At 38.0% G+C, this 70,918-nt stretch overlaps 6 protein-coding genes across 10 annotated transcripts; 2 read left to right on the forward strand and 4 right to left on the reverse strand.

The window, feature by feature from the left end:
* The first annotated feature begins 4,843 nt into the window (after window positions 1-4,843).
* LOC145462861 (transmembrane channel-like protein 7) lies at window positions 4,844-25,283 on the forward strand. Of its 4 annotated transcripts, XM_081446500.1 has the most exons (18): window positions 4,845-5,813; window positions 13,289-13,544; window positions 13,825-13,894; window positions 15,435-15,516; window positions 15,930-16,297; window positions 17,136-17,290; window positions 17,579-17,729; window positions 18,424-18,585; window positions 18,988-19,169; window positions 19,573-19,651; window positions 19,940-20,037; window positions 20,196-20,309; window positions 22,042-22,117; window positions 22,581-22,711; window positions 23,142-23,174; window positions 23,671-23,793; window positions 23,885-23,963; window positions 24,485-25,283. In XM_081446500.1, exons 1-18 carry the CDS (start codon window positions 5,276-5,278, stop codon window positions 24,539-24,541), a joined length of 2,754 nt encoding a protein of 917 aa, XP_081302626.1. In that variant the 5' UTR covers window positions 4,845-5,275; the 3' UTR covers window positions 24,542-25,283. The 4 variants fall into 4 exon arrangements, with proteins under 4 accessions (XP_081302625.1, XP_081302626.1, XP_081302628.1 ...); XM_081446499.1 differs by lacking the exon at window positions 24,485-25,283 and having other exon boundaries at window positions 4,844-5,813; window positions 23,885-24,475; XM_081446502.1 differs by lacking the exons at window positions 4,845-5,813; window positions 24,485-25,283 and adding an exon at window positions 9,671-9,959 and having other exon boundaries at window positions 13,292-13,544; window positions 23,885-24,475.
* A 36-nt stretch (window positions 25,284-25,319) lies between these two features.
* On the reverse strand, window positions 25,320-27,514 carry LOC145462873 (uncharacterized). Its single transcript, XM_081446518.1, has 2 exons — window positions 27,211-27,514; window positions 25,320-26,016 (listed from the first exon to the last, which is right to left on the reverse strand). Exons 1-2 carry the CDS (start codon window positions 27,323-27,325, stop codon window positions 25,451-25,453), a joined length of 681 nt encoding a protein of 226 aa, XP_081302644.1. The 5' UTR covers window positions 27,326-27,514; the 3' UTR covers window positions 25,320-25,450.
* Window positions 27,515-27,806: 292 nt separating this feature from the next.
* On the reverse strand, window positions 27,807-30,089 carry LOC145462864 (histamine H2 receptor-like). The gene has a single exon (XM_081446506.1). It carries the CDS (start codon window positions 29,745-29,747, stop codon window positions 28,611-28,613), a length of 1,137 nt encoding a protein of 378 aa, XP_081302632.1. The 5' UTR covers window positions 29,748-30,089; the 3' UTR covers window positions 27,807-28,610.
* Window positions 30,090-39,301: 9,212 nt separating this feature from the next.
* Window positions 39,302-43,081, forward strand: LOC145463208 (kunitz-type serine protease inhibitor 2-like). The gene is made up of 2 exons (XM_081446941.1): window positions 39,302-39,422; window positions 41,280-43,081. The coding sequence occupies exons 1-2, from the start codon at window positions 39,368-39,370 to the stop codon at window positions 41,480-41,482; spliced, it is 258 nt and encodes an 85-aa protein (XP_081303067.1). The 5' UTR covers window positions 39,302-39,367; the 3' UTR covers window positions 41,483-43,081.
* A 57-nt stretch (window positions 43,082-43,138) lies between these two features.
* Window positions 43,139-51,882, reverse strand: LOC145462879 (uncharacterized). 2 transcript variants are annotated; one of them, XM_081446522.1, is made up of 8 exons: window positions 51,333-51,882; window positions 50,618-50,641; window positions 46,738-46,773; window positions 45,910-45,936; window positions 45,190-45,291; window positions 44,381-44,419; window positions 43,937-43,963; window positions 43,139-43,432 (listed from the first exon to the last, which is right to left on the reverse strand). In XM_081446522.1, the coding sequence occupies exons 1-8, from the start codon at window positions 51,382-51,384 to the stop codon at window positions 43,335-43,337; spliced, it is 405 nt and encodes a 134-aa protein (XP_081302648.1). In that variant the 5' UTR covers window positions 51,385-51,882; the 3' UTR covers window positions 43,139-43,334. The 2 variants fall into 2 exon arrangements, with proteins under 2 accessions (XP_081302648.1, XP_081302650.1); XM_081446524.1 differs by lacking the exon at window positions 46,738-46,773.
* Window positions 51,883-67,074: 15,192 nt separating this feature from the next.
* On the reverse strand, window positions 67,075-70,400 carry LOC145463799 (uncharacterized). The gene is made up of 5 exons (XM_081447597.1): window positions 69,625-70,400; window positions 68,523-68,617; window positions 68,253-68,412; window positions 67,942-68,008; window positions 67,075-67,469 (listed from the first exon to the last, which is right to left on the reverse strand). Exons 1-5 carry the CDS (start codon window positions 70,249-70,251, stop codon window positions 67,075-67,077), a joined length of 1,344 nt encoding a protein of 447 aa, XP_081303723.1. The 5' UTR covers window positions 70,252-70,400.
* Between the last annotated feature and the right edge of the window lie 518 nt (window positions 70,401-70,918).

Below are 70,918 nucleotides of genomic sequence, written 5' to 3' on the forward strand. Positions count from 1 at the left end.
GTTTCATTTCGCCGACTGTAAATTTATTATTTAGAAATAATGAATTTAACCGTGTGTGTAAATTCATTATTTAGAAATTAATTATTTAGAAATAATGAAGTTTCATCTCGCCGACTGTAAATTTATTATTTAGAAATAATGAATTTAACCGTGTGTGTAAATTCATTATTTAGAAATTAATTATTTAGAAATAATGAAGTTTCATCTCGCCGAATGTAAATTTATTACTTAGCTCTTATTAACCGAGCTGGAGGTCTGTATGGGAGAATCTTGACCGAGGTCGTGAGTACAGACCGAACACAGTGAGGTCTGTACACACGACCGAGGTCAAGATTCTCCCCTACAGACCGACTTAGCTCGGTTAATAAGATGTTTATTATATGGCAAAGAAGAAAACTTTAATTCGTTTAATGTAACTGGTTTGCCGACAGTTTGCTTGCGAACGGCGATGAGCTTAACTTAAACCTGCCGAAATTTGCTCGTTCTCTTTACTTGTTTGTTTTGTCATCAGGCTTTTTGGCAGTGCCATAAATGATTGAGAAGAAAATAAAAGAAAATGGTGAACATTTTTGTATTTTAGTTTGCTACTTTGTCAACGCAAAATGAAACCGGTCTAGTTAGATGCCGGTCTAGATGGGAAAATCTAGACCGCGGTCAATATCGATTTCAGCCAATAATATTCGTGAATTCGGTAGTTCCTAGTGTTTGTGAGACGCAGCCATATAATAATTAGAAATAATGAACTTCACTGAGTATGTAAATTCATTATTTAGAAATAATAAAAGTATGAATGACTGACCCAGCGTCTCTTGCCCGATCGATTTCGGAGGCTTTTTCGCGCGCTATAAGTGAGACAGTTAATGCTGCCCTTGCTCAGGTACGTATGCAGCCTGAAATTCAGCAGTGGCGGATCTAGGGGAGGCCCCCCCCCCCCCTATTTTGGTTAACTTAGTTTAAGCGAGAATCACGCTTCAAATATCTATTATGTAGTTCTTATTCACTCAACAATTCGGCAGCTCACACTGCAACAGGAACAACGACAACGACAACGACAACAACTACTCAAAGGCCGAGGTAACAGGTAAATTTTAAGCCAAGAAATTGCTGCATGAAGAAAATGCAGAACTTTTAAAATCGGGAAATCGAATAATGTCTTTAGATGTTTAGATAATTCTTTGTAGCCTGTGAACAGGCTCACGTTGGAGCACAAACGCGCTCGGCGTAGCTGAGAGCGAGAAATCCACGGGCGAAGCCGCGAGAGGAGAAAGTCACTTTCTTGGCGTCTCTTTCCCGCCGATCGCTATTCCTCTTCGTCACTCGCGTGTTTGATTCAAACGTGAGCCCGCTCGCAGGTTAAATTCTTTGTGACCTTTGTGACCTTTGGACGGATAGCTGTGTGACACACTTTGTTTGGCTTGATGAAGTCACGGCTGGGCATGTCTATTCCAGGCAAGTCTAAAGATCGTACACGTGGAAAGCTAAATTCATTTACGTTTAAACCATTATTGAATTTCAATAGAAATCAGGCCTTTCACTTAACACGCCAAGCGATTTTTATTTTCTTCATGCAGCAGTTTCTTTTCTTAAAATTTACCTGTTACCTCGGCCTTTGAGTAGTTGTTCCTGTTGCAGTGTGAGCTGCCGAATTGCTGAGTGAATAAGAACTCCATAATAGAGAGTTGAGGCGGGGGGTTGGGGGGGGGGGAGAACGGGCTCCCCGGGCCCCTCCCCCAGATCTGCCAGTGCTGAATTTCAGGCTACATACCGCCGCCGTTACCTACTTGAGCAAGGGTAGCATTAACTGTCTCACTTATAGCGCGAGAAACAGCCTCCAAAATCGATCGGGCAAGAGACGCTGGGTCAGCCATTCATACTTTCATTATTTCTAAATAATGAATTTACATACTCAGTGAAGTTCATTATTTCTAAGTAACAAATTTACACTCGGCGAGATGAAACTTCATTATTTCTAAATAATTAATTTCTAAATAATGAATTTACACACATGGTTAAATTCATTATTTCTAAATAATAAATTTACAGTCGGCGAAATGAAACTTCATTATTTCTAAATAATGAATTTACACACTCAATGAAGTTCATTATTTATAAATAATAAATTAACACTTGGCGAGGAGAAATTCATTATTTCTAAATAATGAATTTACACACTCAGTGAAGTTCATTATTTATAAATAATAAATTTACACTTGGCGAGGTGAAATTTATTATTTCTAAATAATGAATTTACACTCCCGGTGAAGTAATTTATTTATAAATAATGGCATTTACAAACTTTATGATATGTAAATAACTATTTTAGAGATGACCTGATATATAAATAATTGAAGTTGTTTAGTTTATTATTTATATATAATAACTCTATGGTAAAAGATTATTTATAAATCAGAACATACCTAAAATAATTATTTACATATCAACGGACAAGTTCTTGTGTCTTATTTATAAACAAATTTTGTGGCGTTTCCAATTATTTATAAATAAGGGGAAAATGGCATAAATTCGGTCTAAATAATAAATTTACAAACGGCGCCCCATAACCAACGGCTGTTGATATTGTTACCAACGGAAACGAGGTAAGTTGCCCGTGACAACAACACGATTTTACGTTAAAACTTGGTGACCAAACTTTCGTCCCGCCTTACTCAACTGATAATCGTAGTAACTCGATCTTCGCATTCGCTTTCGACAACATATCTTGGCCTTCTTCATTCTGGGATTTATGGATTAACTTTTCAAGCTTTGTGAACGTCTAAAACTTCCTACAGGTATCAGAAATACTGCTACCGACAGAAACCGCCCGATTGTTGACATCTGATCATCCTGGAAGCTGATTTTCACTCTCTTGTGTTGAAGCGAGGGAATCTATTTGATGAGAACTGAAACGGAGTTCAATATTTCGGTAATTATTGTGACTAAGATGATAACTTATACGTTTCTTCGTGGTTTTCTGCTCAGGATACGTGACACATCTGCCGATGGTGTTTTTCATTTAGCGATTTTAGCTTTACTCAACACTCGGCAAACTTTGATTGCTTTTCACTAGTGCTCGCCAAGGTTACCGGTAAGTCAAAAACGACTTCTATATGAATTTTAGTAAGGAAAAATCCCTAAACTTTTAGCTACTCGGAATTAAATTTACCTCTCTTACTGTTTTTAATCGGCTTTCATCGTTTCAATCCGCTTGAATTTTCCGAGCCGGGCTCTTCCTAATTTGCATAATCCGTAATCGGCCCGTGGGCATTACGGGAGAATAATGCCCTACAATTCAGTGACAATTAACCAATCAGAGCGCGCGTTATATCGCCTACAAACACAAGCCATATAATAATTATCGCTTAATGATGGGTCCAAAGGAACTGAAGCATTTTATTCAAGGGGAACGAGGTTGCCTTTGTTTTGGTAGATCCAAAGTTACGGTGGTCATCGGTCGACATACTGGTCAGTGGCTATTAGCGCGCAAAAACTACTTGAGTTTTGGCGGGAAACAGCCTCACAGCTTGACTGCTACCGTGTGGCCTCGAGGCCATGTCGTTGAGGAAGAAAATATTCCTACATGAAATTCCTGCTCTGCAACAATAGACGAAATATAACGCAACATAAGTGTTGGTCTCATTGTTGGAGGAGGAGGAAATGAAAGGTTTATTATATATTTGGGGTTAAGTAACGTTTCAGTTCAAGGGGTTAAACAGCGGAGGCCTCATGGCTGGTTGTAGATTGGGGTTGCGAATATTTTTGTTCGTGTGAAGGTTACTTTAAACCGTGTGCCGTTCTTCATTCAAGCCACAGTGGACATTCATTGACGTGAATAAAAAGCTTACCTATGATATGAGCAGTTTCGCGTGCTACAGGTTCTCTGCTTTAACTGGACCTAGAATCTTCCGTTCAACGATCAAACGCTTTGCCACGGCGACACAGAAGACTTTTTTGGGAATCAGGTAATTTTGAAAGTTTCATTTGTAATAAACTCCCCGCATACAGCACAGAGTACACTACAATTAATACAGCAAGTATTTTTAGGTTGGACTAAACAAAATACCTTAGTGGCTCATACATTGCTTGAACCGTTATGTAGTCTATTTGTCTTCATATCATTAAAAATAAAACGAGGTAATCGCTGTTTGAACAGCTTAGACGAGGAAAACACCGTTTTATGGCAATTAGTAAAATGTATGCGCCGTTATCAGTAGCTACTTGAGATCGTGATTTATTTCCCTTAGTATTCACACCTGTCAACTGAATGGTCTGAAATTATTTAATATATAAAGTCTTTCTCTGATATCTAGAATTTACCGTCTATTATTTATACTGCTTGTAGTTTTTGTTAGGTGTAAAAGTGAGTTTCAAGTGTCGCAAAATCCGTGACATGAAGCAACAAAGAGTACAGCTGCACACTTGCTCTAAGGACTCCAATATTGAGGTAAGCCAAACCAATCCACTGCTATCCATTTGTATTTCTGGATTAAGGAAATAGGCACTGGGAATGTCTTTCCCAAGAACACAACTCCTGACTGCTGCCAGGTTCCCAGACCGCAACTGTTTAGGTCACCTCTGGAGTAAACATTTAATTACGTTTTATCTATTTAAGGCCAACAGTGGAGTCAAAATTTAAATCGCTTTATGTATTGAAAATGTCCTTGGAGAATGATACATCGATGCAGTTTTAGATTGCAAAGATAATTTTAGCATGTTATGCAGACACTGTTGGTGCGTCACCCACTCCACCCTAAGGAAAGAAGGTGTCCATGCATTAGAAAACTATTACCTCTCGAAATATTAAAAATAGATAACAAGAAAACAAGTGTTAACCTTGTATCAATTGTTGAATGAGTGCACGTGGGCGCGGTTGTTGATTCCCTGTTTGGATGAGAAATGTGAAAAAAAAGTCTTTAAAAAAACGTTTCTTAGCGATAGTGGAAATGACACATTTTTACTCTATAAAATACTTCTTATGACAGAAATTACAGTTGTTGATTTCGTTTGTTTGCATCTTGCCTTGCTTTGCTTTTCATGTCTTGATGAAAGACTGACAAAGATACTAACTACTTAATAACCGAGAGTGAGGTCGTTACGGGAAAATCTCAAACGGAGGCCTTGCCGTATTGACCGAGCGATAGCGAGGTCAATACGGTAGGCCGAGGTTTGAGATTTTCCCGTAACGACCGAAGGATCGAGGTTATTAAGTTGTTTATTATATGGCTCATCAATAAAGAGAAAAATCATTCGAGCGGAAGTCGTCAATTTACATCCGGCGATGCGCGCGTTTACCGATTCATTCATCGTCTCAAACCTAGGGCAAAACTACACAGTCAGCGAATTTAACCACTGTATTACGTATTCCGTTAAAAACACTCATTTCTTTACGGAAAAGTCACTGTCACAGCCTCAAAAACGTATTTTAGTATCGTGGTACCACAAGTTGATGGGGAAGTTTTTCCGACTTTTGGGGCGAAACGTCAACGCATATGGAAAAGACAGCAAGTGCTTCAAAATTGTCCAAACCAACCGTCTTTCGGTGAAAGAAGATACTAATGCTTCAGAATGGACTGCTCAAAATAAGCTTAACTCGATCTTCGCATTCGCTTTCGACAACATATCTTCGCCTTCTTCATTCTGGGATTTATGGATGAACATTTCAAGCCTTGTGAACGTCTGCAGTTATCAGAAACACTGCTACCGACAGAAACCGCCCGATTGTTTACATCTGATGATCCTGGAAGCTGATTTACACTTGCTTGTGTCAAAGCGAGGGAATCTATTTGACGAGAACTTTGACGGAGTTCAATACTTCGGTAATTGCTGTGACTAAGATGATAACTTATAAGTTTCTTTGTGGTGTTCTGCTCAGGATGCATGGCAGATCTGCCGATGGTGTTTTTTACTTAGCGATTTTAGCTATACTTAAGACTAGGCAAACTTTGATTGTTTTTCACTAGTGCCCGCCAAGGTGACCGACTGGTAAGTCATCTATATAAATTTTATTAAAGAAATATCTCTAAACTTTTAGCTACTGATATTCTCGTACTGATCTTAATCGGCTTTCATCGCTTCAATGCGCTTGAATTTTCAGAACCGGGTTCTTCCTAATTTGCATAATCCGTAATCGGCCCGTGGGCATTACGGGAGAATAATGCCCTACAATTCAGTGACAATTAACCAATCAGAGCGCGCGTTATATCGGCCACAAGCCAAAGCCATATGATAATATTAATTAACCGTTATAAGTGGTACTTAAGGTTACAGTATACCTTCAGATCGGCAATTTTCTTCAAATTTGGATTTTTGGTTCAAACTAATGGTCGAAGAGTAATCTCTAATTTCTGAGAACAAAATTGAAAAAAACCTAATATTGGCGGAGAAATGGATGTTTTACGTTATGGCCGGAAGTAAAAGTTCCCTCTTGATTGACAGCCCTATAACGTGTATGCAATCAACCGAGACTACTTTCGCGGGAGTATTACCGATATGGATACCACGAATTGGCTGGCTACTCAGTTAATCAGCATTGTTAATCCAAGCATTTTTCGTATTAGATGTAATTCTGTTAAGTTATAAGTAAACATGGACCACGGAAAACTCCGTTTACCAGTTCGAAAAAGCGAAGAATGAATGAAAATACATCAATGAGTGAAGAAGCGAAAGTTGGCCTCGTGGATGAAGCTACGGACGTATCAAGCGGGCAAAAAGATCGAGTCAAGAGAAGAGAAAGGTTGTGTAAAATTTGGGAACTCGACAGCGATAACAGCGATGTTTACAGAGACTCTTTTGTTGAGTTCGATACCGATGAATCGTCCAACTCATTGAGATCCATTGGAATATTATCCATGCACATTTGCTCTGCCGCGCTTTCTTTTGTTTGTTCTCGTCCCCCAGCTACTCTAGCGTTCGTATCCTTTTTCGTCTTCCCCATTTTGCCAAACCAGCTTCAAGAAAAACCCAGCTGCAGAAAAATTATCTCTCCGCCTTGAGCGCATTGCGAAACGCAAGGTTTTTTTGCAGATTCACGCGTAAATTTCACCGCGAGTTAATGGCAGTAAATTTTCCAAGCGCTGATTGGCTCAGTGATCTGAGAACCCAGTTGAAGGCGTTTGTGGGCGGAGTTTGTTTGCGAAGCAAGATATTTTTCTTAGGGCTGTTTTCTCGGATAAATTTTTTCGCTTGAAGCAGACACTTTAAAGAGTTACAACTCAAACGGAATTTGTTTGTTTGCCTTCAAATTTGGACAGTAGCTAGATTAACATATAAAAAACAAAAACGTGTCTGCGAATTGTTTATTTCGAAATATTTTTTCTCCGAGAGCGATTTTTGTACGATCACTTCACATTTTTTAAATCCTATTTCGAAAATGTTCTGTAACTTTTTACTACAATTGAATATGGAAAAACGCAGACACGCTTTTTTAGCGCTTTTTGTCCTGAAACCGAGGAAAAATATAAATTGGCGAAAAACAAAATTCGCTTTGACTTGTAGCTTCCAAAAGGTGATTAGGACGCTTGCATTTAGTGGCCGTGAAAAAATCGGCAATTCATTTTATTTCAAAATTTTTGGTATGGTTTGATAGCCAGCTCCATAAGCTTTAATTTGATATGGGGCTTAGGTATCTACATCTTAAACCGGACGCGCTACATCGCTTGGACGCGAGACACCCCTGAAGGTATACGGTAACCTTAATGAGAAAAAAATTCTTCAGAACAAGAAGAAACTCTTGGCAACAGCTATTCTCTAAAAAAGTATCAGTTCAGTATTTTCATGCAATTTTTTAAACACGTTTATATTTAAACAAATTTATTCTCGGGAGTGAATGTGTATTTGCAATGGCTATAGTCAGTTTACACATCAAATTACCGCAAGGTTTTGACGAATAATATCACTTACTTAAGGTTACAGTATACCTTCGGGTCGGCAATTTTCTTCAAATTTGGATTTTTGAGTCAAAATAGTGGTCGAAGAATAATCTCTAATTTCTGAAAAAAAAATTGAAAAAGGCTAAATATTGGCGGAGAAATGGCGGTTTTACGTTTTCACCGGAAGTAAAAGTTTACCTCTTGATTGACAGCCCTATGGCGCGTATGCAATCAACCGAGACGATTTTCGCGGGAATTACCTATATGGATGTCACGAATTGACTGCTCAGTTGATCAGCATTGTTGTTCTGACTACCCAGCATTTTAGGTATTAGGCGTGTCTCTGTTATGTTATAAGTAAACATAGACCACGTTTAAACCATGGACCAGTTCGAAAAAGCGAAAACAGCGAAGAACGAATGAAAATACATCAACGAGTGAAGAAGCGAAAGTTCGCCACGCGGATGAAGCTATAGTTATCGTATAAGGCGGGCAAATATTCGTGGTAAGAGAAAAGAAAGGTTCTGTAAAAATTTCGGAACTTGACAGCAATAACAGGGATGCTGACAGAGACTCTCCTGATGAGTCCGATATCGACGAATCGTCGGACTCATTGAGACCATTTGAAATATTATCCATGCACAGTTGCCCACACACAGTTGCTCTCCGCGCTTTCTTGTGTTTGTTTCCTTCGCTCAGCCACTCTAGCGTTCGTATCCATTTTCAGTCTTCCCCATTTTGCCAGACCAGCTTCAAGAAAAACTGAGCTACAGAAAAATTATCTCTCTGCCTTCGGTTCCTTGAGCGCATTGCGAAACACAAGAGTTTTTTAGAGATTCGCGCGTAAATTTCACCAGGAGGTTAACGGTAGTAAACTTTCCCTGCCCTGATTGGCTTAGTTATCTGAGAACCCAGTTGAAGGCGTTTGTGGGCGGAGTTTGTTTGCGAAGCAGAAAATTTTTCTTAGCGCTGTTTTCTCGAATAAATTTTTTCACTTGAAGCAGACACTTTAAAGAGTTATAACTCAAAGGGAATTTGTTCGATTGCTCTTAAATTTGGACAGTGACTAGTTTAACATATAAACTACAAAAGCGTGTCTGGGAATTGTTAATTTCGAAATACTTTTTCTTCGAGAGCGATTTTTGTACGATCACTCCACATTTTTTTAATCCTATTTCGAAAATGTTCTGTAACTTTTTACTGCAATTGAATATGCCAAAACGCAGACACGTTTTTTAAGCGCTTTGGGCCCTGAAACCGAGGAAAAAATTAAATTGGCGAAAAACGAAATTCGCTTTGACTTGTAGCTCTCGAAAGGTGATTCGGGCGCTCGCATTTAGTGGTCGTGAAAAATTCGACAATTCATTTTCTTTCAAAATTCTTGGTATAGTTTGATAGCCAGCTCCATAAGCTTTAATTTGATATAGGGGTTTAGGTATCTACAGCTTAAACTACACGCGCTACATCGCTTGAGCGCGAGACACCCCTGAAGGTATACTGTAACCTTAAGTTATTTATAAAAAAAACTGCTGCGCCTGTTAATACCGTTTTACTCTGTAAATTTTGATTTTTGTAATTGCGGTCATTTTATTGGTGTCTAGTTGTAAAACCTTTTATAAAGCTATCAGTTTGCCATTTTGTGGCAACATGTATTCTTCGAGAATAGCGGGTTTATGTCGTTTGTTTCATGAATATCGTGGTTTTCAGTTTTTCTTTTTTTTATTTCGTGCTCACTGATGCGAAAATCCCACAAGGGGCTTTAAAGCATTTTTAAAGGACAGACGCGGAAAACTTTATGCAAATTGTGTTTAATCAAGGAAAGCTTTCATCTCGGCTGAATCTATTCCCTGTATTTGTTTGTTCAACGTGTCGGTAGTGGGTGAATATTTGAGTGGGAAACCTTGAACAATTAATCCAGGAGTATCTCCTGCTTCGTTTCGTCGAATCAAACGGAGAGGAACTGTCATGATTGAAGAATGAAAATGTAAACAGCTATACTTAACGGTGCGGAAATGGATGAACCTCAACACGAAATGAGCAGTGAATTACAAGACGTCTCCGACGCGTCCGATACAAAATTGACGGTTTATTCCGGTTAGTAAAATTCTAACAACTATTATTATGTTGATGTCGTTGTATGAGTAACAAGTGACTAAACGTGGTCGTTGTACAACAGTTTATCCTGTTAGCAGGCTGAACTTATTTATAGAACGCTGCATGTTAAATGAGGTTCATAGTGTGGGAAAGCGATACGGAACGGTACATCAGTGTTTTGTCGGTAGAATTAAATCGAATGGACTTCAGGAACTTTGCACGTGTACATGTAGCTGTATAAGTTTTGATGAGTTTTAACGAGCTATTTATAAACGCAGTTAAAACGCGCGTCACTTGCATAGGCTTTCTTTTTTTGTAACTATAAAATGAATTTGTCAGTTTCGCTTCGAAGCACTTAGTAAATTATAGGAAGCCGGCTAATATATTCTAAGTGACTTTCCACGTTAAAAGGCCCATATGAAGTGATTTTTGTTTATAAATTTAGCATTACACTCCGTGGTTGTTAACTGGTGTTTTTAGACGGGTCGGCTTGTACAAGATTCTCCCAATCTTAATATTTGTTCAATGCTACAAATACAGTCATTCAAATCAGTCTGTGAACTTAGTTAGCCCACTGATCCGAAATGACAATCGTGTCGCATCCAACTAAATAGTTCGTCACAACTACATCGTCAATTTTAATTTTAACAGTCTTGTTCCAAAACAGTATCATTTTTACAAAATAAACCTGAGTTTTGTTGTCAGGAAATATTTCGAAAATTTACGAGACCGTGTTGTTCAAGGACAATAGAAAATAAACAAACAAACAAGCAAACAAATAACAATGAAAGACTGTAATAACGCATTATTTTAATGTAAAAATACGGGCATAAGTAAACAGGTACAGTTTGGAAAATTTACATTTTATCCGTCAAGAAAAATCCCTGACAACTTGCGACAGTTTCGTGCAATGACTTGTTACAACTTGACTTTCGCCTTGAAGATAATATAAGTGGGTCATTCAATTATGTTTTAACAAGTTGTCACCATCTCCATATACCTGTGTGATCGGCAAGTCCTGGTTACCTGCCATACTTGGAGTGCGCTATAGAAGACTTCCGCCATCTTAATAAAGCGTTACACAACCACACTCTTTTAGCTGTAGAAAAGAAATTATTTTTGCTGACTTAATCTTGAAAGAATATAACATGATTTAAGCATTTGATTTCACCGCCGAGATAATTGTTGAACATACATCGAGCTGCAGGTTTTAATTTATAATGGCAGCACCAAACTTTTTATTATGATGACCAGAGGTTTAAAATGCCAAGCATTATAGACTTCTATAATCGTTGGATGTTGTCCTTCAGTAGCATTTTGAATGAAAGTGGTAAGAGTTCAAGTGAGGCCTTACACTACAGTAACTGTAAAATGATGTTAAAATCTTTTAAAAAATCCTGAATGCACTATAGACAAATAGGATACGTTTCCGCTCATTACGAATGAAGTTGATCTTCGAACTTCATTCGTAATGAGCGGAAACGTATCGACGATAAATGCTCTACAAAAACGACAGCCACAAAGCATCAAAACATGTTTGACGACGTCCTCCGTCTTAACGGGTATCCTGAAAGCACTATAGACAAAACTAAACACTCCCAGAACCATCAGAAAGACCCTCGACCTCTCAGCACAGAATGGTCGTACCTGAAGATCCCATATATCTCCGAACGTCTCAACTACAGGATCACCAACATTTTCCGAAAAGAAGGTATACCAGTACGGGTCGCGCACAAGTCATACACCCTCAGACGAGCTCTCTCTCAAAACAACACGGAACGGACATGCACGAGGGCCAACTGCCCTATCTCCAGCACCAAATTGTGCTTATTACGCAACGCTGTTTACCAAATCACATCTAACAACTGCAACCAATACTACATCGGGAGTACTACACGCTTTATCCACGATCGTGTAAGAGAACACCTGAACAATGACAACTCCTCCGTGAAGAAACACATTTCAAAGTGCCAAAACAAAGTCCACAAAGGCAACGAAATCAAGACCATTGGACTAGAAAACGACCGCGCAAATCTACGACTGTTCGAAGCGATTTACATACGAAACTACAAACCTGCCCTCAACTCGCCAGAGGAATGCAGCGAATTCGCGGACCTTTTATTCTAATAATTATTTTAACATATCTAGAGACTCTTTGTACTTTGACACTCGCTCATTAGATCACATCATTCGCTTTTATTCATATTTGTATCTTATTTATCTCATGCATTTTACCCTCCACATTCTTTCGCTTTTCACACGTTTTTACTTTATATCTGTATATAAGCCTTACGCGGAATATTTTTTCTTATCCCTGATGATGCCGTAGATCGGCGAAAGCTTGGATTTTTTAAAAGATTTTAACATCATTTTACAGTAGTGTAAGGCCTCACTTGAACTTTTACCACTTTCATTATAGACTTCTGTGTTGACTTATTCCTGTTCAGCTCTATAAACAAGAGTGTAGTTTAAAAATGTAGCGCCACTTACTCGGCAAAGAACCTAGAATGAGTCTTCCCGCGCTCTGCGCTGATTAGTTTATTTGCTCTGAGTTCTCATTGGTTGATTCTGTTTTTACGTTTGTTCTTATTGGCCATTTTAAGTGGAACCCCGCGTTAGGACCACCATGTGAAAACCACCACCTCGTACTTTTTAGCCGAAGAAAAACTAATGGGCTAGGAGGCCATAGCGTTTTTCTCGCTACATTTTAATACTCTACAAATACGACCACCAGGAATGTCTGATGACATTAAAAACTGGGAAAGTTTGTGCCCAGTTACAATGAAATGAGTCCCCCGCTTATCCGCCTGTTCTGCAGGCTACTTTGAGTTCATTATTACACTGCGAGCAGGAGTCGATGGGGGGAATCAAAATTAAATTCATGACATTTAACAGATTAAGTGAAGCCTGCAGCTCTGACTGGGGAAAACTAAATTGTGTATTCCCGTAAACTTGGGCGGGCCAACTAATTCTCCGACAGTTCTGCAAGTAGGATTTGACACTTCAAAGATCAGTTTTTTTTTTCAGCCTTTTACATCATTCTTTTTAGCTTGTTGTCATGTGTCAGTTTCAAACTTTGTTAAAAACAGACAACACTGGATAAACGATCATGTTTTTTACTTAACATTCTGCCTTTCGCAAACTGCATGTTTGATACATTTTTACACTTTGTGTCTGATGTTCCGAGCAACAAAGGCGTTGCTTAGAAATCTGTCAACTTTCAAGAACGTATTTGCGTTTTTTGTTAAAAATTATTCATTCTCAGTTTAGTGTTCAATTTCATTTCAAGTGCGTTACAGGTGACCGACAAGAAACTTGCTTTTCTTTAGCAGAGGAAGATGACGCTAATTCTAGAAGGACCGATATATTAAAGAACCTTCCTAGTCGGCAGCTGTCACTTTGGCAGCGACAAGCAAGAAGGAAAATGCAGGGCAAAGACCGGCCGAGACCACACGATTACGAGGCTGTAAATAACGAAGATTCTGACGATGAGAAACAGATGGACGAGGCTACAAGCTCAACCAGAAAGAAGTTCGAGCAAACAGAGCCCTTGTCGGTGAGACTTACGAAGCTGCGAAAGAGAAGGTAAAGGACAACTTATAATGTACAATTTTTATAGTAAACATAAGAGGTTCTTAAAATAAATAATGTGTGTTTTGTTCGTTCAGTGCTGGAAGTCGCTTTATGAATTAATTTTAATACAAATTTAATTACCACTGGGAAGCCACTTCAAAATAGAAGCGTTTTAAATTCTCACTGTGAATTTAGCGAAAGTGAGCACTGAATGTATTGATTAGAGAAAATTGTTCAGTTAAACAGTCTGTTGATTTATATTTATTTGTCTACTTTGTGCTTTCGTCTTTAGGAGTTCGTCATTGTCCAGTACCCCACATGGTCTCTCCTCTTTCACACAACTACGACTTCATATCGCAATGGTACGTTTTAAAAGATTGTGACTCTGTGAGGGCATTTTTGAGTTAAGCGTGCGGTGATTGGGGTTCAGTTTTAAATCAGAATAACAGAAAATAGAAAACAGTTTCGTGTGAAACTATGGAGAAACGTCGAACGTTGTAGAATGCATTCACGCCTTTTTGCGTGCATGCAAGGTACTATTTTTCATTATAAGACAAATTCGTAAAGTAGAGCTGGAATTACAATCAACCTGCTTTTTCAAGCTAGAGAAATGAACGTAACGAAGTGGGGTATGATTTTGCCTTGTAATTCTGTAGTTCTTGTGCCGTATCGTGGTAATTTCCCGAGGTACCAGGATGTGACAGGGGATGTAACGAATTCAGTGTCAGTCTTCCGTTGTGAAGTTCTGTCATTAGTGACATCTGTCAGTTTGTTTAGACACAAGTTGTCGAATTTTGCACCGTTGCAGGTGTTTCGTGCGGCGTTAATCAGTTTCACGAGTTAATGAGACACTGAGGCTGTCGAGATTATCACTTTCAGGACATTTGTCATTTAAAATGAGGACTGGAGGTGCGAGGAATTTTTCTGGGTTTGTGTGGCTCTCGATTTTGGGATTTCTTTGTTATAACACTTTTGCGTAGAATATACAAACCTTGGTACGGTTTGAGATTCTTGCAAAATAAAAACCGTTTATATATGATTTTGGCAAAACAATTCTCTCGATAAGATTTATAATCAAAGAAAGGCGGTATATATTATACATTAATTGTGTGGAAGGGAATATTTCATACATTTTGGGATATTTTTTCGGATATGGGACGTTTTTAGTTTAGGTTTGGTCCCTAGGGATTTTTCGAGGTCTAGTTTTCGATGAACCACGGTATTGATTTTTGATTAAAGCTTCATCAATTCTAAACCCGAGCACCCCTTCGGCTAAAATGTCCTCGTATCTGTTAGTTTTAAGTCAAAAATTATTTTCAGTTTTCAGTTAAAACGTTTGGTCCTTTGGAAGTTATTCTAATGATATCCTAAGTTGGTGAAAAATACTCTCGGTAGACTGTCTTGAAGTAGACTTTCGTTCGCCTTTCCTTGGAAAGAACACATAAAACACGTTTGGTTGGTAAAATAGGAAAAAAACTCTGCGATTTATTCCATATTTTGTTTGATCGAAACGTATTTTGTGTACGTTTGAACATGGTTAGTAGAGTACTAACTATGGTTTGAATGGCTCCAAAAATGGTGTTAATTATTATACGCTTAGCTCAGTTAGTGTTGAAGCTGAATAGACCATTTTACAGTTGTCTGCTCAGTGACCTGGCCTTTGTATGGCAGCGAGGCTAGAGTTGACCTTGTTTTGATACAGACCTCAATGCTTTTGTTGTGTAGAACAAGTTGTTCTGATGCTAACTAGGTGCATTTACATGACAAAAGCAGTGAGGTCTGTATCCAAACAAGGTCAACTCTTGCCTCGCTGCCATACAAAGGCCAGGTCACTGAGCAGACAACTGTAAAATGGTCTATTCAAGAGTGTCATCCTAAACCTTGAAACTCTTTCACTTTCAGAATTTTAAAAGATGTTACGGTGCCAGCAAGGAATTTGTAAACTCGTATGAATTATGGAGAGGTCACTTCAAGGAAATAGAAGGTGAGCGCACATGGTGGCCTTAGTTTGTTACAGATTCTCCTGACTGGTATTGAAAGAACTCTATGTTAATCACTTAGGAGAATTAAGATCTCGAGATTGGAAGTGAAATGGAAAAAGACATATATATATATATATATATATATATATATATATATATATATATATATATATATATATATATATATACTTAGTATGCCAGCTGTTACGGTGATTTTTGGTGAATTAGACAAAATGAGAAGAAAGAGTGTATGCGATAATTAAAACAACCCCTCAGTAATATTTTGCTACTTTGGTTACTGTATGCATATTACTGCCAAATTTCTTTTCTTAGAGATGTAAACTTATCATGCCTCCATGTTAAAATGAACTGATTTGTTACTGATTCCATCTTGTTGTATTAATTTTGCTGCCAGGGTCATTTGGAAATGGAGTCCTGTCTTATTTCACATTTCTCAAATGGCTGCTTCAGTTGAACGTCTACATTTTCATTCTGACTCTGTGCTTCGTAATCATTCCTCAAGCCATCAGCACAGGAAAAGAACTCCCATTGAACCAGACTCCTCAAAACGCCTCCAATACGACAATAACCTCATCCAGTTCCTCAGCCATTGTTCCAACAACTGTAACGGCATCTCCCGCGGTAAGGCGGAGAAGAGACGTGGCGCCCAACGCCACCGAAGAAGAAACTGATCGGAAATGCCATCTGGTGAAACCAAATGATTATTCCCTTTATACAAACAAGCCTTTTGCACAACTCCTCACAGACTTCTTTTCTGGCATCGTAAGTTGGCATGTCTGTCAAGTCGCTGTGATATCTTAAGATATTTTACCGACTTTACTCATGTAGATGTAGATGTAGATCTGTATTTTATGTAATACAGTCGTTTTGCAGTTTGTACAGTTAACGGCGGACGGAAATCAAGAGTTAGTTTGTTCACGGACATGTTTTCTGTATCGTAAGGGTGACCTGTCTGTACTTTCTAAGATAATTATAAAGGTAAAGTCTGTCTTCTACCCCAGATCGGTTACCATGACGATGTCGACACGCAAGAATAATCCATGAGGGGCTAAACCTATAATATGTCTGTCGCTTACCCTCTTAATTTGACCATTTGTCACCTATTTTCGTTAGGACTTTTCCCTTTTTTATACTGAATAACTTTACCCGTAACCCAACACAACATGTCTTCATAGCGGAGACAGTTTGAGCTTGGCAGTTTTTTCAAATAAGTCGACAGTGTTGATAGTTTCAATCCATTTGAGAGAATATACAAACTAGTTTCAGCTCAACTTTACTAAGTTTGGCGTGTTCACTATGTCGGACCATAGCCCAACGACTTTCTGTCTCAGTGACACGAGACCACTTTCAGTATATTCAATAAATAATTTAGTCTTTTAGCTGGCTACGTCACGGTTTGCGCGTCTTGAAAAGTTTAGCCTAAATTTTTCAAGTTCTTCGCTTGTAATCTGTGTCAATCTTCTCCATCCTTAACCATCCTTGTGCCGTTTTGATTCATTATCATCTCTTTGGTGTTTTTTTATCTTGGTATACGTGGCCAAAATAACTCGAAATACCGTGAATAAGCTCCTTTAAGTGCCCCGTTCTATTTGAATTGTAGGGCTGGATCAACACGACTTTCATGTTCTATGGAAGGTACTCCGACAAAGTCTTGGTATTGCCGAGTGGTGAGAAGACTTACTACAACATGCCGCTGGCCTATTTTATAGTTGGCTGTTTCTGCTTTCTAGTCATTCTTCTTTCCATCTTGTGGAGGTAAGAGTAAGACATAACTTTAGCCTAAATCCTTTTTTTCTGTAGGAAAAAAAATATGGCGGCTGTACATTTTATCACATTACCATTCAAACCTTACACAGCCCGTAAAGTATAAGGAAAGCAATATTTTGCAATATTTGCCTTTCCTACGCAGTAGAATAGATATTTCCGCTCTGTATATTTGAGTTGTGCGATTGGTTCAAGAATTTCGCCCAAGAGATAGTTCTAACTAGTAAGTGGTTCAATCGACTCGTAAAACCAAACTGTATGTACAATTGATTGTTTCAGTGCTTCGCAGATATTTGAGGAGAGTTACGTAAAGGAAGGTAGTAAATATTCTCACACGTACGCGAATAAAGTGTTTGGCGGCTGGGATATGTGCATCGAAGACGAAGCTGCGGGAAAATTGCAGACTATGAGGATCGTCAAAGAGATCGAGGTAAGACTGATACCTTCTCTCTTTTTAAAGGCAACACTGTACAAATTTACTGTATTGGTAAGTCTCTTGGAATTATTGTCTCTGCGGGAGCAACACGGACCATTTAAACCCTGAATAATGTATTTCAGTATGTTAGAAGGTTTAGAGATGTAGCTTACATCTACTTGTAAGAAATCTGGGAAAAAATGTTCTATTTTTCTTTTAGAAACACTGCGAGAAAAAGAAAGCAAAATCACTCGATTTTTTGTGAAAATGTAAATACTCTTTTCTCCCACCATCATTGCGTCAACATTGCGCACTTTCTTAAGCCTGGTTTTCACTACTTGTACGACATAAGCACAAGCACGAGCACAAGTACAAGCTTAAGCATAACGGTAGCGAGGACGCCGAAGTAAGGACGTAAGCATAAACAAGATGGATAATTGCCTTATTTTAAGTTCCATACCTCCTGAATACAGTAAAACAGAATGGAGGACGATGTTTTTGCCTATGCTTATGCTTATGCTTAGAGCAGCGCGTTCTCACTTGACATAGGCATAAGCATAAACACAAGAAGAACAAAAATGTTTGTTCTGGTTGTGCTTGGGTTGTGGGCATCTTTACTAATGTTATGCTTATGCTTGTGCTTGTTTTTATGTCGTAGTGAAAACCGGACCTTACAGGGTGTTTTTAATACTTGATTAATTTTTTTTAGGTCGATCTTGCAGAAGACTTAAGACTTGCGACTTTGGCCCAAAGAACAAAGAAGGAAATCTATAAACTGTACGCAATAAGGATTCTTGTCAATCTGATTGTACTTGGGCTGCTGGGTGTGTCAGCTTACCTTATTTTTATGGCCAGTCAGTTGTCCGTTACGGTAAGAAACAGTGAAATAATGAATTGCCATTAACATAAACGTTGGCTAAAAAGCATGGTCATTGTTTATAGCGGCCCAAACTTTCGGAAACCGTGGTTATGTCTCATAGCTCTTGTTCATGTTGACAACATTGACGTCATTTTCGATCACGAGCGCACTGTTGTGATTGGCTCTCCACTCCATGTTCGTTTGCTTTCGTTTTTTTACGAATGCTGCGAAATGCGCCTTTAACAGTCCCTTTGACTTCACGTGAACAAGCGTCATTTTGAGAGGGTTACTCGTCTTCGGTTATATTATAAAAACGCACCCCGTGTTTTTTTTTCTTTTATTTGTTTATTTAAATTATTTCTTTAAGCAGAGTGTTTGTCACATTTTTAATTCATGTTTCTTTTTTCGAGGTAGACTTCGCAAGATAATCCGGATTTTAAGGCGTCAATTAAGACAGATTTAATTCAATTCTTGCAAAGCTACGCTTCACCAATCACACTCTCCGCCTTAGGATTCATTGTTCCCAGTATATTCTTCTTCTTTTCCCGGTTGGAGGACTGGAATCCAAGAGTCAGAGTCAACGTTGACTTGGCCAGGTATGTCACTGGTGCTGCGTCACCGTAAACGAGAGTGCAAACGAGGTTGCTTCCAAATATGGCGCGTCTATAGCGCGCGTATGAAAAAAGCGGGAAAAAGAAAGCATAGGTGAAGGCGTTCTTCTCACATATCCCTTGTCAATTGCTTGCATGTGCCTGTTATTTCCCTCCGTTGTACTCGATCAAACTTCAGCTAGTGTAGCTATTTCCAACCTTTGCCCACTATTTTAACCACTCACACCGAAGTCTTGATTTATCTTAGACTAAACAATTGGTTAGTAATTTGTAATGTTCGGATTGCTGGGTTTTCTTTTGGGAACCCAGGGGCTTTCATTAAACTGTTATAAAAACAAAAACCAAACCAAACCGCCTTCTGTAACATCTTTTTCGTTCAAATTTTCAGAACTGTGCTTCTTAAGCTGGCTTCAATTGCAGTACTGCTTGTTTCGCTTTACAATCGAATTAACAAGACTTGTATGCTGGTAAGTCAGATACCGGTATCCTTCATGTTACGTGTAACTCCTTCAATTGTGTTGTAGAATTTGGGTGGCTGTAGTAGTCGTAGCGATATTTCGTCCATTCTTCCGTCAGTCAGTCAGTCCCTCAATCTTTGTTTGTCTGTCTTTCTGTCTGTCTGTCTTTCTGTCTGTCTGTCTGTCTGTCAGTCAGTCCGTCAGTCACTCAGTCAGTCAGTCAGTCAGTCAGTCAGTCAGTGAAAGATGAAAGTGCCTATTTTAAGTTATTTTAAATTTTAATTTTTTGTCCATTAGTGCTGGGAGAATGTCATTGGTGCAGAAATGTTCAAGTTGATATGGACTGACTTTTTCGTCACAATTCTGGTTATCGTCGTAGTCCAAACGCCTCGGAGGTAACGACAGCATTTTATTGCCATTATATACGTCTTTGCTTCGACCATTTACGAAAGTGCTTTACGTTTGTTATTTAGTAACCTCTCAGCAATATTTTTGTTCCTTTAAAGGAACGTTTCGTGTCGTTTACTTATCGTCGTTTATAATTTTTCTTTAGGTATTTTGCTGATTACGTTAGTTTAGGATGTGACCTGGGAAGGAAAATTGGCCGCGCCGAATTCAATCTTCCAAACAACGTTCTGGATCTTGTTTATGGCCAGTCTCTGATATGGTATGTGTATGTGTTCACATCTAGATCTTGTGTAGTAAATTTAGAGTGTTCGCAATTGGACTGTGACCATGCTTGGGTTGTGTACTTAACTGCGAGATCATTCATGTCTTTACAATGATCAATGTATGTGTTTGTGGGAGCCTTATTAAAGGACTTGAAGGAGCTAAGAAGCTATCGATGTACAGCGATAATCCCGGTCAAACTAAGGAAGAGGAGGGGGACAGAACATTTTCTTAAGGTTCAGAAGGCACCTCTATCAAAAGGAAGGAGCTAAGAATCCATCGTTGTACAGCCTAACACAGAGCACACTAAGGAAGGGAAAGGGGCGGGGGGGATGAACGCCTCGAAGTTCTGAAAGCGCTTCTGTCAAAAAGAAGGACCTATGAATCCATCCATATAGAGCCTTACACAGAGCAAAGTAAGGAAGGCGATGGGGAAGACTAAACACCTTCTCGAAGTTCTGAAAGCACCCTTGTCAAAAGTACAAAGATAATATCTTGAAGGGGGCAAGGAAAAAGTCATAGGCAGGAAATGTTATAAATGTGAGATAAATTAGCCTAATCAGGGCTCGAAACTAACTTTTTCGTTCGGGAGCCAACTGGCAACTAACGGAAAAATTTTGGTCGCCAGATCGTAAAGTTTGGTCGCCAAATGATTTTATATATAACTTACACAAGAACACGATTTTATACGTTACTTGGCATGCAAGGAAAGTCACAAATGAAGAGCGAAAACAATTAGAAACAACACGAGTAACACTTCGTTATAAAGCTACCGTTGTTCTCAGGTGATATGTCTCTGGTCCGAAGGTGATGGTTGTCTCCATAGTCACTTTAAATGAAGTGAGGCATAAAACGTTTTAAGTCCGTGGTTTTCATTGGGAGACAAACACGGGTCTGTGCTGAATCTTCATTCCCCGAACGTAAAAACTCACATTATTCCTTCAACTGATTGGTATCTGCCGCGATTTTCGCGGCAAATGAAGACATAAGAAGCCCATGGCGTTGAAGTGTGCCTGTGATCCCAGTTTCGGAAGAAGCCGCTGAAACAATATGGCGTGCCGTGAACGCAATATCGACGTGTCAAAATACATTCAATTTTTTTCGATTGTCTTGTAATATTCAGACATTATTTTACTGGGGACGGAAAGGTGAGTTGTATACTCGCTATGGGAGGCGCGATGGCCTCATGGTTAGTGCCCTCGTCTCCGGATCGAGCGGTCCGGGTTCTAGCCCTGGCCGGGGACATTGTGTTGTGTTCTTGAGCAAGGCGCTTTACTCTCACAGTGCCTCTCTCCACCCAGGTGTATAAATGGATACCGGCGAACTTAATGCTGGGGGTAACCCTGCGATGGACTAGCATCCCATCCAGGGGGGAGTAGAAATACTCCTAGTCGCTTCATGCTACAGAAACCAGGATAAGCTCCGGCCTGATGGGCCACTTGGCTCGTATGCAGACTTTACCTATACTAGCTACCATATCCGATTGATTTCCTAACATAAAGATTTAAAAACAAAAGTTATGTCATGGTTTTCTTTAGTTATCGGACAAAACGCGAGTCACCAGCTGGTGACCAGTTCCGAAAATTTAGTCGCCAGTGCTCAATTTTTGGTCGCATTGGCGACCAGTGAGTCGCAGTTTCGAGCCCTGCTAATGCTGCTTTGAACAACCAAGCATCTCTAATTGTACCCGGTCTTTGCTTATGATTAAACCTCGTTACAATTTATTTCAGGATTGGTACATGGTACAGTCCATTTCTACCGCTAATGGCGATCATTAAACTTCTAATTACTTTTTACGCCAAGAAGGTAAGGGTGAGAGAAGTGTGGTCCCTTGTAAAAAGTATGATATTATCGATCACAGTCATGTTTAGTAGATAAAATACTGAGGGATTAAAGCTAATATAAGAGGCTAGATTACTCTAAAATAATAAAATTCAATAATTTAATTTGATCTAAAAATGATTAAAAATCGCTTACCTGAGTTCATTAATGTTCTTCAGTTCTCGCAGTTTACGGGGTAAATTATTCAGAGAGTCAATAGGCAGATAAAAATTTCACCCATTCAAATTAAAATCAGGTTGGTGTAGAGTAGATCCATTTCCCCTCAGATCGTGTCCGGCGTTTCTAATGTATAGACAATTTAATCCAATTCAGTTTTCAATATATATCTTTTTATCCCTGCAAGATTACACATTTTGATGCAGAAATCCTTTCATATCAAGCGAATGAGTGATGAATACGTTCTGATCCCTCTTTCTGTTTTTCACAGGCGACCGTAATTTATAATTGTAGTACCCAAGAGAAAGCTTACCGTGCCGGAAGATCAAACTACTTCTTTATGATTCTGCTGCTCGGCACATTTCTTCTTTGCCTGGCCGCAGTGGCTTATGGAGTAACACAGTAAGAGTTACTATTCGAAGTGTGATTAAAGCTAAATATATTTACAACCACAGGTGGGCTGTTACTTAACCGCGTGTGAGATTAAGTTTTCGATTTACTCACTACCTTCAACCTTTTGAATTCCATATTATTGCCGAGGGACTCTTATGTAAAAGCAACGAAGATTGACCACATACCAAAGGTACTCAATCCCGGTTAAGAGCCCCATGGGTTATCCTCACAAAACGAATATGGCGACACCGGGCTAGTACTCAGTCTTATTCCTCGATCTCCGAGAAACGAGGTTTAAATTGGATATGACTTTAGGTAGAGACTTATTTTAGTAAATCAAGATACATTGAGCTTTTTGTGAACTTGCCTCGTGCTTGAAAGGATTTCACGTAATGCAACTTACGACATTTAATTGTTATGTTCTTCATTTTTTCCCTAGGATCCGTCCATCAGAGTTGTATGGACCATTCAGGTGAGTTCTTAACACCTCGAGTTTCTGAGCTCTAATTTTAAATCGTGCTTAAATAAAGGTTGAATATCTGTCTGTCTGTCTGTCTGTCTGTCTGTCTGTCTGTCTGCCACTGTGGGTTTTTACAGTTCAATAACAAAAATCTCATTACTGTGCTCGTACATTTTCTTTGATTTTCTTGAAAGAATTTGATTCGTTACTGAAGACCTTTAAGCCCAGTACAAAGGAGAGCTGGAGTTGAATGGTGACAGTTGAAACGTTAGTCGTCTTATCCCACTGCGGAGAGCACAAGACAACTCGCAGTTTAGGCTAAATTGTGCGCCAATCGAGTAAAGTTTCTCGACGATTCTCTTGAAAAATAGAGATCTAGAGCTGCAATAGACTCGATTTCCGCCTCCTTCTCGAACAGCGGCTGGTAATCAAGCCTAGAGCTGCATGCAGTCTACATGTAAAGAGACCTCAATTCAGCTTGATATAGCTTTATTCTTGAAATTTTCAGAGGACTGAATGGAGTTTACGACATCATCCCATGGACGGTATCAATTCTTCCTGGCGGATTTCGTGACACTTTCCGCATTCTCAGCTCGCCCGTCTTTCTTGTTGTGCTTGGAGTGGTTATCTGGTAAGCGCTTATGCGTGATCAACGTTACGCTCCGTTACGTTACCTTAGGTTTCAAACTGACGCCTGACTGGTGAATCCCTTCTTTTTTCAGTCTTGGTTTGTATTTTTTCTATGCCATTGCCAAGGTTTACCGAAGAATGATTAATGGCCTTAGGGAAGAACTCAGTATGGTATGTATCCTTCAGCTGGAAGTCAATCTAGATAGTGTCTATATGGTGAAGTCCCGTTACAAGCCGCAATGAATTATGAATATGAACACGCATTAAATTTCGATTTCAGGAAGTGCACCAGGGAAAAAGTCTTTCAAAGGAAGGCACTGACGAGCGTTTTGAGTTCTCTGGTAGTAAAGTGACGATCTCGCTGACAACTTTTGTTTATAAATCAAGGATGGAAATAACTTTAATTCGATTTTTTTTTAACCCTATAAAAATGTGCAATAGGGGATTCAGTTCGCAGAATTTGGTGTTACCTACGGATGGACTAGCCGATTCCGTTCAGGGCAAAATGTATTACTCCCTGTCGCTTCATTCTGACATACACCTCGTGTCACAGTGCTTTGAAACAAACTACGCTTCTCACAGTAAGGTCTATTCTTAAAATGTTTCGTGACACATAAACATACGTTCACCGAAATACTGCTAATCTTCTTTCTTAAAAAAAATTCAGTCTACTTTTATTTCTCCCTCTAAAGGAATCACGAGACAAGAAGTATCTTCTGCAGTTCTTTACAAGTCAAGAGAAACCTTGAATGCCTGGCAATCAATATCACTTTGCCGTAGAAGGAATCCAGAAGTAAACTTACAGTGCAAAGTGACATGCTTCATACCTTTGATTTCGCTGTGCGAAGTCATTTTGCTCGTGGGAAAATGAAAATCACCATATGACATGTCTCCTATCAATTAATTCAACTTAATTTTGGTCACTGTAACATACTGTTATTTTACGTTTTTTGTAGAAACATTTTGGGGACCCTTTGTAAAGTCTCTTATGGAAGATTTGTCATAAATAGTACTTAGTAAGAATTGCTTTAACCTAGAGTCAATGCGGAAGGAGACAACGGCAAATAACTGCCACGCAAAAGTCCCAGTCCTCGCGCGGCCATGCTATCTCTCCTTCATTATTATCTGACAATGGACGGGAAGGGATGGACTACTTTCAGTAGTCTGTAATGAACACAGACTACAATGTCTTAGAATTGTAAATTTGGAAGCTATGTGAGCACTTTGCGTACACATCCAAGCAAATACTCTAAATAAAGTAAGGTATATTTTTCCAAATGGTGCATTCCAACGAAGAACATGCTTTGTAATGCTTTAAAGGAAGTTCTGAATTAAGTTTATTTCGTAGATAAATGATGTGTATTTCTAAGTAAATACATAGGATCAAACCGGAGTTTATTTCCATAAATATCGTTCATTTTGCGCAAAACATTTTTTACTATTGACTGAGTAAATACATGCGATTAGACCAGAGTTTTGTTTCCTTCGCTGTCCATCGTTTTCCCAAAACCGTTTTTATTCTTTCTAAGTCCTGTGACAAAAATCTTTTCGAGGAGAAATATTTTTCCAAAGTTCTGGCCGAATTACCCATTTCGCCTTTTCAAAAGTATTTCTATCCTTCTAAGTCTAAGAAAAATCCCCCAATATTTCCTTTCCAATCAATCGATATCCACTCGGAGCGTTCCAAACTTCGGCGCCAAAAAGGGGTTTGCAATCTTCGTACAACACACGAACTTGATGGCAACAATCGGAGAGCATGGATCGTCATAGTTCACGTACCCAGCCCGAATCTCTGCTCGGAGCCAATCGGTCAACCGACGAAAATCATCGAGCGTGAAAAACAACTGCACAACCAAAGCGAGAACTCCATCGCCTATTGGCTCGTGATGCGCTTTCATCACTTCATGTAACAGTGATGATCTGTTGCCAAAGCTTCCAAGCAGAATGATAGAGGCGGATGCGTTTTTGTGGACGTAACCGTCTCTGGCAAATCCACCTTTTTCTAGAATGCCATCTTTTCCGAATAGCTGGAACATTACATTGGCCATGTAACTGTTTATGGGGAAGTTGATTGTGGCTGATTTGAAAGTGGGTTCAGGAGTCGGTGTTGGTATCTCGTCTCGTTTGAGGTCTGCTTCGTCTGTGAACTTTCCCTGTGCATCTTCATGGGCTGATGAGTTCTTTACAATCTTGGCAACTGGTTCCTGGTAGCAGTGCAACAGAACTAGAAAAAGAAGGCTATTAATTTATTACACTTGTTACAAACATAGAGCCAGACTGATGGCAGTCGGTCTTTTCCGTTGGGTTAGACTAGTGTTTCACCGGCGAAAGCAAAACCATGTCTCGTCCCAATCGCATCTTTTCTGAAACGTTTCTTATCATAATCGCTGCATAATTTCGAGAGAAAAATAGACTACTTGTACTAACAGTCTAACATAAACCCAGGTTCGTACGCAACAAATGTGGGTCGTGGACACAGAAATTTTAAACCAAGGCAGTTATTTGCTCATATCTGGAAATGATATGTATACATTAAGTTTACGGATTCAAAATTACGTCGTGGCTTGTAACTAGTAGCTTCTAGTTAATAGAAGCCAACTTTGAGAACGGCTGGATATTAGGCAAGATTTTGTACTCATGTAAAAGAAAAAGAGACATTAAACTTAAAGAGAAAAAATAAAAGCCATCTGATAAAGTTTGAGGCTCCTCAGTAAAATTTTACCAGACTGTTTGCTATAAAATCGACCACCAGCTAGGCTCTCTAAAACTTCTTTTTTCTTCTAGCTTAGTGCTCTAGTGGTCTTAGGATCTAGCTTTTATAAGTAGCGAACTGTACATATATACAACGTTTTACTCGTCTAAAATTAGTCTTAAAGTTGAGTTCTAAACGACATTTGTGTTTCACCGATAATCATTACTATGTATCTAAGCAGGACAATATTCTTAGAGTTGTTTTGACACGTTTACTCCTTCGAGGGCGTGAGAAATGGCACGGTATTCACTTGTGAAAGACGTCAAGCCAACCTTTGATATCACACAAACACCGTACTTCACTCCGCTATGAGTGGGCAAGATAGCACTTACTTTTAATAGTTCGGAGTTCAAGGGCCAAAAAAAAAAAAATAGAATCACTAGAAAGAAGCCGTGATCTATTATAAATATGTGATACATTTTAGAAATGCTACTTACCACTTACTTGAATGGCATATGAGGAAAAAAAAAAACGTGCTAGCCGACACATCGAGTTTACAGATTATAATTGCTCGTTTTGATTTTTTGCTGAATCCTGTAGTCACAAATATTGCACGAATTTCTTCGATATAGAGCTTAGCATCAAAGCGAAATGAGGAAAATACACTTCAAAAAGGACGAGCGTCCACATTCAAGGGAAATCAGAATATAGCATTATTGAACTTACATCTAAAGGTGTTTTTGGTGGCTTCGTTGATCGAGCGACTTTCACGCGAAGCTGAAAGCGTTGTCGTTCCTAATGCAAGCGCTGCCAGCAAAAGTGGTAATTTTTCCATTGCCATCGGGTACAAAACAAAGCTTCTTGTACGAGCGATGTTTCCAGAGCCATGAATTAAGACTCAAATTGCCAAAGTCGTCGGTTTCCCTGGATACAAGCACCTTATTGCGAGAATTCCTCAATGAATTTCATTTGATTGTGTACATAAAGTGTTGGGTTTTCTATTGTTGCGCCCCTTCGGGAACGTCGCTTAATTACATCCTCGAGGTAATATTTTAAAAAGAGAAACACTTTTTCATAACCTTTATTTTCACCAGTTGAAATAAGAGTCATATAAATAGGGAATTAAATAAAGAACGCAGACTACGAGCTGTACAACGGAAGGCGATTGATTAGTTGCTTTCAAACAAACATGATTACGTTAAATATCATACAAGTTTGATTCGTAATTCTACATTGGAAGTATGGATTCGATTTCATATCGTAATCAGGTTTTAGCAAAGCTTAAAATGTAACTGCAAAATCTAAATTGCACAATTACAACATCTCATAAAAACCAAACTAATGCATCTTTTACTTATAGACCTGTTACATTTTGTTGGCCCATTATAAAAAGGACTGACGGTTTGAAAAAATACAATTTCTGGACGCTATGCCAAATCTATTAATTTGATTAGCAAAAACCACTATTACGCCTCCGGCAAAAGCATCTCGTGCCCCCAGCCCCCAAGGGGTACTCGGGATTTCAAGTAACGGGGATGATCGAATGGGGGCAAAAATCAGCCCCCCCCCCCCCCCCCGCAAAAAAAAAAATAATAATAATAAATAAAGCAAGCTTGGTTGTAATATATTTGCAGAACTACGTGGCCGGGGAACAACCACAAATCTTCAGACTATTTTGCAACACGTCAAATCCGGTTTAATTTTCTGCTGGCCAGTTTTAGTTTCAACAAGCAATACCTGGTAGTTTAGTGCCTTAAACAAGAGAGTGGAGGGTAAGACATTGCTTTATTGCACTTTGTCAGTTAACCTTTTACATCAGTATCTTATTTCTCCTAAGTGATGGGGATAAAGAAAACAATCGATTAACTGGTGGGTATTGTCTTGATGCAATAAATCACATAACAATACATTTTGGCAATCAGTTAGAATGCATATTCTGAGCTTGGGACTTGCAGCCAACTGAGAAACCATTGAAAAGTGACATTTCCAAAACCACCTGGTTAATTTGTCTTTCCAGCTTACATACACCCAAGATTGCAAAATCAATTAATTAACTATATCGTTGATCTCAATGAAGAAAAATTTAACTTGATTAACTTCCAAAAACGAAAAGAAAACACTTCATTTCAACGCAAATTTAGCGAAACGTTAAAAGCAGTCAATTGAACGCTTCCTGCGGTCTGTCCCATGACGCTTACATGACGTCTGCTAGACAGCGATGAATCACTTGTTTGGGACCACAACTTTGACCTGCGCAGTACATTTCTGCCGATTTTTCTGATTGACAGAAAGAGAGTGCAGTACGTCTCCTTGAACTTCCGGTTACTGAGAGAATAGATGAAGGGGTTTAGGGCCGAGTTAAGGTATCCCAGCATCAAAAGAGACGCGAGCAGTTCTTGTGGAACGCTAAAAAAGCACGGTTTACAAAGGCTTAACACCATACTAGTTACGCTGTAAGGAAACCAGCAGATGAACAAGACGCAAATTATGAAGGCAATTGTCTTTGTGGCTTTGAGATTTCTCTTGAAGTTGCCTTGATCGCGCGGAGTCGGGTGTCGGACTATGTGGCCTGGGGAGTTTGCCGCGTCACACAACTCCTGGCAGTTTTTCACGTTCTGAGCAATACGATTAATCTTGAAATAAATCCCGCCGATGATTAGCAGCGGTAAAATAAAGTGCAGAAGGCTGCTGAGAGCGGAATACACGGGTGTGATATTAAAGTAGCAATAACCTCCAATGACGTAAGAGGGGTATGATCTCCACCCCAACACAGGTGACAAGGAGAACACCAGAGAGTAGCACCACAGGGCAACCACTGCAACGCGAGAACTCTTCACAGACAAGAACTTCGACTTTCGAAACCGTCTCAGTGGATCACTCAGGGTCTTGTAGCGGTCAATTGTGAGGATCAAGAGGGTTAATATCGATGTAGGCACACTAAACAGGTACGCAGTTGTCCATACAATGCAAAGGATTTCACCGTGTCTCCACGCTCCGTCAAGCAGTAGGTTTTCCGCGTCGAATGGCATAGCAAAACTCGTAGTGAACAGATCGCAGCACGCCAGTGAAAAGATGAAGGACATTGCTGGCGACGAGCGGAGACTTTTATTGAGGCAGATTGCCAAGCAAACCAAACCGTTTCCAAGGAGGGAAATGAAGATTATCAACGAGTAGCAAGCCACAGAAATCGTTACAAACACCGGGTGCCATTCAGGGATGATTACTTGACCCAAAGACGTGTTGTCAAAAGAGGTGTTGTTCATTTTACCGAATCGAGCTTCAAACTGAACCTTTTAATCGAAAACAGCAATAGAAAAGGATATTAGTTGAAATTGTTTACTTTACGTATGACTGAAAATAATTAAATTTAAACGTCGCCAACTCTTGTCTGAAAAAAAAAAACAGCAGTCGTGCTCAAATGAATAACGTCCCTCTAAATCATTTATCGCTGTATTCCTGGCATCGTTTAGGCCAAAGCTTGAAAATATTCATAATTACGTTTTATTACGTCAGGTCGTGGCAAATGTTTGTTAGACATATTTGCCCAAGACGTCACTAAAACGTAAGCATATGGCTTTCAAACGCAGTTTAGAAAAGTTTTTCAAAAAGTGTTCTCTGAGGCGTTTTGATGAAAAAAACTAAAAGCTTTTAAATAGTGGATGGCACTCAAAGTCCATAAGAACACTAGCAATTATCAGCTATTTAAAGTGAATTTCTTTAATTTTTGAACACATTACGAGTATTCATTTGAATGCGTGGTGACAATTTGCCACTTTTTTAGAGATGTATGTGTTTTCAAGTATACCCGATGTGATAAATAAACCACTTTACTAATAATTAAAACTTAAAATAAATAAGCATGCTTTTTCGCTTTGGCTAAGAGAAATGGTTTGGATGAGCAGTTAGTGAGTGTTTTATTACTGTTACAGTACAACCAAAATCGTTCCGATATAAAGAGGTTACATTTTGTTCTTCAGAATTATAAACGTATCTGAAAGTAAGAACGTTCTCTGGTTTAAAGATTAAAACAGAAGCTTGTACTTAAATGTTTGTGCGCGATTGGAAATGTACACGAAAAAGTACAAATATAATAGAAGTGTTTCGTTTATTTTTCCATTCGCGCATAAACATTTCTGATTCGTTTAAGGCTATAGACTGATAGCCGAAAGCTTAATACGTTTTTGATCTTTTCAACCGGAGAATGCTTTTCTTTTAAAATATGTTTTTATCCTGGTTACATTACCCTTTTTATTTACTGGTCGTGAGAATATCAACATTTTTTTCAAAAAATCTTTGACGGTTCTTGTTGATCATGGTATTGGTCATGTACTCTCTGCAGGACAGTTGTTGTTTGTCCACAATTTCCTTATCGCGACATCGATATGATATTCCAGATTTTTGCCTATTCACAGTCACGCGTTGTGCATGTGACGTTGACCAATCCGCAAACATTTGGATTTGAGTTTCACAATTGGCCTTCGTGCTGGTGGCTTTTTTTTGGCTGCTTTACCGCGCTGGTGAGACCCAACCGGGTTGAAACAGCTGTTTTGGCTTTCAGTTTTGACTCTATCATGTCGTTTTCGCTTTGAGTTTTCTACGTAGTATTGGCCTTGCTTGCTTGTTATTCTATTTGTCTAGAGCAGGAGCCTTTTAAATAAAGTTTCCATGTTTGTTAAATAATATCCGATAAACTGAAAAAAAAAACCATTTCGTCTTAGATTGAAATGAGAGTTTCGGCGTTTCATCGGAGTTCGTTAGGTAAGGGACTTCTCTCAGTCATCGTTGGTTTTCTGAACCTGGGTCTAAACAATTTTATTCACTTTTTCAGTATTGCTGTTTCAAAGATGACTGCTGAATACGCAACTAATACTGAACTTTCTCCCTTAAAGATATATTTCACAAAAAGTCACCAATTTTTGACTTTCTATATGTTCAAAAGCAACCGATTTTAAAAAAAAGCACCTTGAAAACTATGGAACACGTCCATAAACGCTAAATATGAAGCTGTAGTCTAATGTAGATTCTTTAGCACCAAAAAAAAAATGTTCAATCTCTGTTTCACGCTCTCAAATAGTTAAGATCCGATCCCTCTGAAAAACTTACCTTTTGCCACAGGGTTTCAACAGGAACAAACGAGCTCGCGGTGCACAAGGCTGGCTCCTTGTTCTGCATCATATATTTTATACTCCAGTTGGTAAAACGATATCCGAGACCAAAAACACTACCGCTTGACATGTACAAATGACTGACATTTTTAATTCTGTAAAAACCGTGCATAAAAGTTTCCGACAAGAAAACTTTGCCACAAATATCAGTTGTACTATTTGCACATCTTAGAACTTTTGAGATTAGGTCAGATAACATGACCACGTTTTTAGCAAATTCTACCTCAGCTCTCATTCAGTTTGATTTAGTTTTTGATCAGTGTAGCGTCTTTTAAACTAAAATTAACGATTTCAATATTCCACTTGGCAGATCGGTCGCTCCCACGCACCATTTTAGTGGAATAAACACTATAAAAATAAACTTCAACACGTTTTCTTTTTATACATTTAAATTAAGGTTGATCTGTATACCGCTCGAGCCTAAAATCACGCCTAGTTTTAAAAGTATATTTTGCTCATGTTGCTTAGCTCTTGTAAAACCTCAATTATAGCTTGATTACAGCTCAGGGTTGACTCATAAAACCTTTCATACTCTATCTTTTTCGAATTACCAAAACGTGACCTTGAATTGGAACTGACAGTTCAAGATATCTTGGTATCTCTTTCAGATACTCGATTACGTAAAATAAAGCAATTAGGCTCTCGAAGAAGACAAACATCCTCGCCTTTCGGTTGTCAGCTAATTATTATTGTTAACATAGTTTATTTTTATCACGGCTACTGTTATGAGTGAAGAAAATATGGGGTGACAAGTTCTTCTGACGAAAAATATGTAGGAGGAAAAAGACACGTGATGATGGGATCACAACAAGTTGTTGAAGACAGTTGCGGCAAGAATTTATCGCCGAAATGGTCAACAAACTTAAAAGTATACAGTAACAGTTTTCATAGAGGAAACCTTTTAGCCAATGGTTGGTCGCTATTTGACCGGCTAAGACACAAGCCGGCTCTCACTTGCCGCAACTAAGGATATATTCCATTAAGGAAACGCTTCCGGAAAATTCGAATTGACTCTAGTGGAGCAGTTAGTTGGATTAGTTGCGGTGGGAAAATTTTCGAGAAAAATGTTTTAATTTTGATTCGATCGGCCGAACCTAGCCAGTAGGTCACAGTCAAACTAATGGTTGGTTTTGATTGGCCCTTGACAAATTCAACTGATCTTTTTTGTTCAATGATTGGCGTAGAAGAAAAGTTTTGGATTTCTTCCGCGACGCAGGTTGGGTGGAGTGAAATAATTTGCTGAGCCCCTTCACTACTGATTGGATTCAGGACTGACAATATAACAGTATTTAATTCTACGTTTGGTTGACCCGTTTCCCTTGTAAAATGTCGTCCTCTATGCTAAGTTGCAGCGGTTCATAATCTCGTTCAACCGGTCAATCCGGATGAAATGATAACCAAACTTAGACTACACTCATGTAGTGTATACTCTGTCTTCAGAATTTGCAGTCGAGTGCACAACACAGTAAGCAAACAGTCCACGAGAATTAAGCACAAAAATAGAAAAAGCTTTTTTTTTAATCAGGTTAAAATGTTTGTCGTTCTGTTTGTCCATTCCTTTGTATTGTTTGCCAACCTCTCACCAGCACATGATTTCTCGAAGGTTGCGTGGATGATACGAGGGAAAGAAAATCAAACGCATGCTTCTAATAAACGTCAAAAACAATATCGTTACAAATTTTATTCTTCTCATGATTGAGGTCGAAAAGACATATTAGCAAAGAAAACCAACGCAGGCCACAAAAGTAACTGTTTTCTTCATTCAGTTTTTAAACATGTCAAAATCAAAATTCAAACAATAAAACCTTTAAAAAAAAACACACACACACACACGAAGAAAGAAAAGAAAAAAAATGAGACAGTCAACCTCTCTGGAAAAGCATCAAAAGCTACTATTAAAAGCCACAGAACTTTACTGATGAAACTCCGTTGTTGTCACTCCCGGCGAACTTGTTCATGTCAATTACTTTTTGGTATAGTAAAAGAATGATACGTGCCTCCGTTGCTAAAGATATAGAAACTATCTACTTCTTTTTCGCTTTATATCTTTCTGCTGGGCGCAAAAGAAATCTTAAGAACGCTTTCTCTACAAAAAAATAGTATAGCCTGAGTACATCTGCCCCTATCAATATGAATTTTTTTTGAGCTGAGGGAAGGGGGCGGATGTACTCAGGCTAAAAATAGTACTAAATTAATAATAATAAAAAAATGGTAATAGTTTCGTGAACACAAATAGCTTTCTTAAAACGTTGTGAAGCGTGACCTGAATAAAAATTGCACTGTTTTCAGATCAATTCTGTGATAGCTACTGGTACAATTTTTTTTTATCTCCAGTTAAGAGTCAAACGGTTGTCATGCTAATAATACTTGGTGATTAAGAGAGTCTTTGAAAGGGCTGGCTCAACGCGTCTACCCACGCCAGCTGTCTTGTTTGTGAACTGAACTGATTCGACTGATTCGCAATTTCTATGAAGTTTTACTGAGATTTATCGAAATAACCCCTCAGCATAAACTACGGTTCGGACATTTCCAAGACGATTCTTGTCTGCACCGAGGTGCGAGTTAGTAGGAATTTCACTGCAGTCAACAGTCACTGTCTTTTCCTTAATTAGATATTCTTAGCACGTAGACATATTCTAAATGACCGTTTCAATTAAACAGTTTGGCAAATTAAAGGGACTGCCTTCGATTTAAATTAATGATAAGCCTTCTAAGAGAAGTTTCATTTAATTTTGTGTTTGCATGACGTGTCGTCATTTGCCATCATATAGCCACCTATTTCTGTAAATAAAATAGGAAATGCTTACATGGGAATGGGACACACAAAATTAGAGTTCTGCCTAATTACTAGTACTTTTACATTTTGAAAAATGTACAGATGAGTAGAACTGAGAATGTAGAAGAGTAGCCTTAACTATCTCTGTTAGAAACTCCGCAGACTGGGTACAAGCTAGGCACCCTGGGGTGGTTAGTTAGCACCCAGTTCGCGTCTAGTTAACTGTGAGGTGAAGTGCTTATTCAATACAAATTAACATGGCAAAGATCTCAAAGGCTCTTCCCATGGCGACCAAAAAAAAAAAAATCGGTCAACTATATAAAGGTTTAGAAGCTAAAAATAAGGTAAGAGTGCTAAAAATGTCTCAAAATAAAACGTTTTTGACTGAATGTTTCCGGAAGTAACCTCAAGGAACGATCCTTACTGAAAAAGCTGTAAACAAATGCTTGAAGCAGTTCTGTCGACAAAACGACTGGAAACTTATCAGCCACGCGAAAACTAATTCGAAGGGACTCAACAGAGCTGGGTTTCACCTAAATAGGGAAGGTAACGAATTATTGCCAAATAATTTTGTAAATTGTTTTACAAACAGTTGATTCCCTGATTCCATGAATGTTCCTCCTTTAGCCCCAACAAATTAATCAAATGCAGCTGAAGGTCATGTTTTTAGCTCTGGTTCTTCTAATATTTTACCGACAAAACGTGGCTTTAAAATAGCCTGTCTGAACATTAGTAGTCTTTCAAAAAATATTGACGAACTTAGAATTCTTCTTGCTGATTATTCAATAGATATTCTTGCAATTAATGAAACTAAACTTGAAGAATCTATAAAAAACTCCGAACTCCATATACCAGGCTACGAAGGTTGTTCGTCGTGACAGAAATAGAAATGGCGGAGGTGTAGGTAGAAATTAAAGTTTTGAGTATTGTTAACAAGCATGCTCCCGTTCGAACAAGTCGTACCAGATAATAACTAAGAATCCAATAAAAACTAAGAATCCACAAGACTGGGCTAACTACACTGAAAAAGTTACGAAATACGATTAAAAATATGCCGGTTAAAATTACTGCTATCGGAGGCAGCGTGGCCGAGTGGTTTAGGGCGCTGGTGTTGTAATTCGGAGGTTCCCGGTTCAAGGCCTTCACCCTGCCACTCTCGGGATTTGTTTCTCGATAGTCCCGAGTTGAAATACTTGGTCACGCTTTGCAAATAGCCACCTGCGAGGTTTGGATTTTGCTTACGCTTATTTGAAATATTTGTTTCCCTTGTTTTTGTGGCATGTCTGTAAACTAGCTAAGCTTAGTGCTTGTATAGCTAAGTGCATGACCACTGTAAATAAGATTTGCATTTTTTGTCATGTAAGGCATCTTATTATTATAATGCCTTTATTAAATCCCAGGATAATCCTCGAAGAACTTGGCAAACGAGCAATGACCTTATGTCACGTCGCAAAAACAACAAGATAGTGAAAGAACTGTACTTAAATGGTATCTCCGTTTCTGATTCTATCGAGCTTTCCAACACCTTCAATAAACCTTTTTTAAACAATTGGATGAAGACTAGGTAGTGAAATACTCACAACTGTCAGTTATAATGATTCCAGTTACATGATTAATATTACTGGTAATTATAACAATTTCGGTTTCCGTCAAATTGCCAGCAGTGTTGTTTTAAACCATTGTGTAGATGATTATCTAAATCAAAAGCTTCAGGACTTGATACTATCTCTGCTAGGTTGATTCGCGATTGTGCTGATATTATTTCAGGCCCATTAAGTGATCTGTTTAACTAATCTTTATCTGACGAATGGAAATGAGCTAGAGTCACTCCGTTGTTTAAACAGGGTGAGCCAGCTGACGTAAACAACTACCGACCAATCTCAGTCATCTTGGTAGTTGCGAAAGTATTCAAAAGGATTGTATATGATCAGAAGCGTATCACCTAGACTAGGTAATATGCTTCTGATATATGATCAATTGTATCAATTTTTGAGTAGCGAAGATATCAACTCATCAATCGGGCTTTCGCTCTTTACACACAACTGTTACTGCCCACTGACTATTGGGCGCTTAACATCGATCGTGGATATGTTAATTTTGTGGTAATTTCTTGACTTAAAAATGATTTTCGACACTGAAGATCATGAAACATTACTAACTAAAAAGAATCGCTACGGAATCCAGGGAAAAGCTCTCGACTCGACTTACCTGCTTAATCGCACCCAACAGTGTCTTGTAAATGGTTGTCTATCTGATGTCTCTTCCCTGAAATGTAGGGTGCCAAAGGGAACGATTCTGGGCCCACTTTTATTTCTAATTTAGATCAATGATCTGCCTTGATTGCTTATCATTCAGTCAGCCAAGAATGTATGCTGATGACACCCACAATACACATGCTGCGTCTGACTTAAGATCAATGCAGTATAATCTGACGCATGGTCTGCAAAACCTAGGTAGATGGCTTTGTTCTAACAAGATTACCTTGAACGCCAATAAGCTCGAGCTCGTAAGCTCGGTGTTCTTTTACCCACATTCAGTTTTGAATAATTTTTTCAATACATCAATCGTCTTTATATCGTCTCATTTGTGTTTTTTGAAATATAAGTAATTAACAAAAATGACATGAAAAGCAAGGACGAATTAGATTTTAAAAGGTGAACATTGGATAAAGTCACCTGGATTAATCTTTGGTGTGTGATTAATAGTCTAAATTACCTTCGTTCGAATATTTTCATTCGTGCTGTTTTTCATGCCTAAAGGAGCATTCCATTAAGACCAACCTTTTCCTACTCACCGATCAATCAATAAGGCAGAACGGCTTCCTTGTAAAGCAGGTTTTTATCATTTCTCTTATTCTAGTAGTTATTTACAATATTAAATTAGTTAGGTAGTTAGATTTATTTAAATTAAATATTGTATAGTCCTGAAGGAAATACCGTGTCTAAATAAAGATTTTACCTTTTACCTTACCTAACTGTTGTCTTTTAGCGACCCAGCTTCCAGTGAGAAACAGAACCAATTTATTGATTCTAACTTCACAGGCAGTCTATGAGATATGGAATATGTATAACAAGTTATATGACAAACAAACTTCCCTGCTACACTGCAGGAAAAAAAAAAAAGAACCGTTTCAGTAGGAACCCTGGTCCCTCCTAAATGCAGGACCAGGCACTCCCGGTGGGGGTGGGGCGGGGGGGGTACTCCTTTACATGGGCTATATAGGTATGTGTGGCCTCAAAGGGTAGGGTTTTTCAGCCGTTTTGGTCATAAACAGGGTATCTATTTTGGCCATTTTGGTCTTAAATAAGGTATAGTTTTAGCACTCTAGTCTTGAATTGGGTATGTTTCTTAGAAGAAGCTATTTTTTCATCATTATCAATAAGTCCGTCAACAAAAGCCCTTCATAACTTATGTTTAGGGCAACTGTGCCAGCCGCAACGGTCATAAATAGGGTATCGAATTTTTGGTCAGGACATAAATAGGGTAGCAAAAATCGCAGATTTTGGTCATGCATAGGGTATGGGTTTTGGGAAGTGAGCCGCACGTCCCCACCCAAATTTTCTGGGAGTATCCTCCCGGGGCAGGCACTCAATATCCTTGAGGATGAAAGGATATTATTGCTACGAAAACAACACCAGAAAACTGATTAAAATAAAACGACAGAAAAGCAGCAACGCCAACTTCACAAGTCAAAGATTCTCCTCAGTAAAACCCTGGCAACAGATGATGTCACTTCCGATATTGCTATGACAGCCATTATAACTTCGGTTACTGAAGAAAGCAAAAAAAGGCTGCCATACCTCGATCTGCTGTAAACAGCAAAACTACCACCATCGTGCAGGAAAGTGATGAGCCTGGCTGTCCTATTTTTGAAGTTTATTTACTTTTGTTTCCTGTCCTGTCTTTTGAGTATTAAACAACAAACTCTCTACTTTAACTTTTATTATTTCGTGTGTAACTCCGATCCCTCATTGACAAGCTCATGATCAGCTATAGGACGGCACTGACAACCATAAAAGAGTACTGTCCTATTTCCTTCCTTATCTAGGAAGCGGCGTGACCGGTATGTTTTGGGCTGCTGGATTTCAAATCTGGTGGTCTCCGGCTCATTTAAATCCTCCACCCTTCACTAGTTGGATTTGCTCTTGCCAAGTTATTCTCCTCGGCAACCCTTGGTAAATAAGCAACTGGTTGAATTTCTACCTGGTCGAGTTCTCATAACAATTTTAAATATTTGTTTTTCCATTTACAGCGTGCATAATTCGTAGTCAGTGCTAAACAAAGTCATTCCTGTTTTTCATTATTTTTATTCTAAGCCATTCTCTTCGCTTCAGTTCCTCTCACTGAGCTTCTCCTCGTCTTTTGTTTATAGATTTTGCATTCTTTGACTTGCATTGAAGATTTATGCTTGTCCTACAATTGCGTACTTCCTCTTAACTCACTTGTATCCAGCGGTTTCCATAAGTGACGAAGGGAATTTGAAAATGTTTTCCTCGAATTATGTTTATATAATTTAAACTGGAGGAAAAAGTGCCGCTTTACAGGAGTGACATTTATTTATTCAACCAGTTTATAATTCGAAAGATGTACCTTCCAAATTATCGCAAACTCTTTAGACAATTTCTCTTTTCCTCGTAAATTATCGCAAACTCTTTTAACTATTTCTCTTTTCCTCCTGTTGCATTCTTTCCTTTGGTTAAACTTTTTAAAATTGATATGCAAAATGCTTGGGTGCTTTTTCGTCACATCCCGGACACTTTTCACCTTTATTTGGCAACACCTGAACGGCTGTATTTGTGTAGCAATTAGCCAAACCGTCTTCATTTGTATGTATGAATAGCCATGACATCCAGACGTGCCGTTCTTTGTGCCTGTTTTCGTTGATACGTGGTCTTCAAGCACAACAACCACGAACGTTGCGAGGGAGAACTGAAGCCGTGAAATGAGGATTTCTGTAGCTCTATTGTCGACGATAGTTTTCTTTGTCTTGGCCTGCGGTAAGTTCTATCTATGAGAGCAAACTTTGTAGGCTTTAAATCGAGAAACTTCAGCGATATTTATGTACAATCTTGTGGCTACACGTGTATGCCTATTTAGTTTGTTATGAACTCCGTTTCGTAGTAAAATACTTGCAAAAAAACCTTCAGACGTTTTAAAATTTCAGACGTTTAATTTTCGGACACTTTTTGTCCCATTTCGGACAAGTTGCGGCCAAACATTTCGGACACTGTGATGAATCATAGCTTAAGTAAACGATATCTGTGAAAATGATGGCTTTACTGCACCCTCAAGGTTTTAGAAGTATACCGAGGAGAAAATAACACTAATCCTTTCTAGCCGTTATGTATCTCAAGCACTGTCTCAACTAGCTAGAGTTCGCCTCATAAAGGAAGCTAATAGCTTTGGAGCTACTTAAAAATTTTATACTCTACTGAGTGTACATATTTCGCGAGAAGCGTAAAAATTTTGGACGGTTTTATTTTCGGACACTTTTTTTGTTCGAAATTAAAATCGTCCGATATTTTTTGCAAGTAATGTAATTATTTCCAGTTAAACTGAGTTCTGATTCGGAAAGCTGGTCATAATCTTGATCAAGAGCTGACAACACACAATGTCGGTGAATATTGTCAAGCTGGACGTACTTTATACAAATTGGGGGCATTGATATGACCAAATCTTGTTGTTGTAGTTTAAAATTATTAGAAAATACCAGTCTATTGCCCTGATGTTAAATCATTACGCTAACGATTATCAGCTTCTTATATTAAACTACACAGAGTTCTCAAAGATAGAATCGGCCTTCGGAGGGTTCGATAAATGAATTACATTGGCAGTATCCTAGCGTTAAAGCTTTTCTTCAGTCGTTTTAAGGGAGATAACAGCTTCCAATTTTCGACAAGGGAGTTAGATGGTTTGGAGAAAGGGGAGGAGAGAGGGCTATTCATTATATGTCTATATTAAAACCTTTCTAAATCAAACTCGGTTATCTTGAAGTCTGCGTCACGCGTCTTGCCACCCTGTTGCGACGCGTTGCGACATGTTGGGTGTTGTTGACTCAAATTTGACCATTTTCAAACTTGAGCCAACAAAGCATGTTGCGCCCAACAATGTTGCCATATCAGTAGTAACGTTAAAACAACGTTTATAGCAACTTATGCAAAGACGTTTTAAACGTTTTATTAGAGTCAGTGTCAAACAAAACTTCGAATGTATAATACTAATGTCCATCCCTGACTGCAATTTAGAATTTTTAATGTTGCGGGATGTTGTGTTGAAATGTTGCGATCGTTTTGCCGGGGCTTTAAGTTATTTTCCCTTGGATATTCTTTCTCAGTTATTCACTATCAAACTCGCGGCTATGTCTAACTTTTTCCTTTTTGTGGAGAGTTCTAGACGGCGGGTTTTAGTTGTATTATTCACGTATGCATGGCCTCTCTTTGTCTATCTTTGTTACCACTCCATCACTCCCGTCTGTCCTGACGGCATGAACAGAAACGGAGAAGAGAAAATAAATGCATTAACACAGAGAAGTTGGAATTAGAAAAGATATAAGAAGGGAAAATTTCATGGAATCGTATTTTATGGACTGGTCATGGTATACCACGAAAAAAGACTGTTTTTTAAGACAGTTTTCATAATAAGCTCTTAGTTCAACAGAAACTGACTAGTACACAAGCGGACCAGTGCTTGGATTTTAAGGTGTTGTTAATCACACACACGACCGATGTAGGCTTGTACTTTCTACCATGGAATCTGGAATCCTCGAGGCCTAATATGTTTTTATGCTATAAGAGTATTGAAACCGTTGAAAAGGCTTAATTTTTGAAACATGTTTGCTGTTTTGCTCCATGTAGAAATGGCCGAAGCCCATCCCGATTTCTGTGATTTGGACGAAGAGGCTGGCCCATGCATGGCATATTTGAGAAGGTTTTACTTTGACCGACATGAAGGAAAGTGCAAGCAGTTTATCTACGGAGGGTGTTCAGGGAACCAGAACAACTTCAGAACATTGGGAGAGTGTCAAAGCACGTGTGGAGGGAAAAGAACTCTGCGTTGAAAATGTAAAAGCCAAAGAAGCATTGAAGTATCAGCAAGTTACTATGACAATGTAGAATTCTTGCAAAACCTGATGTTTTGTCTTTTGCAAGACATGTTGTAAAAGACATTAGGAAACATCTGTAAGAGTAGATAGAAGTACCAGGACCGACGATCTTTGGCAAAGATTGATGTAGCGATTATAGTGTCTCTACGTCGGACTTGATAAATAAACACAAGTAGTAGATTCATAGATATAGTACTATTTACTATTTGCACAGTCTCTTCTGTTGTGCAATTATCGGTGGTTACTGACCCTTGGCTTCGCTGATATTCAAATGAATGCAGTCGTGCGTCTAAAAAGCTAAATGAAAGTCGTACTCGAGCTAACTGGTCTACACTACCAAAGCTTATCCCGATTTCTTTGAATTTTGCTTGGTCTTGTATTGCTTCACTAAAAAGACAAACAAACAAACAAACAAATTAAATCAAGCCAAAGGAAAAGTAGACATTGTAGTTGTTGGGTGCCGTTAGGCTGAGGGGCTGACTTTAGATCCTGTTGCACAAAAAGATTCTGGTTTTTCTTTTTCATGCTGACTAGAAACTAGTCCATCACAGTATTTTTAGGGCTTAAAGGGAGGTCTCTATTGTGAGCATGAATTCGAAACGTCTAATACCAGAAGGCATATTTACACCGATAAAAACCTGAGCATAAATGTCTGGTCTTGTTAGTTACTACAGTAGTGCTCAGGAGGTGTTAGAGGTATTTTATCATGATTATTACATGATTGAGAAAATTTATTTCTTGTGATTGGCTGAGTCCAATTTATCGTTAATTATTAATTTTCACTGCAGTGCAAATTAACGCGCGCGCGTTCGCAATTTCTCAGTCATATAGAGGCTCGTGCAATTTTGAGAGAATTTTCACATATCGCGAGTAGTGTAAATCCTTAATTGCACTCGCATTCATACCATTACCTATACAAATCACATGTCGGCGAGCAGACGTTACAAAACTCTGACCTTGTGCCCAGCTGAAAACAAGTTACAATTTTCTCTCCCTCCAATTAATTACTTTCAATTACAGGAGACCATCACTAAGAGCGTGCAACTAAGCCATATTACTGTCACGGCGTTTTCACAGATCGATCTATTTTTAGTTTGAGTTCACGGCGAATTCAAACCCTGGCAGGAACCACAGTGACAAATCACAAGCACGGACTTAATTTTTAAGTGACGTCATCATTTCTCCGGAAGAAGTGATGGGCTCCTGATGTGAGGTAAGCCATTTTTTCCTTATCGATGCGCGCTCATGTAGACCGAAACTGACCTATTTCGCGGGAAAAGAAGTCTAAAAATGGACCGGTCTGTAGAAATGTTGTGGCGTAGGCTTCGTATGGGAGGTGCACGGTCCTAGTGATGAGCTCCTGTTTTAAATATCTTGGTTATTGATCAAAATTACCTAGTCATACTTTTGGCACGTTTTTGACGAAAAAGATAATAAAATCGCCCTGAGGATTTTTCCCACTTGCAGAAGTCATATCAATTTAAAGCTTCGTAATTTAATATCCAATCCATCCGGCTTGTTCCCCGTCTAACCACATCGCGCTGTCCCCCTCCTCCCCCCCCCCCCCCTTCCCACCTTAAGAAGAACAGCAGAGGAGCCTCTCCTTGGTTGACTGATATAGTTCATTTAATTTTCAAGTGATAGTTCTGTACAACATGAGTTTGATTTCAATAATTAAATCTGACTACCATGGACACCCTTAACGTGCAGACATCTCTTACTAGTTACATTATTCAGTTGCAAGATTCACGGGGTCGCTTAGTGTTCTTGTTTTGTCTCTTTTGGTAATTTTGGACAAAAAATGGCTTTATTTGCGGTCCAGGCATTTCACTACAGAGGAATCAATTTCCAAGTAATCAAGCAACCAATCACAATCCGGGCTGCAACAGGCGCTAAAATCACGGCCTGAAAGAAAGTCAAGGAAAAGACGCCATCAGTGATTGAATTCTTCTTACAATAGTAATACACGATAAAGAAACAAGTGAGGAGAATAATTAAATTCATCAACAGTATACGGAATTTTGATTGGATTCACTATTAAATTATCAGGACTAATATTAAAAAAATTAGCGATCACGAAGAATAATTCACATTTTAATCTTAGAACAGAGAGCTTCAAAGAAACCCAGTGGTACGAAGAAATATATCAAACACGAAAGACCGTTTTTTTTTAATCCATAAAACGAGGTGTTTAGAAATGTGATCAAACACGGTCTTTCGTGTTTCATGTCTCAATCCAAACTAAAACTAAGGAGAAAACGGAGAAATGAAATCGAAAAAGTCTATGCTAATCAAGCTCATGTATCCAAACACCGACACGGTTATGATTTCCTTTCTTTAATCTGATGAATTAATGAGCTCGGGAAGGAGTAAATGAAAATTTGCTATGATTAATCAAATATATCTTACCATAACGAGCCATGTCGTAATCAAATTCTGCAAAAAAAAGTGCGAACAGATAAGGATCAGTAAATGCAAAAAATTTAATTTGAATTGAATGAAACAGGCTTGAAATGACTCCTCTGAAGACTGAACATTAGTTCTGAGAATATTTGGACGGCCGCCTTGCAAGAAATCGTACGGAAAATTGGGCGTATCCGTTTTTGCGGGAAGTTAAGGACAAAGCATTGGGGTAACAGTTTTAATAGTGTTAAAATCATCATAATCTTTTAAACGTCCTATAAAGTGAAGTCCTCCCACTGCTACCTGATTGAAGTTTTGCAATTGCTTAATCATTTCAAATAATTCAGCCGTTTTCAGATTCCTTGCGATAACAAGTGTACGAAAATAGGACTACTTGTCCGCCATCTCTGAAATCAAGTAAAAATGGCATTTACTAAACAACATAACTACCTCTTTTCTTAAACTCTCTTGCAAGCAGGTTGGCAGCACCTGTGGATGAAATAATGAAAAAAAGAATCTATCTATAATGAAAAAAAAGGGTGCTGCAATGATAACTGCGGAAAAAGGAATAACTAAACAGAGTGGATCTGGGCAGTGAGGTCTGAATGGCACCAGGACTGTATTGACGAAACGAATAACTGATAGACATAGACATAGACGTAGACATGCTTTATTTTAACGTGGACAAGTACACGCTTAGCTGTTCGCTAGTTTCCAGGTGTTCCACGATTTAAATTAAGTAATGTACAACATAGGAGCTTAAGAAAGGTATTTACATCAACCTAATTTAAAAATCACTAAAAAAAAAAAAAAAAAAAAAACCGAGCTAAAAGCGATAAAATATAATCAAAGTGTATTAAACATGAAAATCAGTTTGCCGAATCTTTTTCAAAAAGTCTTTGAGCCTGCCATGGAACGAATATCACGAGGTAGCATATTCCAGTACTTTGCTGCTGCATAACGCCACGACTTAAGACCATATCTGGTAGTGTTCACTTTAGGTATGGCACAAACTTCAGTTCCCTAAGTGGCTAGTCTTTTCTGATATGCATCAAGATTCTACTTTTCTCCGTTATTGATGTTTTCTCTGTAAACTTACTTTCCGACAGATTTAGACTCACCAGCAACCGTTATTTGTCGTCACACAACGCCTATCCCCAGTCTCCCACAGAAGAAGCGTAGCGTTACCACCCAGATATACCATCAGCTGGGAATTTAACTTATAATGTTCATTAACTGATAAAAAAAATTCCACTCACGTTTCTGGGTTACTTCACTACAGACAATGTGACTGGTTTTCAGATCGACATGATAATGCTTCAACAGTCCAAGTTCGTCACAATTCAGCTTACTGCGGGCAACTGAAATGAAAAATGTACAACAACTGAAATTACAATAAGAGTATTTTAAAAAGTATCGGATTGAAGAAGTTCTTGTCGGCTCGCACGTTTTATAAAACCTTTAATTATTAAAGACAGCCGAAAATGTATTGACCATGCTATATGTAACTTCATGCAGAAACTTGGCAGCGCAAACGCTTCCGAGATCAGGAAGCAAGAATGTTTACCATGGAAGTAATTATGACCAAATAAGTTTGGTTATTCGCGGCTTCTCTGGTACACTGACTGGGGAACTACAGTTCACTGGGTTTGGAATTCTGATTTCAATGAAACAAACAAGCAAACAAACAACAGCCGACGAAAGGCGTCATCTAGTTAAACACTCAAAACATCCCAGAGTCCTAGCCAATGAAGTTAGCGCTCATTCTCTGCTATGGTTTAGGATGTTCTTTAGTTCCTGTTCAATTTCTAGGTGGCTGGCATTTATTATTTATTTCTGGCTCCACTCCGTTCACAACTGTGTGCGCATTCATTTTGAATCCTTATATTTCAAGGCGAAAAATTGCAGCAATACTCATTCTTGTCGACCTTCAAGCTTTATTAATTCAACAAAACGGAATGAAAAGATCACCAACTTACCAAGTTCGGCGTCTTCAGCTTGTTCTCCTGTAAATAAGAATCAAGATGTATATTACTCCTGGCCAAAGTCAGAAAACATTTTGACTTAAGCATTGTCCATGATTAAATTCTCTTCCTAGGTATTTAGGGTGTTTATGATGACTATAAACAACAAAAACGAAAAAAAAAAAAAAAAAAAAAAAACGACAGCAACAAACAAGGAAACAAATACACTGAGGCAAGTGAATTGACCCTGTTGATTTCTTACTCTCCATACATACATACGTAGAGTTAACAAGCTAAACTGGATGTACTGAGGCAAAATCAGTGCTAAGAGACTGCTGCGAGTGTTTTGTAACGAATTTGCCAGTTTCAATATCGAGATGATACACAGTTTAACTCGAGATTGTGTTACCACTTGCCAATACCAAGAGAGCATGAAGGGTAAGGCCTATATAAGCCCTATTCCCAAGGTAATCATGTTAATTTTAGATGAGTTATCCAGTTTTCCCACGGATAATGGAAAACGTAACAACTACTCAATAGAGAAGGTAGATATAGGATCATTTGATGGATTATTCTTCTTCTTCCTGTTATTATTATTATTATTATTATTGTTATTATTATTATTATTATTATCGTTGCAATCAACGAACATCTCTTCCAGAAGTAAATTGAAACGAAGAAATCACAACTTTCAAATCGTGCAGTTTCGGCGATAGAATAATCAATCTCGCTGCCCCTCTATTTTCTTTCGACACAACTTTCTCCATTGGAAGAAAAGGAAAAGAAAATCAAAAGAACAGAAGAAGTTAAAGTTATCTTTAAAAAGTTACTTATTGTACTAACGTAGGGCTTGTTCCATCCATTCATTTTCTGTCAAATCTAAGAAAAATGGTTATGGGTTAGAAATTATTGTTAACCTATTCACTCCAGGTTCACCGTCGGTGGATGAAACCCTAGTGTGTGACCATTTAAATGAAAGCTTTCGAGCAATACATTCATGTGGTACTGTTCTAAATGACGAGTGTAACCTTTACGTCTGTGGATCAAAGTCTATCGAGTAACCATTCAGATTAAAGCCACTGAGGAGATCTTTTATACAGTGTAGTTACTATTTTACTTGTTTGAAAAAAAAATTGCAAAATATAAAATTTGGGAGTTTTATTATTTTTATTGTAACATTCGTATTCTTCGGAGTAAAATGATTGGCTAAATTATTTGTTACTGTTACTTTACGTTTATGTTACCGGTCATTTTATCATAATTTTAAGGTTATCGATACGTTGTGAACATTTTTAATGGAAAACGTTGGAAACATTATAAACTCAGCTGATGTCTTTAAAATTGGAAGTAAAATGTACTTCTGTAGTGTTGATTTCTAAAGATTACTAAACTTGTCAAAATGTCGTCTAAACAATCCTTTACCGGTTCGGTTGAAATTTTCAGTTCAGTTCAGTTGAAAATTTTAACAATATAAACAAGATATTTTGCGCAATCCTTGTATTATTTCAAAACGTTTAAAAGGCAGTGAGCTACATGTCTTTTCAGCTCTTGATCTAGTTAGTTACAAGATGTATTCTTTTCCACCTTATTTTTAATTGTAAATCGTCACAGACAATATCTTTGCTTGAGAAGACAAAATATTTTGACTTGACCTTGCGAAGCAAAACGAAAATATAAAACTTCAAGTGTCTGTTAAATCGTGATACGAAGAGAGAAAAATTGCAAAACTGTAAATATAACGAAAAAATGTCGAAAATCAAGATATTATGTTTATACCGAGTAGAAATCTCAGACGCAATAAACATGTCGCGAGAACGCCTTTACTGCGAAGGTTTGTAAAGTGATACACGATGTAAAATCGAGTCCTTCAAGGCTACTTTCTTCTCGCTATTCCTTTATCGTCGCCATTTCATCGAAAAGGGAGCTAGAATTGTTCAATATATGAGATTTTTGTAAGCTCCTCTATTACCGAAAATTCAAAATATTATGTAAGAGATAACCTGCATGTTGTTAGTTGGCTTGCTGTACTGGGCCAGATGAAAGTTAAACTAGGCGAATTAAAAAACTGATAATGAAGCATACACCACAAATGAGAAAGTTAAAGAGAAAGTCAAGAAAATCAGAGAGTTGTGTTAAGAATAGAAATGACTGTGAAACTGAATAAGCGCGTTCAAAGAATTAAACCTACAAGAAGAAAATTATTGTGAGAATGAAACAAGTTTGTTTTTGTTCAAACAAAAAAAGACAGAGCAAAAACTTCGAAAAAATTATAAATGATGTTTATAATATCTTTCATTTAAAATTCTCTTTCCCCATGTCGCCCTTTCAAAGCTTTTTAATAAACGAGAACCAGAACTCAAAGTGACACCGTCTAGCGGTTTGAAAAAGCTCTTATTATTAGGACCAATGTGAGAAAAACATAATTCAGAACGAATCCAGCCACATCTGTAATTTGCAAGTAATTAAATGTAAATAAAAAAGTCGCCACAAAAGAGATCGACGACTTAAGATTAACCCTGTCCTTTCATTTTTTAGCTATAGATCATTATTAAAAGACTTGAAAATGTTTAGTTACTTTCTGTCAGAAAAGGTCGAAAAAAATCCTTTTTTTTTCTTAAGTGCAAAGTCAGGGATAAAACTAGGTATAAGTAATTACTACAAACAGTTTGTTTGAAGAAATAAGCTGACGTACATGTACAAGTTGAAATATGCATCAGTGTTTGAGACGTAAAGTAACTTTGAATCGAAATCAGAAGTTTTTTATGCACAGAGTTATACTAAATGTTCACGACTATATTGACTAAAACAACAACTTTCACTTTATTGTTAAGTCCAACCAAAAGACATTTCCAAATGCAAGTCTTAGACTGTTTATTCTCTTAAGGTTTAGTCACGAGGGTTATTTTATGTCCGATAGCTCGGCAGAGTAATTAAAGTTTACAATCTAAAATTCATTAAAACACAGAATAAAACAAAACGCAATATACTTAATTACCAAGACCAAATTTCGATACGGTGGAAAATGAATTTCGATGTTTTGAAGTATTTACTCTTCTGACGGAAATTTCGTTCACCTTCTGGATAATTTTTAATTTGTTTCTTGTATTTGATAAGACGAAAACGTAGCGTTCTCGATTGCTTTGTAAACGTTTAACAGCAACAAAGTAATGAAAGTGATTTTGATCTGCTTTGGAAATAGCGAGAATCCAGGATCATTCTATTTTACTTTTCTGGTGAAACCCATTTGAAATAAAAAAAGGGAGGTTCAAATTTTTATGATGACAGCAATCAACGGCCAATGAAAAGAAATTCAATGGGCTTCATTACTGAGGTATATTAAAAAGTACATTAAGACAAACATAAAAATATTGTGCTTTCTCGCCTTTTGTGTTCGCTGAATTTCTTACGAAATCTTTTTTGTATTTTCAAACTTTAATGGAACTGCACGTAGAAACAATAAATTATTGAGTCGTTGCTTTCAACCCCTAGTTTTTAATGACTTACTGCTGTCAGAAGGTGGTGTGAATTATACAGTCTAATTTTGACCCGAAAACCCCGCGTTCTGAGTTAAGTTGCTTGGCAACGAGGGAATCAGTACAAAAAGTGAAGCGAATTTTTTGGCGTTTTCAAGCCATTCCCGTTGGTTTTAAATTTGTACTTGGAAATGAAAACCCTTGGAAAATTCCTTGCTGTAAAAAGTTATTCGATTATGTGGTCCTTTCTAACTTTTGAAAAAGTGAATCGTAAAATCTAATTATACAAGAGTCATCCTGGTACACACCAGTAACGTTGATAAATGCGAAATGAAATTATCTTGCGCGTCATCAAGGTGTCAATGAAACTGAACTAATATTCTGATAGTAAAATTATCTCTAATCTCTGATTGCAGAATATTTCTCTTTGCGTAAGTAATATTTATTTGACACAAATAAGAACAGCAATATTACGAAAAATTTATCTGCTGTCAAATCGTAAATCGTTTTAATTCAAAAGACAAACACCAGAAATAAAATTACGGAACTGTCTCTACAGCTTGAGTTTTTGTTATGGTTTGGAAAAATTAAACCCCTCTTCTGAGAAAAAATTATAAAACATTGCGTGGGCATGACAGTGCTACCCTATCGAAATTTTCCAAAAAAAAATATTTAGATATTGGGAAAACAAAATTGAGTTTTATATTGTCTGTTAGCATTAGCATTCCATGATACGATTTCTTTTCATGTTGAAGACAAATGTGGCCAACCGGTGGCAGAATAAATTTCACGTGCACAACTGCGAAGCGAGGGGAAAAGCGACCAACCGAAAGTAAAAAAAAAATTAGTTTCTTCCAATAGAAATAGACAGATTATATCTGGTTCAAATGTTTGTTACATCCAATCAATCGAAATACTTTAATTTTGTGCTTGTTGAATTGCGAAAATAGAACTGAGTGCGATATTTGGCAATACCTTTGCGTATCTGTTGCAAACGCAACCTGCTTTCTGGTCAAGGAATTTTTAGTTATTTTGTAAGCTTAAAATGGTCATGTGATGTATTAGAGAACAACTAGGTTTTATGGCTTTAAAGTCTAATCTCTTGATTCTTTTTAATGTTCTGAAAAAAGTATTTATTTTGATCGTAAAATGAAAAATTATGACCTTTCAGCGTATCTGACAATTCATACGTCCTTTGTGAAATATTTTTCGATATTTTCTTTTAACTATTGGGAAGAGTTTACTCTTACCTCTATCTTCGCTTGGGAATGAACCTATGAAATAAGTCAAAGAGAAATTTAGCGACTTAAAGATGTTGAAATTTTCAAAACGTTTGGCCATTTCTAATTAAAAATAATATCACGGACTCTTTAGAAACCTAGTGTACCAAAAAACGGTCTTGTTTTGGACAAGTTTAGAACTGTCCATGGATCAAATTCTGGTTTTCAAACGGCAAAACTTGAATTACACGGGAAAGATGTAAATAGTTATCATAAATTATACTTTCAGAAATTTGCAATAAGTTCTAAGCCCAGAACTGATGTAGAACTCGATAAAATGATTTTCATTCATATAATCGTTTTGTTCTGTGGTTATCGTATGCTAAATCAAGGACGTTTTTCGCTCCTTTTGGCAGTAGTAATAAAGTAGGAAATAATTTAAACTTCATCAAGCGAAAAAGGACGTATCTGTCGTTTCTTAGGAATCATTGACTTAGCTAACCAGATGACTGTGTTTAAAAACGTTATAGCGGCTTGTAATAAACTTTCCTTTATTTTACCTCTTTGTCCAACATAAAACTGAATACAGACAAACATTTCTTGTCCGTTAAGAAACAAAAAAATGAAGTCTTCCTTTACAAAATCACCTCATAAAATGGAAAGGAAAATGCCATAAAAACAAATTTGAGAGCATGAAAATAAGATAGTATAAACAGATAGATATAAATAAATATCGAAGACTTACAGGTTAGAGCAAAGAAGGCAGCGAATATCACTAGTGATGTAACTTTTTCCATGATGAACGCGCTCAGAATTGTTAGGCTTGCGTTCGATGCTGTCCGCGCTGCGTTCCTTTGGCTTTTGTGGTGCGGTGATATGCCACTCAGGTTTTATATTCGTCTGTCAGAACTATGATAGCAAACAAATATATGATCTGTGAATGGAGGGTATTTTTCTATTACTGTGGTCAAGGAAATTAGTGACAAAGTAACCCTAGGTTTCAAAATGGGATTAATTTTGCTTTTTCTCATCTCCGATTTCTTTTGACGGACAACCGCTGGGGCATTTGGAAGTCTTCTCACGCCACTCGGGGGGTCTTTTGTGTGACCTTAAAAGCTCAAAGGAAGTGATTTTTATTCCGCTTAATTTCAAATCCATTCATAGAGGTATTTTTCCATTAGACAGATTCGCGAGTGTCTTGAAAAATTGATGATTTTTATTAATGATGAGAACGTGGGCCGAATGCATTTATTTGGCAGGTTCTGTTAAATGCTGTCAAGATACGTGGCTGCGGAATTTCTTTTATTGGTTCAAGAAATAACGATTGACGATACACAAACGAAGATAAGACTTGTCTCGACTGGTTAAGACAATAGTTTCATTTCACCAGTTGGTAGAAGAGTTTCTTACAAAATTGCGGTAAATTTCAGATTCTTTAGCTCGTCGAAATTATGTATCTGGTATCTAACGCGATCATAACTTTTGCTTAAGTCGTTCTTTATTATACTCACGCCTAATTCGACCCCAATGCAAGTGCATTTTTTGCTGATTATATTCCGTGTACAATCACCGCCCCACTGGAAACTCATAAAAATTTCACGAAGTTCTTTAGTCATTCCAAGATTCTATCTTTTGTTCTATTTATTAACTGGTGAACACTCCGCGTAGTCTTAATTAAAAGAAGCAGCGTCGAGGCGCCGGGCGGGTGAACCCAAACCAACATGCTGCCACAGTAAGGCAAAACAATCAGATACTGAGAAACGGCAAACGAAAACAAAGGTCTCGCACAGTCAGACAAGTTTATTCATACACTGCAGCCTTAAGAGAGGAAGGCTATGTGTAATATCGAGTTAGAACTCTACTCGGGAAAATCGTGCACATTGAAATCTCTATCACGCTTAATTTAAAATGTAGTGTAGAGTGGGACTAATAATTTTATTTCATTTACACGTGTCGGTACAACTCAAAGAAAATAAGTGAATGGAATAATACGGAAGTCTACCGATGGGTGACTCGCTACAGAGAAAGACATGTATATCACAGATCACTCTAAACAAACTAGAGGACACTTCGATTAAGAATACTCCCCGCATAGTATCGCGAAACAACTTTTGTAGTCGTGGAGAGATTTGAATAGAGCCTTGTCATCAAATACTGTTATCAAAAGATAAGGCGCGATCTTAAAGCATCTATCTAATTCATTTCTCTGGGTATCTGTTGAAAAATATGGGTCTGTTTTCTTGAATTTATTTCCAGTATTACCGCGTTATAGGCCAGGAAGCCAAAACAACTTGATTACGTCAGTAAGTGAGTTTAGTTTTCTAGGCAAAAGAGAGAGAACCTATTCTTTTGTCGTTAGATATTGGAACGAGTTTGAAAATATAAACACTATACTCTAAAAATTGGACATATTGTAAAAGATATAGTGAACGGTTAAATATTGCGGAAAGTAATTTTCTATTAGTATAATATTATTAATCAACAGATCAAGGAGAATGTACAGGCACTGAGCTGTAAAAAGTCAAGTCCATGACATTTCGTTGTAATTAGGGAAAAAGTTCTCCATCAACAAATGAGTTGACAAAATTCACTTGGGCTGCATCAACGCTAAATGAATCAATGTATTGATTAAGTCACTAATTTCTCACAGCATTGTCAGGATTGAATTTTTGCTGAATAATGCAGTCAACATGATGGATGATGCGCTCAAGCTAAATGAGGAAACGTGAGGTACGAAACATCTACTTTGGGACCAGGTTATTTTCAACATACAAGACGACTTCCGTAAACATGGTTGTGTTTGAGATGAAAATAAATCGTTCACAACAAATAGTCCCATTGTTTGGGACGCAGGTGCATTGATAACGAGCAAGATAGCCTTGTTATAATCCTTTAACAATATGCCGCAAAAGGTAGAAATTTCCGTTTCTAAAGAAACCGTCTTTTATTTATTCCAAATGAATCCAACCTGCATGTATTACATTGGAAGACTTTGCGAAGAGCGATGTTTTACGTAACAAGAACTGACAATGTTATAACAATTGAATTAAGGTGCTCTTGCGTCGACTAACGCAGTTTAGCTAAAAGACACTTGGGTAACACTTGAATTGAAATTGTTCTGATCGAAACAAAACCCAGCAATTCTTGGGGTAACTAATCGGGGAAAAAAATATTCAGAACTTATCAGGAAAAATCAAATCACATCAGCTAAAAATGTTTCGTCCGAACGAGTTTTCTAAATTCTGGGAACGAGTGTAATAAAATATTAACGGGACCATTTAAATCGCAACGTTTTTTTTAGAAAATATAAATCGAACATAAAACTCTAACAACCTGCCTTTTTGGACTGAAAGAACTATACAAGTGTACACATACATTTTTGAAAAGAGGATAGCCACAAGTTGTTAACTTCTAGCACGACATTGCTTTGCTTTTCATTCTTGGAATTGGATAATAAGAAAATTTAAATTTGGTTAAAAGTTTTCACACCAACGCCTTAACTTAATACAGGTACTAAGATTGCGTTTTAACGTTGTCTAGACTATTTCGAAATTGCGATGAAACATTTTAAACTATTTGTGGTTTTCTGCCTAAAGCTACGCTGCCTTAAAATACACGTTGGTTCTGGACATTTAAGGTCTGACCTACTTTTTGTTTATCGATTTTACCTCGCTTAGTTCTTGAAGTCATTGCAAGTTAAATTTGAATAAGTCATGCAGCTGTTATATCGCGAGAAATACAATATATTGTATTAGAAAACAATTTCCTTTTATTTTACCCCTTAATTAAATCAGAAATCGAAAAAATATTCATTACCACAAGTGATTTTTAAAAAGGCGTGTGCTCTATCTAAATTTTCAACCCAATACAAATAAGGAGATTTTTCCAAAAGTGACAAGCTTCAAATTTTTACCATGCTGCAGAGTTTTGTTCTACACGTGGAATCATCGAGAGTTTTATATTTACAGTACTTGTAGTCAATTCGTTGAAATCTTTTTCTTTTTTTTGCCACCCACTCGGGAAAGAAAATCCAGCAGTTTCCTGGAAAGCAGTATTAACAGTAATAGAATTACAATTAAGCAAGGCTGATATTACATAAAAAACTTAACGCGACAACAACATGAAAGAGCCCAAATTGAATCAGACCTTATCCTAGGTAAACCATCAGCATTTTCGTTTGCGGTTCCCTGGCCACGTTTTCATCAACAATTAAACTTTTCTAGCCTAAATATGAGATGGATTCAAAAGTCATCTTTTCTTGCTCATTTTTGTTGAAAATATGCATATTCTGGCACATGATTGCGAAAATTCTTAGTTGGTACTTACAGGGTTGTCCCTCAGATCCGACTGCACTCGAAGTTTGTTGGTTCTAACCTTCGGTCTTCAGACAAAAGGCGCTTCACGTTGGTGTTGAAAATTTAATGTTGGTTCATCTACCACAAAAGGAAAAGCCTTTGTGAGTTTTTCTTTTAATCACAATCAAAATTTAAATTACTGCTCCCTTGAAACACTGTTAAGCAAATTACGGACTTCCTACGAGTTTGAACTTTATCTCTAATTTCCTTGATAACTGATTCCTTTGAATGATGGCGGCATCAAGAAGCAGGCATCATCAACCTGTTAAAATTCACTAGCAGGTAGAAAAAGGCACGTAAATTTGACTGCCTTTTGCACTCAATTAGGGCTATTAATTCGTTTTTACACGACTGACCAGAACTAATGGCGGCGATTTGAAAGTTAAGCTTTAAACGATGGTGGGTGTTAAAAAAAAAACTGGACAATTTCTGCAATAATAAAAAGTTATGAATGAAGTAGATATTGAAATCGAAATGTTTATCATTTCATCTTCGCAATAGCTCGTAATTTCCATCGCTTTAATTCATTAACTGTGTGCCTTTAAAGATGTGAGATTTCACGGTTTACATATTCATAGCATTTGTTTACAAAAACGGAAATTTAACCTGTTCGAGAATATTGTTAACTTTTTTTCAAGAATCCATTTTTTATCACGCATTTAAATTCGTAAGAAATTAATATATGAGATGTTGCTGATATTTCTTATCACATACTAGACACTAAAAATATTTCGGATTTGACAAATCCGATAAAAGTGTGATAACGATGAAAAACGTAGAATAAATCGTGTTCATAGACTTGTGCCAAAACCTTTTTAAACTCAGCATCAGTGGCAATGGTCCACCCCTGAGGCATTTTAATGAAGCAAACTGCGAAAAAGCGAAAATATTCATCTGTACTTAGCTCAAAACATAATTTACCAGTTGGATATAATGAATGTGATTATAACATCGCTCAGCAGTAAAACACAAGGAAATTTTAGTTCGTTGCAGTTCATCTGAGGCTTAATTAAAAGCAATTACCCTCTTGTAGTTTTTTATTTATTCAGTTCTTGGAGCTATAGCGAAGGAGAATTTACTGGGATATTTTCACGCTTGATGAAATCAAACCAAGTCTACCAGAACTTGTAACCTGGAAAGTTCAAGTACTGTGTATATTGAGCTAGATAAATGACAGATATTTTTGTCAAAAGTGTTTACTTTTTCATTTGGAGTTGATAAATTATTCAGCTCATTCGGAGGTTAGATTTTCTAGATAAGCTAGGTTAGCTTTCTTTCATTGAAACTTTTGTCTGCCTTTTTGTGCTAATCGACAGTGTAAAAAGTGTTTTTAACAGAGAAGTCGCCCTGCAGATAAGTGAAGTATTATTATGCTTTCCATTGAGATCAATAGCACGCTCAGCTAAATAAAAATGTATAGTTATACTTAGGAAAGTAATAAAGAGATAAGAAAGTGAAAACACAACACAACACAACATGTGCACACCCTACTCTGTTTTCACGGTGCAATTTTTCTTAGCGTCGGTTTAATTCAATTAAAACAAAACCTTTCAGTTTTACCGCTTTTAACTTTTCCAAAACGAACTTTCCTGACAGAGGACAATGGGAAATTCTTAAAATATCTTAACCAGAAGCGATCGAAACATTTTGGCATTTCGTTCACGTATTTACACCGACTAGAAATGCGTCATATTCAGCACTGACGGGACAAAAAAACCTCAAAGTTTACCGATAATAAAGATCAACAAGAGTACTGTCTTGCACGCCCAGGTTTGGTTTTAAAAGGTGCTTTTGGGGTATGGGAGATCAAGATGCCGTTGTGTTTCATTCTCAGCCAATACACTCCACTCTCACTTTGCCCTACTGTGACTTAAGTATGAATGGGTACCAGTGCACTCGTTTTAGGTCAGTCTAACGGAGAGTCAGGGGTCTGGGTACGATAGACCAGCATTCCATCCAAGTTGTGTAGATACATGCTTAGAAGCTCCACGTTGTGGGAATTCGAGTTAAGTCTCCGGGCAATTTTGAGATTTCTCTATTGATTAACCCTTATGATTATTAATCTTTACCTAAGTCTGGATCCTTCAGTTTGATGCTTATGACATTCATCAACCTCGTTCCCAGAACTTTTCCTTGAAATTTGGAAGGGGGTGGGGGAAGGGAAGGAAAAGGAAAAAGGGAAAAGCTCAGAACGAGCCTGGACATTCATCTATTAAAGCCTAATATGCCGGGATCTTTAGCATGTTCTTTTATGTATAAATGCACCGGCAAATCGAAAAGTAGTTTAGTAACGTAAATCTGAAAACGCTAAACAGTAAAATATACGCCAAAGAGACACAAGGATGCCAAGTTTTAGGACTGGACAAAGACGAAGTACCAACACCAGAAAAATTTGACCTTAAGTTTTCGAGCAGCAGCGACTGCAGAACAGTGATCTTGAAGCGAATTCAACATCTGTTTGCAAACAGATAAAAATTTTGATATTAAGAAAAATTAAATAACCTTTATTTACCCTCGGCAGTGTTCATATCACAAAGTCTAGTGGGGCCGAGCAAACAACTGAAACAAATACTTCCAATTGTACATAACATTGTTAAGAATCCCAACTGACTGGAGGCAAACCAGTTAGCTATTTACAAGCGTGGCCGAGGATTTGAACTCGGGGCTACCGTGAAACAAATCCAGATAGTGGTCAAAACGGGACTCGGCCCCGGGACCGCTGGATTGCGCGTCCGACGCACTGACCGCTCGGCCATGGTAGTTTTAGAATTATACTAAAAATTAAAGCTTGAATTCATTATCAGGTTATTCTTATAAATGACAACCTACCGTAGGTTCCAAGAAAAACTCGAGAAAGAAATGGTGGCCCTTAAGATCTTTAGCACAAAGTGATCGCACAGCGCGAATTTCTGGATCTCTTACGTCCTGGGATTTTTGGACTAGTTGCATGTTTTTGTTGTTCTGCGTGTAACATCTACAAATTGTGTAACTTTAAGGAAACCCTTCTTCAAAATAGTGCGATAAAAGTAATTACATTTGAAACAAATTTCATCATTAGAAAATGCTCACAGCTTCTCAGTCAATCAGCGGCCAAACTGAGTGATTGTGTCAAATGCTATAAATTGATTGAGATGATTGAATAGTAAAGAAGTGATAATTTCAGGAAAACAGCAAAGAGCCAAAGTGAGTTACTCTAAAATGAAGCTCATTTATGGTTTATATAGAGCCTATCAATTGGGCCATATTTCACTTGACATCCAAGAGCTAAATCCAGATCATACCTAGAAGGTCTACAAGAGTACAACAAGCATAAAGCCGGATTTTGAGTTCAAACCTCACGGAATTAAGAGGTCTAATAATGCGGCACAAGTGAAGTGCAGCTAGTACTCAATTAATATGAATTTATATTCCATCCTTTCCTTTTTTCTTCTCTTTCATTTTCATCTTCCTCTCCGCTGTTGGATGAAGAACATACTGGGCCGAAACGATTTTTACTTCAGCGCTGCTTTCCATTTTGTAGGAGTGGAAAACGCTGCTCCGTTGACTTGTTCCTGGCAGTAAGAGAGTTTATCCGATCACGACGTCAATAACTGCGTTATCTTTTAACGAATCTCTAAATCTATTTAGCATATATATCGGTGTTCGAGCTATCCCGAAGCGCAAAGAGCGCCAGTTTCAGTTCCACCGGTTCTGGCCCATTTTACATTGTTGTTTTCAGAGGATGCTTAGAATATGCATGGAAAGATGTACAGTTCATGTATAACGCATGTTCAGAGCCTCTGCTCTGTTTATTCAAAGGAGCTACATCGCGGTTTCCCATGTTGAAAAGTTCAGCCTAAATTTATCAGGTTCGTCGTTTGTAATCCATGTTAATCATCTCCATCCTTAACCATCCTTGTTCCTTAATGGTTTATTGTTATCTCTTTAGTGTTTTTCTACCTTAGAAAACTACTATTTTCAGGTTTCGTTCAATTTAAAGGTAATTTTGTACGTGGCCAAAATAATGTAAAATACCGTGACTGAGCTCTGCTTGTCTTTTCATCCTGGGTTATTCAAACTTCGTGTGCCAATGGACAATACGCTCTTGTATTTCGCTAATAGAAACGTACCTGATTAAAGCTGACGTACGTATAAAAAAGTGGAAAAACAATTTAAAACTTATAAATGAAAAATCGAAAAGCTTTTAAATTCCGAGCCGTTAGGCGAGTGATTTGCAAGCTTTTCTCGTCTTTCCTCAGTATCCGGCGTGGGATTATTGCGCCGGTAAACCCATTAAAATTAATGCTTTTATGAAATAACTATGAAAAACATTTGTCAAAGAGAAGAAAATTTATTGCGCTTTCGTGATCAAGTTGCTTATTCTCAACAAATTCATGCGATGACGCGATAAACCAATCACAGAAACTGAAAGAATGAAAGCACAGGCTTTGCACGGGACACCAAATGCGCAGCAGGAGCAAAGCGACGAAAACACTTAACGCGAGAAGTGTTTTAGGAAAGGAAAGGAAAGGAGCTTTGACGTAGAAATGAAGGAATCCGTGGCCGGAATCAGTAATCACAAAATTAAAAGACTACGAAAAGTTTGCAAGTAGCACAAACTTCATACGCTTTGCGAAGTGATTCAACGATAACTTTCAAAAGTTTTGCGAATGGGGTATAGGTCAGTTCTAAAAACTGTATGAAAAGTTTGCATGTAGTACAAACTTCATACACTTGGCGAAGTGATTCAACGATAACTTTCACACGTTTTGCGAATGGAATAAAGGTCACTTCTAAAAACTGTACTTAAAGTTTGCATGTAGTACAAACTTCATACACTTGGCGAAGTGATTCAACGATAACTTTCAAAGGTTTTGCGAATGGAATAAAGGTCAGTTCTAACGACGCTGCCACTGAAGTTATCCAGAATTTATTTACTATGTGTTTTGCTGAATGAAAACTATTGCTTGAAAGCTTAATGGAAACCACATTTATGTATCGTGTTATGCTTGCATGCATTGAATTTAAACTTAAAACTACTGATAAGCTTGATGATAACTCAAAACCAATCTTTTACCTGCTTGTTCGACAACCCAAACTCAGTCAGTCAAGCCCAGCTTTCGTTAGAGCTGCGTTCTCCACGGACCGTGGAAAGCACTGAAAACCCTTAAAACGTTCTTCTAAACTCAAGCGTAAACTACCCTGCGAGACAGAGATTGTCTTCTTTTTATGCTCGGTGAGAGGCGGGAGGGAACCTCTGCTCGCAGCTGTTCGATTTCTCATGGTGCATGCGCGAACTACGTCCGTATGTCCCATGTGACGTGCTTTATGTTTTGAAACCAGTTACCCTGCGAAACAAAGATTCCTTTTTCTTTCTGCTCGGTGAGAGGCTAGAGGAAACCTCTGCTCGCAACCGTTCTATTTCCTATTGTGCATGCGCGAACTACGTCAGCATACCACATGTGTCGTGCTTTGTCATAAGGAACGTCTGCACGTAATCAAATCTCTCCAGTTATGTATTTTCGATGAATCATGTACTTGAATTGCGACTTTTCCACCGTTTATGTGTTAGAGAAACTATAGAAACGTCGTACAGTTTTATGAAGAACTGAGCGACAAAAGAAACAGACGAATTAAAGCAAAGTTGGCTTCATTCAATACCACGCTGTCTAGTGCATGCTTCGCAAACTGCAAGCTAGCTGCAGATATAAACAACCTATTTTTAGATAACTTAAAACTTAAGCTTAAAACCCGGTCCTCACTTGCGACGCATGCATAGGCATAAGCATAAGAAGCTTATGCGCTAGTGGGGACGGCGGCGACATAAACATAAGCATAAAGCCTGGTTCACACTTGTGGAATGAGCATAACACTAGTGCAATAAGCAGGTTCCCACTTGTGAGATAAGCGTAACATTAGTGAAATAAGCACAAGCATAAGCACAAGAAAAAGAAACATGTTTCTTTTTCTTGTGCTTATGCTTGTGCTTATTTACTTGTGTTATGCTTATCTCACAAGTGTGAACCAGGCTTAAGCGTTCTTCTTATGCTTATGCTTATGCTTATGCTTATGCTTATGTTTATTGAGGACATGGTTGACATACGCAGAAAGCGCTTGCTAATTGGCTGAAAGTCTCTCGCTTATTCTTATGCTTATACTTATGCTTATGCTTATGCTTATGCCAACATGTCCTTAGCATAAGCCGATAAGAAGAACGCAAGGTTTTGATATTCTTATGCTTGTGTTTATGCTTATGCTTATGCTTGTATCGTGGCTCTCCTCACTAGTAAAACCTATACGATAGAATAGACAAGGAGATGTCTAGACTTAGCTACCTATCAAAGAGCAGAGGGGTTAAGCCCCAACCCCACGTTTATAAGCCCATCCAAACCCCTTACGAAGTGGTATAGGTTCAGGGATTATAAGCAGCAGTTTACGGTAAGCGCGTGAGTTTCTGATCGAGCAACAGAAGTATCAGCTCTGAGTATCGAGCAAGCAGATTTTTACAATTAACCGCCTCAAGAAATTCGAACCTGATTTATTAAACACTGTTTGCATGTCATAAGTTTAAAAACTAGAGAAGTTACTAAGAATCCATGAGGTCATTAGCGCTTTTGCTACCGAAAAACTAGTCTGATATCTCCTTCAATACTAATCCCAAAGAACTACAATTTTACAAATTACTAAGATTGAAATTGATATATTTATAGTCCATCTGTATCTAATATCAGGACTTCTCTATTCAAAGTCGTATGCTAATAATGCGAAATGTAAATCATAGTCTAATGACGAGTTTGTCTAGAACCTAGGCTTTGAGCTATGTTATGCTGTGACTTATTAGCAGTTACGTTCTGAATGGGGTTTAAAAGAGAGGTTAAGCATGACGTTTACGGCAAACGGCAAAAATGAAACTTTTGCCGTCTCTCTTCAGCTGTGTGTACAGTAGAGTGAAATTATTTGTATTTGCAATGAATAGTAGGACACGTTATTCCATTTTTGTGTGCTTTATTTACGGATTAGAAGAAAAGAACTCAAAATCAGAAGTTGTCTTTGCCGTTTGCCGTCTGCCGTCAACGTCACACTTAACCTCTCGAATAGCTGAGAAGAATTTTTCCGTCAGCCGAGAACTTATTAAATCGTTCAGATCTCACTAACTGATAACTGAGATCTGAATTTTGTAAAAGTTGATGACATTTGAGAATTGGGCTGAAATTTTAACTGGGAGCTAAAACATCGCCAAACATTTAACTGATAAATGACGTTTAAGCAAAACCATGCAGACCCTCCGAATGCCAACTGCCACTCGAATCTGTGCGCATGCGTGCCCTGTTATCACCATTTGATTGGATTGAAAGAATATCGAAAATAGGGGCGCCGAAATGCCATATAATGAATACATAAATTAAAACGTTTGGCAATTGTCTTGATGTCCTCTTTAACTTATTCTGGCCGAAATGCTTCACCTATGCTGGTGAATGACTTATCCTTTGAGGGATATTTAGTTTTAGTCTCTTAACTTCTTTTCAAGAAAGAAAACAAAATTGACCATTCCGAGCACAGATACTTTCTTTGATTAAGACCAAAGAACAACTGACATTTAACACCTCGCTTACGTTAAACTTTCTTAACATTAACCATTCTTGTTAACCAAGACTTGAGTATTTCTCAAAATGAATAATTTGGGTAAGGATTGTAGACGCAGCTGTAAAAAAACATCATGGTGTAAACAAACTATTTAAAATGTTAAACTAAACGGAAGTGCAGCTCTCGTAAATTTGTAACTATATTTGCCGTCATAGCGTAGCAGCTGTTATTGTTTTAAGGCTAGGGGCATTGTTTCTGTTGTTTGTTTTATTGTTCTCTCAAAGAATATCGAGCCACTCATGTGAGACCTTACGAGAACTGCTACCCTCGCTCGGAAATAGATGCAACTTGTCCTAGCAGTCAAACGCAAAATTCAACGCCTCGTCCCGTTTTCGTGGCCTTAAATTAAGAGAAAATGTGCACAAGTTTTGTTAGAAAACATTACGAAAAAAGAAGGGTAATTATATATATATATAAACCAAATGATCAAATTCTTAATTTTCTTTTGAATGTGCGGCGTTCAAAGTTTGTTTATGTTTTAGTGACCATCTTAACTTTTGGCCTGAAAATGAAGGATTTCGTAAAATTTAGACGTTTGACCGCTGTCTAATGACATTCGGATATTGGAGGAGCGATTAGTTCTCATCAATAAACGAGGTATTCACATTTGTAGTATTGACGATTTCGTCTTTCACCCTCTGTATATCGACTGTTATTGAAGCCTTCAGTCTCTCCTCCAAACCTGAAATGCACTGTACCATTTGCAACTCATTGCTGTCGAGTGGAATAGCTGTTGCTTCATGAGGTGGCTGATGGGCTAAAACAATAATTATAGTCCTCAAAGGGCTGTTTAACTACTATCACTAATATCAGCGTTTTCCTGTGATTTTTTTCTTGTTGTTTCTGTAGTTTGCTTAGTCGTAAGCTAATTGTGATGATGGCAATGGCAATGACAATAGCAATGGCAATGGCAATGGCAGTGACAATGGCAATGGCAGTGACAATGACAATGACAATGGTAATGGCGATGGCAATTACAATGACAAAGGCAATGACAATGGCAATGGCAATGACAATGACAATGGCAATGGCAATGGCAATGACAATGACAAAAACAATGACAAGGGCAATGGCAATGGCAATGACATTGGTAATGGCAATGGCAATAACAATGACAGTGACAATGGCAATGACAATGGTAATGGCAATGACAATGACAATGACAATGACAATAACAATGACAATGACAATGGCATTGGCAATGTCAATGACAATGACAATGGCAATGACAAAAACAATGACAATGGCAATGGCAATGACAATGGTAATGGCAATGGCAATAACAATGACAGTGACAATGGCAATGACAATGGTAATGGCAATGGCAATGGCAATGACAATGACAATGACAATGACAATAACAATGACAATGACAATGGCAATGACAAAAACAATGACAATGGCAATGGCAATGACAATGGTAATGGCAATGGCAATAACAATGACAGTGACAATGGCAATGACAATGGTAATGGCAATGGCAATGGCAATGACAATGACAATGACAATGACAATAACAATGACAATGACAATGGCATTGGCAATGTCAATGACAATGACAATGGCAATGACAAAGACAATGACAATGGCAATGAATATGACAATGACAATGGCAATGGCAATGACAATGACAATGGCAATGACAATGACAATGACAATGACAATGACAATGACAATGACAATGGCAATGGCAATGACAATGGCAATGGTAATGACAATGGCAATGGCAATGACAATGACGATGACAATGGCAATGGCAATGACAATGGCAATGACAATGACAATGGCAATGACAATGGCAATGACAATGACAATGACAATGACAATGACAATGGCAATGACAATGACAATGACAATGAAAATGACAATGGTAATGGCAATGACAATGACAATGACAATGGCAATGACAATGGCAATGACAATGGCAATGACAATGACAATGGCAATGACAATGACAATGACAATGACAATGGCAATGGCAATGGCAATGGCAATGACAATGACAATGACAATGAAAATGACAATGGTAATGGCAATGACAATGACAATGACAATGGCAATGACAATGGCAATGACAATGGCAATGACAATGGCAATGACAATGGCAATGACAATGACAAAAACAATGACAAGGGCAATGGCAATGGCAATGACATTGGTAATGGCAATGACAATGAAAATGACAATGGTTATGACAATGACAATGACAATGGTAATGGCAATGAGAATGAGAATGGCAATGGCAATGGCAATGACAATGACAGTGACAATGGTAAAAGGTATGACAATGACAATGACAACGGCAATGGCAATGAAAATGACAATGGTAATGGCAATGGCAATGACAATGACAATGGCAATGGCAATGACAATGACAATGGCAATGACAATGGCAATGACAATGGCAATGACAATGGCAATGACAATGACAATGACAATGAAAATGACAATGGTTATGACAATGACAATGACAATGGTAATGGCAATGAGAATGAGAATGGCAATGGCAATGGCAATGACAATGACAGTGACAATGGTAAAAGGTATGACAATGACAATGACAACGGCAATGGTAATGACAATGGCAATGACAATGACAATGACTATGACAATGGCAATGGCATTGGCAATGGTAATGACACTGACAATGACAATGACAATGACAATGACAATGGCAATGGCAATGACAATGACAATGACAATGACAGTGACAATGATAGTTAATAGAGGGGAATGGTTATAAAACTCGACAAAGTTCTTTGTTGTATGTTTTTGTTCGCTTTTTTGGCCTTGACCGTGCACAAAACACAAAAGTTGTTTACTCCGTACTGAGGAACTAACCAATAGGAACGTGTTGGTTACCTAATTCATGCATAGCGTATGAGCGCAAAACAAAAAATTGTGCACGGCTGTGGACCTTCCAACATAAATTTTGGCATCTTTGTTTGCTCCTTTGATGTTTGCCAGGCTACATAACCAGTCCCCTCTACTAACTATGGTTTTAGTTTCGATTGAGAAGATATATCAAAAACTCAAGACAGTGTTTGACCACATTTCCAAACACCTCGAAGTTCGTCAAAAATACTCCGCTGCGCGTCGTATTTTCAACTCTGTTCTCGGTGTTTGGAAATGTGGTCAAATACGGTCTTTCGTGTTTGATATATTACATTCACCAGTGGGTAGAAGTGCCAACAGAACAGGGAAAACGCTTACAACAGCAGGTTTCATCCTCAAGTTACCTTCCTAATATAATGAGTGACAAATTAATCTTTGATTTTGGTGCGAATTTTCAGCGTGTATTATATGACCGAGAATATTACTTTATTGTGTTTACAGTTTGGCTGAGAGCAGGAAAATTAATCGTTAATTCTCAATTTGTATTGCAGTGCAAATAAACGCGAGCGGGTTCGCAATTTTCTCAGTCATGTAATAAATGAGTAATCGGATGAAAGCTCGAGCAATAAAGGATTTACACTACTCGTGAGAGAATTTTTTTGAGACATAGGGAATTTTCAAATATTACTCGTAGCGTAAATCTTCCTTATTGCACTCGCACTCATGCGATTACCTATACTAATTCATAATTTACAAAATTGCCGTAGCAACGTTTGCGCGCAATTTCTCGATACAATAAGACAAATAGCATTAAATGTTCTAAATTTTTTAAAAAATTTTCTAATTAGTTTTCTCGTTACCATACAAGTCAAAGGTCCTTAATTATAAGCGTAATTTGTCACCACCAATATTAAAAGGTAATAAAATAGTATACTGGTGAAACTACGGAATCATTTCACTTTCGTTTTGTGAAAATTATGTTAATTTCCCGAACCTTTGGGGCAAGGGAAATTAGACGAATTTTGACAAAACGCGCGTGAAATTATTTCTTAATTTCACTCGTCATCATTTGATTACCCATAGCAATATATATTTATATTAGCATCAGTGACCGAGTAAACAATGTTATACCTTTTCTTCTTCTTAGAACTCCGGCGTGGCACCTGGTGTAGACTTCACATGAAATACCGATAAATATCAGCCCGAAGAATATCCCCACGAGACAGTACAACACAAATGAGGTTAATTCCAAGCCAGTGGAAAAAAGTCCTTCCAAGTCTATGGTCTAAAGACAATAAACAATAAGACTGAAGGTACAACCCATCACAACAAAACCTAAAGACTCTCAAAAATTTGTGAACCGCAAAGTTTGTCCTTTTAAACTTGCTACCCAAGGAAGACAATCATGTTGAGCGGGCTTTAAATATTTTCAGTATTTTTGATTGGTAATGGTTCTTACTTGATTATTTTGTCTTGATTAAAGAGGCCGGAAAATTTTTTAAAATTATTTTTCTGGATTCCTACAAGCATGAGTTCCTCTTCTACTCTTCAGTGCAACGTCGAAAAAATCCACTGATAATTCTATCAGGGCTTTTATTGTAAAAAAGAAATTGGATGAGCATTTGAAAACCCTCCCACATTAGGGTTTACTAAATTTTGCGAACAGGTTCAGAACTATTTCTTGGGATGGAAAACATAACAAAGATTTACCTGCGGTTCTACAGGTATAAGTTGCTCTTCTGCAGCTGTTTTGGCGACGCCGACCAAGTCCACTGATAATTCTTTCAATATTGGCCCGCATTCTGCTAGTTGCGTTTTTCTTTCCACAAGTTCTTTGTCGGAGTCGTCCATGTCATTTGGTGACATTGAAGGGATTGGAAGCACTTCCTTACTCACATGCGCCAGGTAATAACCCAATGGATACTCGATATTACGAATTAGTCGGATTTGTCTGTTTCTTCTCAAGCCAGACTTATCCAGGATGTGAACTGCCGAGTTCCGGTCCACAAGCACTCTTCCAGTTATCCCCTCGCGCAGATTCCACATCATTTCCTCGAAGTTGCTAAATTCTGTGGATACAAATTTTCATTGTGAGGCTAAATAAGAACTGAGTTCTGTCCATAAGATTCTATTCCAAGTCGGTGCAAAGCTTTTCACGTACCTTTTACTCCAGTCAAACGACTTGTTCTGGGCAACTTTTTAGAAAACGTTTCGCAACTTATGCATTTAGGTTTTGTACATGTGGTGTTCGTCAAACTTTGTGATTTTTCTTTGAACTAATCGATGAACATTTTGTTGGTTGATCACGTGACTTGATATCCATGGCAGCCATGCTATGACAGTTCACATACATCAAGATTTCAACCATATTAGCTTGGTTTTGGTGTGAATTTTGCCAGATAGTTCAACAACAAAACAACGCGAACACAAAGTTGTCAGACAAAAACAACAACGCGCGCAGCTATTGATAAACTTCCGTAGGACACAAAGTGAAAAAAAAAAAATGCAAAAACTGTAAGGAACAAGAAACGTGTTACTTACTGATATACTTTGCTTCTAAATCAGTTGCGGCTCTCTGTATTTCGGTATTGTGAAGTAAGACCCCCACCTAAACATTTAAATGCAACAATTTGCATAAAAATTCGACATGATAAACACAGAGCATTCTGAACAAAGATCAACACCTTTCTTGCTGATATTTCTAGGTTCTTCTGAGTTCATTTTAATTATCATTGTGTCTGCTTCGCCCAAGACACAAAAACGAATGCGATCTGAACTCTTTCTTTTCTATGTTTTATTCTCATAGCACGAGAAGAACAGTCAACGATGGTGATCCTGTAATTTACACTCACCTCTTTACCCTCAATGTCTGTGCATTTTGTACCATCAATAGCGGTTTCCATGACATTTATAACCGTGGCAGTAAATAAAGACGTCATAACCACTCCCGTAAGGACCCAAATTATACCAAACACGCGCCCGGGAAGTGACTTCGGGGTTACGTCACCATACCTAATAAGGTCAAAGCGTTAAACAGTTTTGAGAAAAATAATAAGCAAGAAAAAAAACAAAAAGCGGCAATAAAGAAATCAACATGAAAGTGTAAACATAAATGAGTTTACCCTACTGTTGCGAGTGACAGAACCGCCCACCAATACCCCTCGGGCAAACCTGCAGTAAATGAAGATGAAAACTGGCCCTCTTTAGCTTTGCGCTCCTGCGATTGAAAGAAACATGAACAGTCATTATCCGAGTCTATGCTTGAGATGGATAATCCATCTGGCGTGAAGGTTTAACCACACTTAATTTATTTAGTCCCGTTTATATTTACCTTTAAACATTTTTCATATTGTTTGCTTTGAAAACATCTGGTTACTTATGTTTCGCCCATAATCTTATATCCAAGTTTGAACAGTTTTATGCTCTTTTACTCTTACCACGTAAGTAAAGTAGATTTCTAGTATTGTAGTTTTACAATTGTTAGTATCGGGGACGATGCTCTGTCTAAGAAGGGGAGTGGGGAGGAGAGCATGTTGTGGAGCCATATGTTTAGAAATTTTGTTTTTCAGGGATGCTTAGCTTTGGCAAGCCGAGGTTAATTCACATATGTGGAACATTCAATTCTTGAACGCCTCTTCCATATGCCCTTGAAACATTTCGTTCTAGAACTTTGTGTTCGGACGTTCATCTGTGTAAATGTTTGTGTCGCTCTTTCGACCTTCGCTTTTACCTCCCCGAGATAGATCTACGGTTAGCTGTTTCTAAAGATTATTCTATTTTTCTAGTTTTCAATTGGTTGATCTCTGCTTGCCGTATCAAGCCAGCTGCGTTAATTTAGGATTTACATCCGGTTACTTTGTTTTGCACCACCTGATTTGTCCTTAGCTTGAGTTCCGGGCGGAGCTCTAGTTAGCACTAAAGTGAGTGTACAGTAAGTTGCATTAAGAGTAGAGTAGAAGTAGAATGAGAAATAGGAGAAGGAGTAGTGAAAGAAGACGTAGAAGACTAAAGATTAAACCCAGTTCGAGTCTCAGAGTTCCGATACCTGTTGTTGAATTCCGGCAAGCGAGATTCAAGCGAGAAGCTAAAAATGGTGCGCTTTTGTCATGAACATCCTAAGTGAGACCAGAATCTGTGATTTATGTCACTGAGCGCGACAACGAGAGTCCCCGACCTTTTCATGTGGGATTGAGGTTTACTGATACTTTAAATCAATATTCTTACCAATAGCCAAATGATTATTCCAGAAATCCCCGACAGTAGTATCATAGAAGCCAAGATGGGCCACTGTGACGTAATAGAAGTGAATAACTGTTCCCGGGACTCCTCCTGACACTGCTTCATGTTCATAATCAGCGAACACCCGGATGAGACGAATGCCCGGATGAGCGTCACGTCGGGTTCATTCTTGAGGGCTGCCTTCGCGTCCGTTGGAATGGGAAAAGCGAAATCCACGCTCTTTTTTTTGATCAATTCAACGATCTCCACCCAACTACGGACATATATGGGCACCATTTTGCAAGTTTCTTGATCATTTTCTTGTCTACCGAAGCACGTAAAGTCTACAAACCACTTTATTTTGTCGTACATAAAGCCCTTTTCAACGCTTGAGTTCATAATGTAAGGTGGAAAGTCTAGCAGAGCGATGCTGTAATTACATTTCGTCTCGGGTTGATCTGACTGACGATTTCGACGGGCTTGACGAGTATCTCGATGTGACCTGATTTCCCTGACTCGCCGGGCCAATCTGGAATGATGACTTGAATCGATCTGACGAGTTTTGCTATTGACGAGCCAAAAATAAGAGCAGACCAGAAGGCAGACGACAAGCCCTACAGAGCCACCATGCATTGTATTTATTTATTGATTTATTTACGTTATACATTATTCATTAAACTGTAAATAATTTTAAACTTTAGCTAAGGTATATTTTATAGTGTAAATATTGTCCCCAATAAGTTTTTTTTGAAAAGCTAAATACTAATGACACTTAAATAAAGTCTTTCATTCATTCATTCATTCATTCATTCATTCATTCATTCATTCATTCACCACTGAAGATGACTTTATCAGTAGCTAGAATCCTCCTTGGTTACCTGTGGATATTCAAACTCGAAACTAAAACTCAAGTAATTGGAAAATATTCCTGGTAAGATTTAACGTATGCAGGGGACCGCGTACATTAATGCTGCTACACGACTTCATGCAGCTCTAAAAAACCTCACACGATACTTCAATCAACTTTTCTCTAAGCCCATTCTTAATGCATCCAAGCAATTACGCTACAGTAGAGCTCCTATGAAGCGGCCACCTATTAAACGGCCACCCCTATATATTAGGCGGCCAGTTCTCAAAGTCCTGATGGGAGCTTTTCTATTGTTTTTACGTCTATTAAGCGGCCAGCCCCCTTTAAGCGGCCACTATCCATTTCCTCGAGGGTGGCCGTTTAATAGGAGTTGAACTGTATTCGGTAAATCCTTCCTCTTGACGTAATTTGAAATAACGGATTTCTGGATCA

Source organism: Orbicella franksi, chromosome 12, assembly GCF_964199315.1.
Source record: "Orbicella franksi chromosome 12, jaOrbFran1.1, whole genome shotgun sequence".
Classification (NCBI taxonomy): Eukaryota; Metazoa; Cnidaria; class Anthozoa; order Scleractinia; family Merulinidae; genus Orbicella; species Orbicella franksi.

Bases quoted from the DNA above. Each gene is read 5' to 3' on its own strand.
- LOC145462861 (XM_081446499.1), top strand. From the start codon at position 5,276: ATGCGCGCGTTTACCGATTCATTCATCGTCTCAAACCTAGGGCAAAAC. The intron at 13,545-13,824 runs GTAAAGGACAAC...TTTCGTCTTTAG, and splicing joins ACGAAGCTGCGAAAGAGAAG to GAGTTCGTCATTGTCCAGTA. The intron at 19,170-19,572 runs GTATGTCACTGG...TCAAATTTTCAG, and splicing joins GTCAACGTTGACTTGGCCAG to AACTGTGCTTCTTAAGCTGG.
- LOC145462873 (XM_081446518.1), bottom strand. From the start codon at position 27,325: ATGGCAATGGAAAAATTACCACTTTTGCTGGCAGCGCTTGCATTAGGA. The intron at 26,017-27,210 runs GTAAGTTCAATA...TTCTTTTTCTAG, and splicing joins CACCAAAAACACCTTTAGAT to TTCTGTTGCACTGCTACCAG.
- LOC145462864 (XM_081446506.1), bottom strand. From the start codon at position 29,747: ATGAACAACACCTCTTTTGACAACACGTCTTTGGGTCAAGTAATCATC.
- LOC145463208 (XM_081446941.1), top strand. From the start codon at position 39,368: ATGAGGATTTCTGTAGCTCTATTGTCGACGATAGTTTTCTTTGTCTTG. The intron at 39,423-41,279 runs GTAAGTTCTATC...TGCTCCATGTAG, and splicing joins TTTCTTTGTCTTGGCCTGCG to AAATGGCCGAAGCCCATCCC.
- LOC145462879 (XM_081446522.1), bottom strand. From the start codon at position 51,384: ATGGAAAAAGTTACATCACTAGTGATATTCGCTGCCTTCTTTGCTCTA. The intron at 46,774-50,617 runs GTAAGAGTAAAC...CATTTTTCTTAG, and splicing joins ATTCCCAAGCGAAGATAGAG to ATTTGACAGAAAATGAATGG. The intron at 43,964-44,380 runs GTAGTTATGTTG...TTTTTTTTGCAG, and splicing joins AAGAGAGTTTAAGAAAAGAG to AATTTGATTACGACATGGCT.
- LOC145463799 (XM_081447597.1), bottom strand. From the start codon at position 70,251: ATGCATGGTGGCTCTGTAGGGCTTGTCGTCTGCCTTCTGGTCTGCTCT. The intron at 68,009-68,252 runs GTGAGTGTAAAT...TTAAATGTTTAG, and splicing joins CAGACATTGAGGGTAAAGAG to GTGGGGGTCTTACTTCACAA. The intron at 67,470-67,941 runs GTAAGTAACACG...TTGTATCCACAG, and splicing joins TTTAGAAGCAAAGTATATCA to AATTTAGCAACTTCGAGGAA.